The following is a 72,089-nucleotide window of genomic DNA, read 5'->3' on the forward strand; positions in this document are numbered from 1 at the left end:
AAAAGAATTCCAGTGCTTAGAAGCTAGAATGCAGAACTACTGACTCTCTGCTTTACATTTCTGGTCCCTTGGCCTAGAACAGAAATCTGGATTCAGAAGAGAAGGAGCATGGATGATATTTATTCCTGACACAAATAATATTCTGGGTTAGTGTTTATGAGCAAAACGGAACCCTCAATTTAGATAAACCCTGCTGGCGTACGTGCCCTCTGAGCAAACAAAGCTGCAGCTGTGTGGTAGCCAGGCCGAGCACGAGGCTTCACTTCAGAAGAGTGCAGGATCAATAAGGAAGGTCACAGGGCTGCAGCTGTGTGGTAGCCAGGCCGAGCACGAGGCTTCACTCCAGAAGAGTGCAGGATCAATAATGAAAGTCACAGAGCTGCAGCTGAGTGATAGCCAGGACAAGCACACTTCAGAAGAGTGCAGGATCAATGATGAAGGTCACAGAGCTGCAGCTGAGTGATAGCCAGGCCGAGTACTTCAGAAGAGTGCAGGATCAACACTGAAGGTCGCAGAGCTGCTGCTGTGTGACAGCCAGGTCGAGCACAGGGTTTCACTTCAGAAGAGAGCAGGATCAATAATGAAGGTCACAGAGCTGCAGCTGTGTGTTAACCCAGCCGAGCACACTTTAGAAGAGTGCAGGATCAATAATGAAGGTTGCGGAACTGGATCTGTGTGATAGCCAGGACAAGCACACTTCAGAAGAGTGCAGGATCAATGATGAAGGTCACAGAGCTGCAGCTGAGTGATAGCCAGGCCGAGTACTTCAGAAGAGTGCAGGATCAACACTGAAGGTCGCAGAGCTGCTGCTGTGTGACAGCCAGGTCGAGCACAGGGTTTCACTTCAGAAGAGAGCAGGATCAATAATGAAGGTCACAGAGCTGCAGCTGTGTGTTAACCCAGCCGAGCACACTTTAGAAGAGTGCAGGATCAATAATGAAGGTTGCGGAACTGGATCTGTGTGATAGCCAGGACAAGCACACTTCAGAAGAGTGCAGGATCAATGATGAAGGTCACAGAGCTGCAGCTGAGTGATAGCCAGGCCGAGTACTTCAGAAGAGTGCAGGATCAACACTGAAGGTCGCAGAGCTGCTGCTGTGTGACAGCCAGGTCGAGCACAGGGTTTCACTTCAGAAGAGAGCAGGATCAATAATGAAGGTCACAGAGCTGCAGCTGTGTGTTAACCCAGCCGAGCACACTTTAGAAGAGTGCAGGATCAATAATGAAGGTTGCGGAACTGGATCTGTGTGATAGCCAGGACAAGCACACTTCAGAAGAGTGCAGGATCAATAATGAAGGTCGCAGAGCTGCAGCTGTGTGATAGCCAGGCCGAGCACACTTCAGAAGAGTGCAGGATCAATAATGAAGGTCCCAGAGCTGCAGCTGTGTGATAGCCAGGCCGAGCACACTTCAGAAGAGTGCAGGAGCAATAATGAAGGTCACAGAGCTGCAGCTGAGTGATAGCCAGGCCGTGTACTTCACTTCAGAAGAGTGCAGGATCAATAATGAAGGTCCCAGAGCTGCAGCTGTGTGATAGCCAGGCCGAGCACACTTCAGAAGAGTGCAGGAGCAATAATGAAGGTCGCAGAGCTGCTGCTGTGTGATAGCCAGTCCGAGCACAAGGCTTCATTTCAGAAGAGTGCAGGATCAATAATGAAGGTCACAGAGCTGCAGCTGTATGATAGCCCGGCCCAGGCCGAGCACACTTCAGAAGAGTGTAGGATCAATAATGAAGGTCTCAGAGCTGCAGCTGTGTGATAGCCAGGCCGAGTACTTCACTTCAGAAGAGTGCAGGATCAATAATGAAGGTCACCGAGCTTCAGCTGTGTGATAGCCAGGCCGAGCACACTTCAGAAGGGTGCAGGATCAATAATGAAGGTCGCAGAGCTGCAGCTGTGTGACAGCCAGGCCGAGCACACTTCAGAAGAGTGCAGGATCAATAATGAAGGTCCCAGAGCTGCAGCTGTGTGATAGCCAGGCCGAGCACACTTCAGAAGAGTGCAGGAGCAATAATGAAGGTCACAGATCTGCAGCTGAGTGATAGCCAGGCCGTGTACTTCACTTCAGAAGAGTGCAGGATCAATAATGAAGGTCGCAGAGCTGCTGCTGTGTGATAGCTAGTCCGAGCACAAGGCTTCATTTCAGAAGAGTGCAGGATCAATAATGAAGGTTGCAGAGCTGCAGCTGTATGATAGCCCGGCCCAGGCCGAGCACACTTCAGAAGAGTGCAGGATCAATAATGAAGGTCGCAGAGCTGCAGCTTTGTGATAGCCAGGCCGAGCACACTTCAGAAGAGTGCAGGATCAATAATGAAGGTCGCAGAGCTGCAGCCGTGTGATAGCCAGGCCGAGCACACTTCAGAAGAGTGCAGGATCAATAATGAAGGTCACAGAGCTGCAGCTGAGCGATAGCCAGGCCGACCACAATGCATCTCTTTAAAAGAGTGAGGGATAATTAACAGAAGTCACAGAGCCTCACACCGTATGATAGCCAGGCCGAGCACAAAGTGAACAAAATCACCATATAACATTATTGGACAACAATTGGAGATGGCAGATGGAGCCGAACTATGAAATGATTGATCCACAAAAAGATTGAAAAAAAGAGATTGATTTCACCATGCTGTTATATTCCTAGAACCAAAATGCAAAACAACAGTTGATGGACAGAATGCAGAACAATGTCACACATTCACCCCAGTACAGAGATCTGGGCCTAAATCCATCGTTTTTTTGCACTCCACACCACCCCAGGTCAGACATGGCCATATGCAAATCAGCCTTGACCCTGTGCCTCATGGGAACAGTCCAGCCCCTGTACTGGGGTGAATGTAGAGAGAAGTGCTTCTTATAATACATAGATCTGGGCTTCACTCCTATTAATTCAGTCCTTTTTATCAAACCAATACCTCATTTATTTAGGAAAACTGAAAGTATTTGTGTCCTGGCACTCCCCTTGTTAATAAACCATATAAATGCCACAACATGTTCAGTCCTTGTGTGTATTCTGCTACAAGAGGGATTTAAATGTACATTTCATTGTCAAAAGCAATTTGTTTTTTTTAAGGTTCTTATTTAGTGCTAGTTCATCTACTGAGTGATGACTTGTGTTCCATCTAGAGCAACGGTGTCTGTGATGGACGTGGAATGAAGGCGCCGAGTACAAAGAGTTTCTATGAAAGCTATGAGCACCTTGGAAGGGTGAACAGTGATGAAGCGACGGTTATTTAAGGGTTTGCTTTTTGTTGAAATGTTCATGGAACGATCATATCCAGAATGTTGGTTTACCTATGTCCCTGACTAACTGAGAGTTTCAAGCTTTATTCATAGTATGGGAGGCTGTTCTTCAGAGCCCCTGGTAAGAACAGACAGTGCTAACATTCTAGCAAAGGCAATCAATGTAGCCACTCCACTGGCGCACTAAGTAGGACATGCTTGGGCTCTTGTCATATGTAAATTGTAAAAGAATTCTTTGAGTTCCTCTGGGGAATAATTCCATAGTCCTGCGAGAGCTTAACTCTCAATGTACAAGTGGCTATAATGAAACTGAAAGCCCTTGTGGACTGGGCCAAGATATGTGTAAGTAAGTAGTCTGTATTGGTGTTTGTCTTTGTTACTTGACACACTAGTGAAAAACTCTGCTGATACTCTGAGAAGTCAAGGCTGATTTGCATATGGCTGGGTCCAAACTGGAATGGCATGGTCAGCAATAACACTATGGATTTAGGCCCAGATCTCTGTACTGGGGTTAATGCTTGACATTGTTCTGCATTCTGTTCATCAATTGTTCTTTTCCCTTTTTGCAGCCTAGCACCAATGCAGTTGCATGCAGGATTTCTTTTGTGCAGGAAGGGGCACCTTCCTTCACAAAAACAATCCTGAGAGGCGCATTCCTCTTTTGATGTGCGCTGCATTCTGAAAGAGGAAGCAACGAGGAGAAATAAAGATATTTCTCCACATTACCCCTCTCCTAGGAAGGCGTATCTTTTGGCACTTTCCCAGTTTTACCAGTTCTTGTAAATCTGGGAATGCGTCAAAAACCATGAGAGGTTCATGGGAATTCCGACCCAGCGCCATGGAACGCCATCCCAGGCAGAGTTAGCAACGCAGCGATTTGTGTTGCTTGCCTTTCTCCAGATTTATGGAGCAACTCAGGGCCACGCAAAGTGACCTTGCATGGCTTCATGAATTGCATTTAAGATTTGTGTCGCTCTTGCACCACATTGCGGGGTGCAAGAGCGATGCACACTGGTTCATCAATATAGCCCATTATGTTTCGGAATATGTGGTTCGTACGGCCATCAGTGCATAACTAATTTGAAACCTGATACTTCAGAAATTTCTTCCAATGAAACGCATCCAATCACAGCCCATGGATAGACATCCAAGAGCCTTTAAAAAAAGAATGACATTAATAAGAGCGCATTTTGGTGCATTAGTAAAGCTAGAAAATGCTGTTAAGATAAAATATAGTACAAAGAGACAACAAGAATGCGAGCAATGTGCGTGGCTTCCATTACAATGACCAGACAGGAAGCTGATTCTGATCCTGGGGATCACGCACATGCACATTCTTTCCCGGGGTGTAGGGACCAGAAAAGCAAAGTCCTATTATCACTCTAGAAACCTTATGACAAACTTCAAGGTGACTGTCTAGATGACTCCCCACTTCACCCCACTTTAGTAGTGCTGATGGCACAGGTCTGTCCCCTTCAGCTCTCTGCCCTTTGATGAACTACCCAGCATCCCAGGGTGGAAACTCCATACACCTCCCCTCAGCATCGTTACATTTTGGTTGTGGTGAATCATGGCACCAGATGTAAAGAAGTGGTATCTTTGAAAAACACAATTGCATAGGTGGGGGTAAGGTCTCTCCTGGGCATCCTTTCTGGAATGTATTTACAAAGACTGTGATTTTCACCCAAGGAACCCATTCCAAATCCTTTCATATCTATAGGGATGTGATAGCAAGCTGGTGTGACATCCTTTCTCCACTATAAACCATCCAAAAACCAAGGGATTAGTGGAGAAGTTTAACAAAACCCTTAAAAGTATGAAGAGAGCTTTATCAGAAAACTTCAGGAGGAAGTGGGATCTTCTCCTGCCATGTTTCTTATTCACTAGCGAGGAGATTCCTGACAAGGGCATGGATTTCAGTCACATTGACTTCTGTGTGAGCACCCAGTCTGGGGCCCACTCAGGTTGAACAGCAAAGGGTGGAAGGAACTTCCAAGTTCACACAAAATGATGTGGTCGACACTGTGATTGGCCTCAAATGTTTTATGGGGCAATATATGGATCAGGCGATGAAAAACCTTCAGGCTAGTCAGGAGCTAATAAAAGGAGTGATATTTTAAGAAAGCAATGCTGATTGGGTATTAGAAGGGCCTGGGGGTGTTGGTGTGAAAGCTCATACCTCTGAAAGCTTTGGAGGATAAGTGGTGTGGACCACACAAGGGGAAGCGGAAAGTGTCTGATGTGAACTGTTTGCTGGACGCAGGTAAGACACTCTAACCTCAAAGGGTGTTCCATGTGAACCAACTGAAGACTTACTTCCGGAGAAATAGCGCGGTGAACATTATGCTGTGGCAGAGTAATATGAACTTCATGGCACTCTACACCACTCTACTCTTTCCCCATACACAGATTTGTCCAACTCTATACTCCACTCTATGAATGTATACTCCATTGTGCAACACTCTAATCCACTATACAAGCCTTTTCTATACTCTATGACACAGCCCTACACTTTACTGTGCAAGACCCCACTAAATGTATGACAGTTTACTACTTACGCTATGCCACCCCACTCCACACGACTCTGCTCTGTGACACACCAACACACACTATTCTACTTTACTCCACACTACGCTACCCCACTCAATCAATCAATCAGTGACACTTATTTAGCGCGCTACATACCCGTAGGGTCTCAAGGCGCTGGGGGGGGGGGGGGGCGCTACTGCTCGAACAGCCAGGTCTTCAGCTTCTTCCTGAAGGAGAGGTGGTCTTGGGTCAGGCGCAGGTCGGGAGGGAGGGAGTTCCAGGTCTTGGCGGCCAGGTAGGAGAAGGACCTTCCTCCTGTAGTCGTTCTTCGGATGCGGGGGACGGCGGCGAGGGCGTGGTTGGCTGATCGGAGGTGGCGTTTGGGAGCGTAGAAGTTGATCCGGCTGTTGAGGTAGCTCGGGCCTTGGTCGTGTAGGGCTTTGTGTGCGTGGGTGAGGAGGCGGAAGGTGATTCTTTTGTTGACGGGGAGCCAGTGAAGGTCTCTCAGATGTGCGGTGATGTGGCTGGTTCGTGAGATGTCGAGGATGAGTCTGGCTGAGGCGTTCTGGATCCGCTGGAGTCTCTTCTGGAGCTTGGCGGTGGTACCGGCGTAGAGGGCGTTGCCGTAGTCCAGTCGGCTGGTGACGAGGGCCTGGGTGACGGTCTTCCTGGTCTCGGTGGGGATCCACCGGAAGATCTTCCGTAGCATGCGTAGGATGTTGAAGCACGCCGAGGAGACGTTGTTGACTTGCCTGGTCATGGAGAGGGAGGAGTCCAGGATGAAGCCCAGGTTGCGTGCATGGTCTGTCGGTTTGGGTGCGTTGCCCAGGGCGGGAGGCCACCAGGAGTCGTCCCAGGCGGAGGGTGAAGAGCCCAGGATGAGGACCTCCGTCTTGTCAGAGTTCAGTTTCAGGCGGCTGGTCGTCATCCACTCGGCTACCTCTTTCATCCCTTCGTGCAGGTTGGCTCTGGCGGAGGTGGGGTCGTTGGTCAGGGAGAGGATCAGCTGGGTGTCGTCGGCGTAGGAGATTATGCTGAGGTTGTGTTTGCGTACGATGGCCGCGAGGGGGCTCATGTAGACGTTGAAGAGGGTGGGGCTCAGAGATGATCCTTGAGGGACGCCGCAGATGACTTCGGAGGCCTCTGACTTGTACGGTGGTAGGCGGACTCTCTGTGTTCTTCCGTCGAGGAAGGAGATGATCCATTCCAGCGCCTTGTCCCGGATTCCGATGTTGCTGAGGCGCTGTACTAGGGTGCGGTGGCAGACCGTGTCGAATGCCGCGGAGAGGTCTAGGAGGATGAGGGCCGCTGTTTCTCCATTGTCCATCAGGGCTCGGATGTCATCGGTGGCGGCGATGAGGGCGGTCTCGGTGCTGTGATTGGCTCGGAAGCCGGACTGTGAAGGGTCGAGGGATCCGTTCGTCTCGAGGAAGGCGGCCATCTGCTTGTTGACGGTCTTCTCGATGACTTTGGCTGGAAACGGGAGGAGCGAGATGGGGCGGTAGTTCTTGAGTTCGGTGGGGTCCGCTGTTGGTTTCTTGAGTAGAGCGCTGAGTTCGGCGTGTTTCCAGCTCTCAGGGAAGGTGGCGGTGTCGAAGGATGTGTTGATGATGTCTCGCAGGTGGGGTGCGATGACAGCGTCGGCCTTGTTGAAGACGTGGTGAGGGCAGGGGTCGGTCGGTGATCCGGAGTGGATGGAGTTCATCGTGCGGATGGTGTCTTCGGTGCTGATCGGGGTCCAGGCGTGGAGGGTGGTGGTGGGGGGTGGTTGTTCGGTCATGGTGTGCGTTGGTTGGTTGTTGAAGCTGTTGTGTATGTCCGCGATCTTGTTGTGGAAGTATGAAGCGAGGGAGTTGCAGAGGTCTTGCGATGGGGTGATGTCGTTGTTTCCTGCGCTGGGGTTGGAAAGCTCTTTCACGATGTTGAAGAGTTCCTTGCAGTTGTGTGCGTTGTTGTCCAACCGGTCCTTGAATGCTGTTTTCTTGGCGGCGCGGATCAGCTGGTGGTGCTTCCGGGTGGCAAGCTTGAAGGAGGTCCTGTTGTCCGGTGTAGGTTCCCTTCTCCAGACTTTCTCGAGGGCTCGGCAGTTCTTCTTGGAGCTCTTGAGTTCGTCGGTGAACCACAGGGCTTTCTTGCTGCCGGGTCTGCTGGGCGGGGTCCTCAGCGGGGCGAGCTCGTCCGCGCAGATGCTGATCCACTTCGTGAGGTTGTCGGCGGCCTGGCTGGGGTTCGCTGAGCTGGCAGGAGGGTGCTGGCTCAGGGAGGTGGCGAGCTGGTCTGCTGTGATCTTGTTCCAGCTTCTGCGGGCGGCCTGTTGCTGGTGGTGGTGGGTCGTCGTTCTCTTGAAGGTGAAGTGGACGCAGCTGTGGTCCGTCCATTGAAGCTCTGTGGCGTGGCTGAAGTCGATGTCTGTGCTGGAAGAGAAGACTGCGTCGAGTGTGTGTCCGGCGAGGTGGGTGGAGGTGGACACCAGTTTCTTGAGTCCCAGGTTGGCGAGGTTGTCCAGCAGGGTGGTGGTGTTGCGGTCGTTGTTGTTCTCCAGGTGGAAGTTGAGGTCCCCCAGGAGGATGTAGTCAGTGGAGGGGAGGGCAAGCGGGCTGACGAAGTCGGCGATGTCCTCGCTGAATTGTGTGCGTGGTCCAGGGGGTCGGTAGATCAGGGTGCCTCTGAGGGTGGTGTTCGGGTTGGTGTGGATCTGGAAATGCAGGTGTTCGGCGGTGGTCAGGGTGTTGTCGGTGCTGGTCGTGAGACGGATGGTGTTCCTGTGGATGATGGCGATGCCTCCTCCCATCTGGTTGGCGTTGCGGTCCCTCCGGACGATCTTGTAGCCCTCTGGGATAGCGATGGCGATATCGGGAGCTGAAGAGGAGTTCATCCAGGTCTCCGTGAGGAAGGCAACGTCAGGGGCTGTGGCGTCTAGAAGGTTCCAGAGTTCGATGGCGTGTCTGTGGACGGAGCGGGTGTTGAGCAGGATGCACTTGAGGTGGGTGCTGCTGGTGTTCGACTTGGCGGCTGCTGGTGCGAGGCAGGTCCGGATGCAGGTGAATTTGCAGGCGTGGCAGCTGAAAGGTCCGTGGGTACGTCGTGGAGTGGCTTGATGGCATTCTGGGAGTCGGCCGGTGTTGAGTGCGATGAGGGTGGCGGCGGAGTACGTCAGGCGGGTCGGTCGGGGTCTTCGGGGGCCAGGGGTCCTGGCGCTGGTCGCATTCCGGTCGCGGACGGGCGCAGACGGGCTTACTTTTGGCGCGCCTTCGGCGCACAATCGGCGCGCCCGCTGCGCGTGACCGCTGCGCGTTCGCACGGTCGCCATTTAAGGCCAAGTGCGCGGATGGGCGGAGCAGCTGGGAGGCGGGAGCGGGGAGGGAACAGAAGAGAAAGGGGCCGGGCAAATGGCGGTGGCGGGAAGCGGGAAGCGGGGAGGGAGAGCGGAGGGCGGCGAGGTAGGCGGGCAAACAGGAAGGAGACTGAAACACGGCACAGAGGTTACAATCAATTAAACAGGCACAAATGGAGGGCAAAATGAAAGGCAAAACGGGAAGGAAAACGATGTCACGGCACAAAAAATACAGGCACAAATGGCGGGCAAAACAATGGTAAAAACAGCTGAAGAAACGATCACACGGCACAAAAAGAAACAAGCACAAATTTAGGGCAAAACAACTGGCGAAAACCAAAGGGGAGCGACCAAGGCGGCAGCGAGGCCGGCGGTGAGGCAGAAGGCAGGCAATGGGGCACACGCAGCAGCTGGTGGCCGTGCGGCGCGGGGGTGTCCCACAAGCTCAAATCTACTCCTCTATACTAGACTTTACCTCACTTTACGCTGCTGTACAAAATCCACTGTTTTGCACACTACTGTACTCTATGCAACTCTACTCTACAACATTCAACTTCATCATATGCCACTCTCCGACACCTTACTCCAGTCTTTGCTCCTACACTCCACTGTACAACACTGTACTATACTGTAAGCTACTCAACTCCGCTTTATGCCACTCTATGATACTCTAGTCCACTATTTCATACTGTACGTAACTCTCTGGATGCCACTGTACACCAATTTACTCCACTCTACTCTATGACACAGTACTCCACTCCACTGTACGCCACTCTATGTCGTTGTACTCTATAGCACTGACAATCTACTCTACCACACTCTACAACACTGTACTTTACACCACTCCGCCCTACAAAGCTCTATTGGAATATATGCCACTCTACTCTACTGCTGCCTACCACACTTTCCAATACTGTCCAACACATCATCATACTCTACTGTTCAAAATGGTACTCCAGTTCATGACACTTTATGTCAAATGTCAAATGTCAAAGGTTCTTATAGAGCACACTTATCACCTCAAGGTCTCTAGGCGCTATGCAGCACGGGACAACAACCAGACTTCAAAGATAGCTAAAGATGTTTATTTAGGAAAAAGCCAAGTTTTAAAGTTTTTTTTTCGAAAAGACATATAATCAGTGATAAGCAATAAATGGGGCGGGAGTTTATTCCACCGATGTGGGCAAGATAAGAAAAAGCCTGTTCTCCATTGCGCGAAGTACGCACATGAGGTTGAATCAAGAGGGATTGAGAGGAGGATCTTAGTAATCTTTGAGGCCGATATCATGCCAATTTTTTTGCAAGGTAGATAGGGCCAGTGTAAAAAAAGTATTTTATGAGTCAGGCTCAATACTTTGAAGTGAATTCTTTGGCAGACAGGTAGCCAGTGCAGTTATTTTAGATTTGGAGCAGAGGCTGACTAACAGGGAGATCTAAGATCAGTCTGGCTGCCGTGTTCTGCAGCACCTGCAACTTAGACACAACATTCACATTCACTTTACTTTATTTATGCTAAGCCACTCCACTCCACTTCCCTGCACTCTACTTTACTCCACACCACTATAGTCTACATCCTGCCATGCCACTCCACTCTCCACTGTACTCAAATCCACTGTATGCCACTCCAGTGTGCGCTATCTTAAAGCTTCACCACTCCACACTAAGGCACTCCAGTGTGCGTTGCTCCTCTGTATGCCACTCCACTCTCCACTGTACTCAACTCCACTGTATGCCACTCCAGTGTGCGCTATCTTAAAGCTTCACCACTCCACACTAAGGCACTCCAGTGTGCGTTGCTCCTCTGTATGCCGCTCCACTCTCCACTGTACTCAACTCCACTGTATGCCACTCCAGTGTGCGCTATCTTAAAGCTTCACCACTCCACACTAAGGCACTCCAGTGTGCGTTGCTCCTCTGTATGCCGCTCCACTCTCCACTGTACTCAAATCCACTGTATGCCACTCCAGTGTGTGCTATCTTAAAGCTTCACCACTCCACACTAAGGCACTCCAGTGTGCGTTGCTCCTCTGTATGCCGCTCCACTCTCCACTGTACTCAAATCCACTGTATGCCACTCCAGTGTGCGCTATCTTAAAGCTTCACCACTCCACACTAAGGCACTCCAGTGTGCGTTGCTCCTCTGTATGCCGCTCCACTCTCCACTGTACTCAACTCCACTGTATGCCACTCCAGTGTGCGCTATCTTAAAGCTTCACCACTCCACACTAAGGCACTCCAGTGTGCGTTGCTCCTCTGTATGCCACTCCACTCTCCACTGTACTCAACTCCACTGTATGCCACTCCAGTGTGTGCTATCTTAAAGCTTCACCACTCCACACTAAGGCACTCCAGTGTGCGTTGCTCCTCTGTATGCCGCTCCACTCTCCACTGTACTCAACTCCACTGTATGCCACTCCAGTGTGTGCTATCTTAAAGCTTCACCACTCCACACTAAGGCACTCCAGTGTGCGTTGCTCCTCTGTATGCCGCTCCACTCTCCACTGTACTCAACTCCACTGTATGCCACTCCAGTGTGCGCTATCTTAAAGCTTCACCACTCCACACTAAGGCACTCCAGTGTGCGTTGCTCCTCTGTATGCCACTCCACTCTCCACTGTACTCAACTCCACTGTATGCCACTCCAGTGTGCGCTATCTTAAAGCTTCACCACTCCACACTAAGGCACTCCAGTGTGCGTTGCTCCTCTGTATGCCGCTCCACTCTCCACTGTACTCAACTCCACTGTATGCCACTCCAGTGTGTGCTATCTTAAAGCTTCACCACTCCACACTAAGGCACTCCAGTGTGCGTTGCTCCTCTGTATGCCGCTCCACTCTCCACTGTACTCAACTCCACTGTATGCCACTCCAGTGTGTGCTATCTTAAAGCTTCACCACTCCACACTAAGGCACTCCAGTGTGCGTTGCTCCTCTGTATGCCGCTCCACTCTCCACTGTACTCAACGCCACTGTATGCCACTCCAGTGTGTGCTATCTTAAAGCTTCACCACTCCACACTAAGGCACTCCAGTGTGCGTTGCTCCTCTGTATGCCACTCCACTCTTGGAGACTCCACTAATTGATATTTCAGTGTATGCCACTCCACTCTACATCATCCCCTCTACACCACTTCACTGTACGCTATTCCACTCTACCCGACTCCACTCTACCCCACTCTACTCTACACCACTCCTCTCCACAACTTTATTTATCGAGGTCCGGTCGATTTTGAAATTTCTCCACTGTACAATATTCTACTTTAGGCAACTCCACTCTATGACCCTAAACTCTACGCTTATCCACTCTGTGCCATTCTACGCCACTTCAATGCACAACGCTGGACAGGACTTTATTTCATGTGTGACACTCCACTCTATGCCACTTTCCTCTTGACCACTCCACTGTAGGCTATTCCACTGTATGCCACTCCACAGTACCCTATATTTCTGTATGGCACTACAATACACTGTGCACCACTCTATGCTATTCCACTCTACCCAACTCCCCTTTATTCCCCCCCCCGTGTACACTATTCCAGTGTGCGCCAATTCAGTGTGCGCCATTCCACACTATGCCGACTCGACTCTAAGCCACTTCAGGGTACGTCACTCCACACTACGCCAATCCACTCTCAGGCACTCCAGTGTATGCCACTCTACTCTAGGCCACATCTGTGTACGTCACTCCACACTATGCCAATCCACTCTCAGGCACTCCAGTGTATGCCACTCCACTCTACATTACTCCACTGTTCCCTATTTTATTGTATGATTCCATACTGTACGCTATTTCACTGGAGGCTACTCCCCTCCAAACCACTCTACTCAACACTATTCCAATGTACCTCATTCCCTTCTACCCCACTCTACTCTACACCTCTCCCCTGTACTCTACGCTATTCCACTGTAGGTAACTTCACTCTACCCCACTCCACTCTATGGTATTCCAGTGTATGCCACACCATTCTACGCCATTCCACTGTACGCAATTGCAGTGTGTACCACACTATACTACACTGTAAAGCCTCTCAATGCCGCTGTCCAGCACTCTATTTAATGCTATATCACTTTACGCCTCTATACTCCACTCTACAACTCTCTACACAACTCCCTCTATGCTGCTCCACCACAGTTAATATGAGACACTGCTGCATTGTACTTCACTCAACCCCACTACTGTACTCTATGCCACACCACTGTATGCTACTCTATGCCACTTAACTCTACCATACTGTACCGCACTCTACTCCACACCACTCCACTGTACAACACTTTAATCCACTCTGTGATACTCTACTCTACTCCAGTCTACAAGACTTTAAGATACTCTGCAACACACCAGTCCACTCCACTGTACCAAACACCACTCCTCTCTACAACACTTTGCTACACCCTAGACTACACCATTAACTGAGCACAACTCCATGTGACTGTGCTCTAGAACGCGCTATTCCACTCTATGCTACAGCACTCCACTGGACTCTATTACACTCTACTTCACTGTAGGGGACACTTTACCCCACTTTATGGCACTGAACAACCCTCTATTCCACTGTATGCTCTTACACCCCAGTGTGCAACACTCTATGACTTTCCAACACTCTAGAACACACCACCTCACTATACTGTAGAAAACACTGCTGCAAGTTATAACAATTCACTCCCCTCTATGCACCTAAACTACCGTGCACAACCTCTATTCCACTTTATGCCCTAAAACCCTAGTGTACAGCAATCTACTCCACTTTACAACACTTTCCAACACTCTAAGGCACCACTTCACTATACTGTAGACAATGCCTTCCCAATTTATAACAATTTACTCAACTTTATACAATGCCTGCTACTCTAGTGCACTGCACACCACGGTAATATATATCATGCAACCAGGCTATATAACAATTTACTTCACTGTACACTGTGCCAGTCTACTCCACTGTACACCACTCCACTCTACACTATTCCTCTGTAAGCCGCTCCAATGTGCCACATTCCATTCTATTCCACAACTACACAACACTATACTCTATTACAGTACTCTGTACAACACTCTCCTCCACTCTACTCTACTATACTTCATTTACTAACAGTCTACTTGACGACACTAAACTGTATGATTTGAAACATATTTTTTATTAAAAATAAATCACCATTGAAATTCATAGAAAAAGCAAAAGGGTAAACCATTTTTATAGTTAGGAAAATGTTATTTATTCTTTCTATACACACCAAAATGAAAATACACAAGCATTAGGAATTATTAAGTTGTAGGTGTGCCTTAAACTTATAATTTAGATACCACCTTTAATATAAATGTATTTATTCTTTATCTGAAAACCAAACTGAAACCACACAGAACCCAAATTTCTAAACGTATACCTTTAATTTATAATTCACAATACAGCGGTAAATTATTAAAACTCGCACACCACCATACACAGTGGGCCTTATTCACAAATGCAATCTGAGACAAAAACCTAACTTTACGACTGTTGGTATTCACAGAGGTAATTTACGATTCATATCTTTATGTCCGCAGTCGGGCCAGAATCTCCCCTTAGCGTTTACTGTAGTGCTGATACTCAGCCATCACTGAGGGAAGTGCAAACTGTGCATTGCATGTACCATGATGCAAATGAGCAAACTTTTCTGGGATATGATCTAGTATCCGGCCACACCCTTTTCCCTGCCCAAACTGAATTTCATGGCCTCCATTACCATTTACCACACGTTCCTAATGTTCCTTTTTGTAAAAATTGCATTCCAGCCCCCTGATTACACTTCATCCGGCCTGACCCAGAGTACGGCTTTAGCCAGAGAGTACAGCCTGGGTGCGGAGGGTATGGCCACAGCCGGAGATTCCTGCCCAACCGCAGACGAAAAGCTACGACTTGAAAATTACCAATGTGAATACCAAAAGTCGTAAAGTTCGACTTTTGTCTCAGATTACCTTTGTGAATAGGGCCCCAAAGTATTTGACTCGGTAGACACACTACAGTAACTATAACTCGTGCCTTCTCCATGAACTACTTCTACTGTTTTATAATATCTTGCTTATACTGTCTAAAATACCAGTATTTACAAGAACAGAAATGACATCGCAGATCAAATCTTTTGTGAGAACAGAGTGCATGGTAGAGTGGCAAGTTATAGTTAGAGTAGCTTGGCTACTGAATACACTCTGTGTGGAGGTGCATGAGTTATAATAATTTGTTGTTTTCTTTAAAATAAAGATCTTCAATTAGGGTTTGTTTTACCCAGACATACGTCTCCTGACCAACTAACCATGATGGTGTCTTATGCGTTTTAGGTCTAGCTTGATGGCGCTGGTTTGTGCACACGTGTCCAGCCGCGGGCCATGCAGGTAACAGCATTGGGGTGGTGAGGCCGGGTTGGGGGGGATTTTGAGGGACGTTGCTGAAGGAAAATTAGTTATTTATTTAATTTTCCCTCAGCATCATCCCTCGAAATCCCCCCCAACCTGATCTCACCGCCCACCGTTGTTACCTGCACGGTCCGCGTCTGCACCTGGTGTTATCAAGTTGTGCACTGAGTGAGCTTTGGATCCACCCAAAGGAGAATATCCTTCTCACCTCAAGCTATTGGCTCTTTAGTGTGATTATTCCTCCTCTTATGGAATATTTCCTTTGCAATGCTTGGAGGACTATTTCACCATCTGAAAAGTATATTTAATTATCAAATATTTTTTTTAAATCTCATAAATGCACTGTGTACTGAACGCAATCATTGTTATTTAGTTTTTTCAACTCCAGCAGGCTTTTCTTTAATTTGTGAGCCAGGACACACAATGCAAGCATGACCGGTCGGCTTTGAAAAAAGTTACCAACAGAATCTCCCAAAAGTACTATTAATAGAGTAACCACAACCAAAAACAGTCAATGGTACATTCATGCCAAAAGACCATCTACAAAAGTATTCATCAGTTCATGTTCGGTTATTTAATTCAAAAGCAGCTACAAGGTGGACCAATGTGTTCACCAGTCGGGTAACAGAAACATACGTAGGATAAAAAAAAGACCCAAAATGCGCCACGACAAACAGGTTCTTTCTCATCAAGAACTCTGTTGCATCAATTACAAACAAGCATTGGCATAGCCAACAGGTCTTGCCTTTGGGACCTTATAAGTGTTTAGCCATGCAACAGTTAATGTTGTTGCACCAAGGATATTCTGCTGCATAACTAAATATTTATTAGGTCCCAAAAGAGAGACCTATTGGCCATGCTAATCGCTTTACTACAATACCTAAGCAACTCAACGTGGATGAAAGGCAGAATGGGACATCATATGTCCCATTCCAACTGAAAACAAATAGACATTAAAACGTTACTAGAGAATTGGAATGAACCCAATGGTGAAATGATCCGTAGGTAGCTAAAACTCACCAGCTAAGCACACGGAGTCCCCAAATTCTTAAGCAAAAATCAGAAACTGGTAAGGGGACACAGGGATGCGCGGTAACCTGATCAAAAGACAGAAAACAATACAGTTGGAATATGCCACCCTGTAAAAATACAGTCCAGAGTAGTAAATACAAGAGTCTAGGAATAATTGTATAATTTAACAAAAAATGCGTGACCGCTACCCGTGAAAGCTATTATGATTAGAGATTGGCTTAACTGGAATCTAATCCCACATGGCAACAAATGTTTAAACGAGACCAAGTCACAGTAGTGAAAAAGTCCCAGAAAAAAGACATGTAAGCATTCTTTACCGGTGCATCTGTGACCGCCATCCATATATAACCCGAAACCAACAAAGTAGTCAATGCACGCAAGAAAACGTAGTATGTTTATGTAGAAACCGGACGTGAAAACGTGACGCGAACGTCATAACCCTGGTCGACCTCAAAGGTGCAGGGCTCATTTCTACCAGTGCGCTGGTTCAAAGCCTCAATAAAGTTGTATGAGCTTGTGAATGGTGAGTGAGTCTCAATCTGCAAACGTCAAAGAATAATTTAAACATGTAAAAAAATGAATCCGCAAATAATAAACCTTAAAGTGAAACAAAGGGAAAGTGAAGCAAGAAGCTTGAGCAAGATGGAGAGGCGGAGCGAGGTGCGCGCTTCGGAGAGTAGCCTGCTCTTTTTCGAAGGACACACTTGTGCTTGTGGCGTGCCCCTGCGCGCTCCTGCAAGGTGTATGCCGCCACAAGCATGAGTGCAGTGCTTAAAATAGAGCTAAACGACGGCTAAAGGTCTCCTATGCAACGCATGTGCGCTGCATAGGCGTGACCTAAAAAGACACCCCAAAAAGTGTACAACACCTGGAGCCCCTGGGCATTGAGAACACCACAAGCTGTCCGGTGTACCTGTGGAAAAGTCCCCACCTATGAAACATCCGAGTAGTTAAATCCTGGTCAGTTCCATCCAAAATCCATCCTCACAATCTGTATTTCATTCAGAAATGTTCAATCCTTTTGAAACAATTTTTTTACGCCATGAAATATACAATCACACTTAAAACTCCACTCCTGAATTAATGTAATCATTCTTATAATCACGCTGTACATACATAATACATAAATACCATCTGGGACACTCACTCTAAACAAATATTATGTAACTCTGTGTTTAAATATTAGCTTGTGCACAAGTCAGGCTCCCACTCAAACCTGCTTTAAAACAGACCAGCCAACGCAATTATAAAAATACATTAACACAACCGAGATTCCCTAAAATGAATAATTCCTGCAATTAAAACAAACTGCATATCCATCGCCCTGACAGCCTACTAATGCCACATCTGTGTGGCGCGCTGGATTGCAAATGCCGTATTTGTATTGTGTGTCTTAAGACCATCCATGTCTGTGACTAGTGTTGCCATCTCAGCTGCTTTTAGGTGTCAATCCTGTCTGTCGCATCTAGAAATCTAAAACACCCAGGTCTTTACAGGAATAAATGCTTGTTTGTGTGAAATGTATTCACTGCTGGAGCCTGGAGGCGGCAGCTCCGTTAGCGGCCACCAGAGGGCGCTCTTCTCCTGCTGATGAATCTACTGAACTGCACATTGCATGAAAGGGAGAAGGGTTTCCTCTTCCGGGTCAGCGGCGGCAGAGACAGCACAAGCAGCAGTGGTGACATCACTTCCCGCCTCTCACTGTGTGTGTAGCCTGCTGCAAGGAGGAAGGAGCCCTGTCTTGTGGGCAGATACCTTCATCTTCAGACCCTCACAGACCTCAGATCTGCCCCCCTCAGACCCCAGATCTGCCCCCCCCCCCCCCCCCCCCCCCAGGCCCAGGTGGAGGAGAGAGCCTGGACACGTCTGCACAGGTCTCTGCTCAGGTAGGAGATTGTCAGCACCTTCTGCTGTGTTTGTAGAAATAGACTGAACAATCCTGGAGGGAATCTCTGTAGGAGCCGGGCTGAGCTGGGCTCTTCTATACGGGGGCCCCTGGGGTGAGCTGGGCTCTTCTATCCTGGGGCCCCTGGGGCTGAGCGGGGCTCTTCTATCCGGGGGCCCCTGGGACTGTGCTGGGCTCTTCTATCCGGGACCCCTGGGGCTGAGCTCGGCTCTTCTATCCGGGGGCCTCTGGGACTGAGCTGGGCTCTTCTATCTGGGGGGCCCTGGGGCTGAGCTGGGCTCTTCTATCCGAGGACCCTGGGGGCTGAGCTGGGCTCTTCTATCCGGGGACCCTGGAGGGCTTTCCTTCCGGCATCGGGGTGTTTGTGGGCATCATTTGTGTTAAAGAGGAGATCCTTGCACTGTTGCACTGCATCTTCCTGCACTGTGAGAAATCAGTGCCTGCTGCACTGATCTGTACTGCACTATCCATGCATTCTACACCGCATCCTACTGCACTGGGAGACACCTGTGCTGGCTGCGCTGCTTTTTACTGCATTGAGAAATCTGTCCACCCTGCTTTTACTACACTTTACGAAATCTGTGCACGCTGCACTGCATCATACTGCAATATGAGGGATCTGTGCACACTGTTCTGCATCTTACTGCACTTTAAGAAATCTGTGCACGCTGTACTGCATCATACTACAATATGAGGGATCTGTGCACACTAATGCATTTACTACACTTTAAGAAATCTGTGCACGCTGCACTGCATCATTTTGCAATATGAGGGATCTGTGCACACTGTTCTGCATCTTACTACACTTTAAGAAATCTGTGCACGCTGCACTGCATGATAGTACAATATGAGGGATCTGTGCACACTGTTCTGTATCTTACTGCACTTTAAGAAATCTGTGCACGCTGCACTGCATCATACTACAATATGAGGGATCTGTGCACACTGTTCTGCATCTTACTGCACTTTAATAAATCTGTGCACGCTGCACTGCATCATACTACAATATGAGGGATCTGTGCACACTACTGCATTTACTACACTTTAAGAAATCTGTGCACGCTGCACTGCATCATACTGGGTATGCCCCTGTTACAACGCAATTTTTACTCCGCACTACCACTACAACGCAGGCATTACAACGCATTGCGCTGGGGGGTGCTCTAGGATAAGAGGTAAGTTTAATTTACTATCCAACACCTTCCCTAGGGTCCACGGGGACTGGAGTTAGAATAGTAAATTATACTTACCACTATCCAGCACCCCAAAGCGCTATGCGTTGTAACGGTATGCGTTGTAAATACCGCGTTGTAATGGTATGCGGAGTAAAAGTATGCGTTGTAACGTCATACATCCATCATACTGCAATATGAGGGTTCTGTGCACACTGTACTGCATTTACTACACTGAGTAATCTGTTCACACCACGCTGTTTTTTCTGTGTTACGGCAATATATGGGCTGCACTGCTTTTTGTTGCACTGACGAATCTGTACACACTGCACTGCTTTTTACTACGCTCTGTGTTACGCTTCATTACTTGTAATGGACTATGATAAAGCATTGCATGCAGTAGTTTACCAAACAATGAGATATATGGGCACACTGCACTACTGTTTGCTACACCTTGAGAAATAATGGGGCGCTGCAAAGCCTTTTACTACTCGAGGAGAAATCAGTGTACTCTTCAGTGATGTTTACTGTACTCTGGAATCTGTACACACAACGCTGCTGTATGAAAAATATGTGCACAATGGATTGTGCATTCTGAACTGCTGTTTAATACACTTTGAAACATCTTTTAACACCACTGAGATTTGTTCTGATCAATTAGTAATGTGTGCGTACCTCACTGCTTTTCTGCTACACGGTTAGAGCACTCCGGAAACTAGATTCGGAGGGGTCCAGACGGAGATTGAGAGGTAAAGCATTCCAGCTTTTTGCCGCCAGGTATCGGAAGGATCTTCCTCCCATACGGGCCTTTTTCACCCTAGGGACCTTAAGTAAGCCTCCTTGCGAGGAGCGCAGAGCACGAGCTGGTGCATACCTGGTGATAAGGTTCTGGAGTGGTGCTGGCGCCTTCTTAGCGAGGATACGGTGGCAGGTACAGAGGGACTTAAATTCAACTCTGCTCCTCACTGGCAGCCAGTGGAGTGACGGGAGGGCAGCCTTGGAGTTCGATCTTTTTGGGAGGTTTAAGATGAGGCGAGCTGCAGCGTTCTGTAGCACCTGAAGTCGATTTATCGCTTTACAGGTAGCTCCCATATAGAGTAGGTGGTATTGCTGTCTTTAGTTCCACCTGGCAGGATCACCTGATCCACCTTGGGATGGTTTTAAAAGCCCTGCAAACTGCAGGCCTAACCATAAAGTCATCCGAATGCCCGCTAGGGCAGGGCACTGTGGTGTAGTTGGGCCACCTTGTTGGTGGAGGCCAGGTACAACCCTTAAAGCCCAAGAGCCAGGTTATCCTGGACTGGGCATCTCCAACAACCCAGGCCCAAGTCAGGGCATTCCTAGGCTTGACTGGGTACTGCAGGAGGGTTGTGAAGGGATATCTGTCCATTGTGACTCCCCTCACAGAACTCACCTCCAAGTAAATTCCCATAAAGGTAAACTGGACAGTTAGTTGCCAAAAGGCTTTTGACTCCCTGAAAGAAGCAATGTGCTCAGCACCAATTCTGAAGGCTCCAGATCATGCCAAGCAGTTCATAGTGCAGACTGATGCCTCTGAGCTAGGGAAAGGAGCGGTCCTATCCCAGACCAATGATGAAGGCCAAGACCGACCTGTTGCTTTTATAAGTAGAAGGCGTCTCCCCACGGAGCAGCGTTGGAGTGCCATTGAGAGAAAGGCCTTTGCTGCGGTTTGGTCCCTGAAGAAGTTGAGACCATTCTTGTTTGGTACTCACTTCCTAGTTCAAACTGATCACAGACCTCTCAGATGGCTAATGCAAATGAAAAGAGAAAATCCTAAAATGTTGAGGTGGTCCATCTCCCTACAGGGAATGGACTTTGAAGTGGAACACAGACCTGGGACTGCCAATGCTAATGCAGATGGACTTTCCAGGTTCTTCCACTTACACAATGAAGGCTCTCTAGGGAAAAGTTAGTCTAATCTTCTTTCATTTGGGAGGGTTGTGTGAGAACGTGCCCTCTTTCTTGTATGGTATGCCCCCATTTTTTGATGAATTGCTAATGTTCTTTGACTGAGTGTGCCCTGGGCTCCTGCTAATCAGGTACACAGGGTCTATGTTTCTTCCCTAAAACTGTTTTGAAGCCTAACCCCAATTGGCATCTCTGGCCACATGTCAGCACCTAGTAAATGGTACCACAGATACCCAGGGCACTGTGACCAGAAAAGACCCCTAAGGGCTGCAGCACTTATTGTGCCACCCTTAGGGGCCCTGTACCTCGACACCCACACACTGCCTTTGCAGGCTGCGCGTTTTGGTGCAGAACAAAGTGAGGAGTCAACATAGCACACATCCCTTTATGACATGCCCACAAACCACTGCCCTGGCATACATCAGTCACCCCTCTAGCTGGCTGCCCTATGCCCGTGGTGAGGGTACAAGTGCATGAGCCTTGTGCCCCTACAATACCCAGGGCCATTCCTGGGCACCGTAAGTGCAGTGCTGCCATTAAGAGTATATGGTGCTGGGAGTTTGTCATCACAAAATCCGCAACACCATAATGGCTACACTAAAGACTGAGAGGTTTGTTACCAAACTTCTCAGCACATAAAACCCACACTGATGCCAGTGTGGGATTTAATGTAAAATGCACCACAGAGGGAATCCTAGAGATGCCCCCTGAAACTCGACAAACTCCTAGTGACCTGACTGAGTGGTTGCTTAGGCTGCCAACACCAGACATGTTTCTGGACCCCTGGGTCGAGAGTTTGCTGCTCTCGGGGCCTGAAACAATGCACATCCTGGGAAGAGGTGCCAAGCTTCCTCCTCCAGGATAGGCAGGGTTTACGAAGGGGAAGCTTCAAAGGCATGCCGCCTTTGTGAGCCTCTCCAGACAATTTGCTGCTTTCAGCAACTGGTCCCTAGTGGTTCTACCCCCCACTTTGGGTGGGAAAAACAAGTGAGGAAGAGGGGTGTGGCCAACTCCACCCCTCAGGTGGGGGAAGCGGGTTGAAGCACAGCCTTGAATCCCCGCCATCTTGAGGATGGGGAGACCCATCCAACAAGGGGCAGGCTCCAGCCGCCCTCCCACTGGAGAGTGGCAGAATAGGGGGTGTACCCACCCCAGGGAATGGACCCATTGGTCCATGCCCTTTACCTACCTGTAATATCCCTAAATCTAGTATTAAGGGGGCACCCTGAACCTCGCTTCCTCAGATCCTGAAATGACAAGAAAAGAAGATAAGAAGAAGGAACGAAGAGCCGTGCAGAGCTAACAAGAGGACGACGCCCACTGACTTGGCCCCAGTCCTACAGGCCTGTCTCCCCTCGAACCTGCTCATGCGAAATCCCGGTGTGTCAGCCAGCCAGCAACCTTGAAAACCCCGGAGGACCTGCCTGCCTTCACTTCCTTAAGACTGAATCTCCTGTGAATACATGACTTGTTCAAACAGCAACCCCTGGTAGCAGCCAGGGAGAGTTAATACAGCCCTCTCTGCACCCGCCGAACCCGGCCCGAACTTGAGTGGAAAAACACCACAAGGAGGTCACCCCAGCGATCCTGACCCAATATCCGGCGTTCCCTGACCTTGCTAAAGCCTCCAGGCGACGAATGCAGCCTAAATCCAGAAGGCCTCCCTAACCGTGACCAGGAGCTGGTAAGAAGATCCGATCCCAGAAGTCACCCCTGCACCCGACGCCCCGCGGCCTTGTATGCCCAAACTGACGGTGCCTAACCAAACCTTAACTTACCTCTCCCAGTGGTGGTCGCACCAAGTCCTTCGTCTCCCTGCCTGAGGTTCTCCATAGAAAACAACAGGGCGCACGACGTCGAAACAGCACTCTACACACGGCCTCCCCAGTGATGCTGAGGGTTCACCTTTTGTGCTACTTTGTTTCCCCATTTGCCCTGACCTTACACCTAGGAGCTTTGCTCTCACAACCCAGTGACCTGCTTGCCAGCAGCCACCAACCGGGGACCCCCTGTCCCCCTTTGGATAACAGTGAGCCTCAACACTCTGCACTCGGCCGCCCTAGTGCCAATGAGGGTGCAACAACAGTGTGTCACTGACCCTGGGGGACCCCTGAGTCTAACCCCAGAACCTTAACTCCCACAGTTGATTACTGAACTATGGACCGTTAACCTGTTTTCTCTCCATAGGATAACATTGACACTTTTTCTCCAAAAAGTGTGGAGTTTTGAAACCTAAAAATATTCTTTAAAAATCATGCGAATAACCAAAATGTATTTACGTACCTGTTTCCAGGAAATGTCCCAGTGCTGAATCTAGATATCTAGCACTGAGTAAGAAAAGTAACGTAGAAAGTAACTTACCTGTAATTTACTGAAAAAGCATATTTATTTCAATGTATTGTATTTGCTAACTGTTGCATCCTTCTGTATACCCTGCATACCCTGTAAATCAAACAAAGTACAATTTCTATTGTATTTTCAAACTGTTCTATATCGAGTAACTTATTACTGAAAAGTATTTAATGCATATCTGTGCCAGGCTTACTTGGCTCTAAAAATAAAACAACAGTAAATATTTTGATAGAAATACAATTGGCCTAGAGTTCAGTGAATTCATTTGCTGACTGAGTGTGTACATCAAATGCTTAACACTGTCCTCTGATACTGCCTTACTGCTCGACCAAGCTACCAATTTAGAGAGTAAGGTGCTATCTAACTTTAACCTCTTCCTACCTCAGGGTTCATTTGGTCTCTATACACACTATACCTCATTTTGGTGTAGTATATATAGAGCCAGTTTCCTACAATATGGAATTGAGCTTTTTTGCTACAAGTGATGGATGGGACGGAAGTCTCTGTAAGGTTTGCTCCCAGAAGCATGAAAGATTTGGAAACACAATATTCTGTAATAGAAAGTGAAATGTTGGAATGCGTTTGGAGTATCGGCAAGTGTAAGCCATATCTCTTGGGAAGAAAATTTAGCTTGAGGACCGATCACAGACCACGCCTTGCTATTTTGTCTAGAATCCAAATTAAGATCCTCAGCCAAATTATCTATCAAATTATTGGAGTTTTAGTGTGCTTCATATTGCAGGAAAAAGAACATTAGAATGGACTTTCTGTCTTGGTTACCATTAGAATTGTGTTAAGTGGATGTACAGGAAGACATTGATGCATGTATCATTACCTAATTTGAAGATTTGGCCATTTGTTCCAATTTAATGGAATTGTGTGATCGGTTCAGGGAGGATACTGTATTAACCAAGGTCATGAATTTTGGGACTTTAGGGGGGGACAAGGGAATACACTTTGGAGACTTCTTTGCAATCTTATTGCAAGGTGGCGGATGAGGTATCTTTGGGAGGAGGATTGTTGGTAAGAGGTGATAAGTTAATTCCACAAGGGTGTTTCCACCAAACGACAGCTCATGTAGGCCATCTGGGTATGAGTGCCACTAAGCGTAGGATAAGAAATGATTTCTGGTGCCCTGGAGTGGATGTGGAGGTATAAGGATTAGTGAGAAATTTTATACCATGCTGTTTGAGTGATAAACATTTGGTGACCTCTGTGTGCACTGCTGTGCCTATTTCAGGTCCTGGTAATGTGTGGCAGAGAGGTGTGGTTGATTTTTTTTTTCCCGACCCTTTTCATGTATTACCTTCCAATATGAGACACTTTATTGTCATGATGGATCATCTTTCCAGGCGGGTGGAAGTACGTGGTATAGCCAAACCCAACACGAACTCTGTGATTCCTTTTGTTTGTGAAGTGTTTGCTAGAGAAGGGACTCCCGAGTAGCTGCTCACTGACAATGGAGTTCAATTTACTTCTTCCACCATGACAGAGATTTTAGGCAAATGTGGAGTGAAACATTTATGCACGCCATTGTACCACCCTCAGGCCAACTAAAAGTGGAGATATTCAATAGGTTTCCAGTGGAGTGTATCCAGAGCGCGCTGACATCCAGAGTTGACTGTGAAGTAACTACCAGAGATTTAGTGTGGGTTTATAGATCTACACCTCATTCGATCACTGGTAAAGCACCTTTTAAACTCATGAGAGCCAGAAAAGAGGTGTCCTCATTGTGTCCCTCATTTGATCTCTGGTAAAGCACCTTTTAAACTCATGAGAGCCAGAAAAGAGGTGTCCTCGTTGTGTCCCTCATTCGATCTCTGGTAAAGCACTTTTTACACTCATGAGAGGGAGAAAAGAGGTGTCCTTGTTGTGTCCCTCAGTCGATCTCTGGTAAAGCACCTTTTAAACTCATGAGGGGGAGGAAAGAGATGTCACCTATGTTTCCCTCATTTGATCTCTGGTAAAGCAGCTTTTACACTCATGAGGGGGAGAAAAGAGGTGTCCTCGTTGTGCACCTCATTCTATTTCTTGTAAAGTACCTTTTACACTCATGAGGGGGAGGAAAGAGGTGTCCTCGTTGTGTCCTTTTTAGGTCTTGGCCTGCGTAGGCCGCGCTTGCGCAGTCTCGCTGGCAGATTTTATCTTTTAGAGTACTCTGCTTAAACCTGCCACTCTTCTCCATTGGCTGGCTTCCTAAACGGAGGCCAGCCATTGGAGAAGAGGGGCGTCTTTCCATTTAAGCCTTGTCTTTTTGGGATTGAGGAGTGTGTTTTATAGTTTCTTTCTCTCGTCTTCCCATTGGCTGGAATTTTACATTCCAGCCAATGGGAAGAGGAGAGAAAGAAAAACACGCCCCCAGTCCGAAAATGAGGGGGCGTTTCTTCGAGGCATTTCTGCTTGACCTCGGAGAAACATGGTGGTGTTCATGGCATGGTCCACAGCGGAAGTTTGGAAGTTCCACTGCTGCCCGCGACTACACTGGAGCACAACTTTCTGCTTTTGCTCCGGTGAGACGCCCCCTCATGCTGGTTGTGATCATTTTTAATTTCCTCTGTTCACTGCTTCTGATCGTTTTTTCTTGCCTCTATTCAGTTGTTGTGATTGGTTTTCGTGCCTCTGTTCTGTGGTTGTGCTCGCTTTTCTTGCCTCTGTCCCCTGCTTGTGATCATTTTTTCTTGCCTCTGTTCCGTGGTTGTGATTGTTTTTCTTGCCTCTTCCCCCTGGTTGTGCGTGGTCCATAGCGGAAGTTTGGAAGTTCTACTCCACCCAACCCTCATTCTCTCTGCTTTCTCGCTGTCCACCTCCCACTTCCCCTCACTCTATCTACTTCCCTCCCTCCCTCCCTTCGATCTCCCGCTCTCTTCACACTCTCATTGCTCTCTCCTACTTAGTTCTGCACTCCCCACCACAATCTTTCATTCATTTCTCAAACAGGGAGACCCAAAGTCCGCAACAAACTACAGCTTAATTATTCACCGCTGCTAAAAAAGGTTGAGTCCCTTTTAGAACGTTGGAATTTATTACACCTGTCTTTAATGGGCCGAGCAGCACTGATACGTATGTCGATCCTACCTCTTTTTAAGTTTTTTATTCAATGCACACCTTGTGTTATTCAGGTCTCTTTCTTTAAAAAAGTGGATTCCCTGATTTCCTCAGTTCTCTGGGCCAAACATCAGAGAATACTATTTGGCGTCCTTTGCTCACCACAGCTTTAGGTTTTTCTTTTTAGACACTAATGCTTCCAGAGGTAAAAATAAGTGATCCGATTAGAGTCACTAAAGATCCAAAGAAAATTCGCTACAAGTCCCTTCATTGGATTTTCTGACAGAAAATCCAGTTTTTGAAATTTTACTCTATTCCTAGAATAGGTAACACAACAGACTTGAATAACTTTAACCTTTAATGGATGTATGGACAATAAAATAATTAATCTCTGGAAAGACAATGGTTTTGAGAAAATTGAAGACTTCCTGGTCGGCAACAGGTGGAAGTCATGGGATCAAATAGCCAGACAGGTGCACCATTCTCATTCCATCCTGAATTGGTCTTTCCTTATGCTTAATCCAATACTCAGGGAGCTAGATATAGGAAATCTTTATTTTAAGGAAACCATCTCTACAGCGTTAAATAATAAAACTCAAAAGAAGATGAGCATTTGGATTAAAATACTAAAAGAGGACAAGGAGCAGGAATCTTCTAGTAAGATTATTGAGAGGTGGAAAAAGAGGGAGGATATTGAAATCAATCAACAAGTATGGGATAAAATAAATAAATTCAATAACACAATTTTCTGCGGCGCTAACTTTAAACGCATGCAATTTTATAATAAACGGCTGATTTACAGAACTCCCTTTTATCTCCATAATATCTTCCCCCTAGTTGCCGACAAGTGTTTCCGTTGTGAGGAAAAAGGGAATTGGAAACATATTGTTTGGGAATGTCCTAAAATTCAGCCACTCTGGAAGGAAATCAAAAAATACCTCTCCCTTGAGCTTAAAGCTTCTATAATATTCGATGATCTAGTCCCTGTTCTAGGCTGTTCAGCGACCAACACCCAATACGACGAATTCCTTTTTATAGCCTCACTAATAACTAAATCGATTGTTCTACAGTTCTGGAAAACCAACCAAGTACCGACCTTTCAGGCTTGGAAGGCTAAATTATTACGAATCTAGGGCAGGGAAAGAAAATACGCGCATAGATCAGGGGCGTTCAAGAAATATGAAAAGTTTTGGAGTGTGTTTGATTCGTAAAGTATATCTTCATACCCACCAGTCTGCTTCTATGCACTTTTAAGCATTCTGCACTTTATAATTCTATCTTGCACTTTATAACTATACTGTGGATATCTGAACGCCGATTACTTATTTATACTTACATGCCATGTACTGTGCTAAATCTTTTACAAATGTATTCTGTGATGTTGATTTTGTTTTTATGAACTCTCAATAAAAATATTTAAACAAAAAAACTACAGCTGCCCCACTCTCATCCGGACTCCACTGAATAGCCCGTCCCTGTTCACCTGGTTCCACTGTCCCGTGCTCCTGCCGAGAGGCAGAAGGGGTGGAGGAACACACGGAGAAGAGCACTCGGCCAGACGGCGCCGGGAGGCACTGATGTAATTGAGCCTGGGAGGGTTTCTCCTACTGTTGTCTCGGCTCTCTTTGACTCTGCTGCCACTCCAGAGTACCCCTCTCTATCCTCCATAACGCGGACAGCCCTCCCCGTGCACCCTTTTCAGGAGCAGGGAAATAAAAGCGCCCTGCTGCGGCTCACCACACTCATGATGCCCCGATGTCGAAGAAACGCAAAGCCCTGGATGGCGGGGGGCCTGGCAGCCTAGGGGCCGGTGGAGCCTCGGCGAGAAGCGAGGGCATCGAGGCAGGTAAGAGGAGAGCTAGAGGGTAGGGCACTGCTGGAGATCCCTTGGTGACAGGGGGGCACCCTCTGTGGTGCAGGAATGTACCATGCGCCCCAGCCTGATGCTCTGGGAATGCAATACCCACCTGTTGTGGTGCGGGCCCCTGAGGGGTCACCAAGGTGGTATGCTTCACATCTGGCATCCCCAGGAGCCGCTGTGACTAAGGGCCTGGCAGATGAATGCTAGGGAAGGGGCTGTGGCAAAAGACGATAGTGTTGGTGACACATTCACCCTTTTACTACCCCAACGCCAAATTCAGCTTTTTATGAAACGTTGGACAATGGACCGTCCTTTCCACTTTATGCAGGGTGCATGCTGGGTTAGAATGCATTTTGATCAGGGTGATGGCACCTACTTTAATACTACTACTACTACTACACTACTACTGCTGCTAATAATAATAATTATTATTATTATCGTTAGTAGTAGTAGTAGTATTGTTCCTGCTATTATTACTGTTATCACCACTGCTGGTGCTGATAGTTCGATCATTATTGATGTTGGTGTATCTGTCAATAACGTTTTTTTTTTATTTTGAATACCATTAGACTTATCTTTATTATTAATTGTTAATATTACAATGGGGAAGATTTTTTTATTGCTTTTTCATATATACATTTGACCATGTTAGTCGGTATTTTGGCTTAACTGTCTGTGTAATTTGTGAACACAAGCTGCATGTGTGTGTGTGTGGCGCTCTGTGTGTGTGGTGCTCTGTGTGTGTGGCGCGCTGTGTGTGTGTGGCACGCTGTGTGTGTGTGACACGCTACACGTGTGTGTGTGTGCCTCAGTCTGTGTGTGTGGCTCTGTGTGTGTGGCTCTGTCTGTGTGTGTGGCTCTGTGTGTGTGGCTCTGTGTGTGTGTGTGTGTGTGGCTCTGTGTGTGTGTGTGGCTCTGTGTGTGTGTGTGTGGCTCTGTGTGTGTGGCTGTGTGTGTGTGTGTGGCTGTGTGTGTGTGTGGCTCTGTGTGTGTGGCGGCTCTGTGTGTGTGTGTGGCTCTGTGTGTGGCTCTGTGTGTGTGTGTGGATATTCTTGTGGCTTCTGTGAGCCTGTTTGTGTGGCTGTATGTGTGTGGGTGCAAATGAAATTGGTCTCGCATTTGCGAGAGATTAAGCTATTACTCTCTACTGCTCTAATGCTTACCTGTTTCCATTGTAAATGACAATACCATATATTTGTGTGTGTGTGTGTATGTCTGTGGCTCTGTGTGTGTGTCGCTCTATGTGTGTGTAGGGCTATGTGTAGGGCTATGTGTGTGTGTGGCTCTGTGTGTGTGTGTGTGTGTGTGTGTGTGGCTCTGTGTGTGTATAGGGCTCTGTTTTTGTGTGTGGGGCTCTGTGTGGGTCTGTGTGTTTGTGTGTGGCATTTGCGAGAGATTAAGCTATTGGCATTGTAAATGACAATGCCATTTTTCAAGCCCAACACATAAATAAAAATGTTGTCATTAACAATGCCAATAGCTCTAACTTTTGCAAAGGCGAGGCTGTTGCATTGTAAATGCTTGTTGAAGATGGAGGTGATGGGTCAAGGCTGTGATGAATGTCGACAAGTGATGATGCCGGGAAATTGAGTGACAAACAGTGTTGCTCGGTGTCAGAGGTACGTGAGGTGTAAGGAAAAATATGTCCAGTAGGTCAAATTCGAAATGAGTGATTTGGCACATGTCAGGACAACACCATTTTGTTAAGAAAGGCATCTTCGAAATTTTGAGATCCTGTTGGAGTCATTGAGGTTAGAGGCAATGCTGTTTGTGTTTCGAATGGGCAATGGTGAAATATGGCAAGAGTTGCTAGAAATGGAAAATGTGATAATGAAAGTGAAAAAAATGGAAGTGACAAACAAGTGTCTGTTGCAGGGAATGGTGCAGAGTTCTTGGTTAAGAGGGAGTTCTTGTGGTATCAAAGTACCTAAAAGATACGCTCCTCTTACATGTTGGGTGGCATCTAGTTAGTTTTTCATATTTACTTTAGGTATAGCTTTTTTGTGGTTCTCTGGGCTGATTTCTTGTCCTGTTTTGTGTGTGATAGTGTCTCTATGGTTATGTATGTATATATGTATGTGAGAGTGTGTGTGTGTGTGTGTGTTTGTGGGGTTAAAAAAGGGAGAAGATTTGTATCATCTGCAGATAGGATACCTTTACCGTTTATTGTTATATGATGTAATACGGCAGTGTATAGAAATTGGTCATGTTGTGTTCTGTTATGGAATTTCTTATGTGATGGTTTGAATAGATGCAAGGATCCGCTGGGCCTTCTACATATCTGTAACTGGCTCTTCTGGAACTTCTCAGAACTCTAAAATAACAGTTGATGGACAGAATGCAGAACAATGTCATACATTCACCTCAGTACAGAGATCTGGGCCTAAATCCATCGTTTTTTTGCACTTCACACCACCCCAGTTCAGACATGGCCATATGCAAATCAGCCTTGACCCTGTGCCTCATGGGAACAGTCCAGCCCGAACTGCCAAGCCAGGTCTTTCCTGAACCGGAATCAAGCATTCTAGGACCGGTTTCTGGCTATCAGCCGTCTTCAGCCAGGATAGCTTGACTCCAGTGGTGTGGAGAGCATGGGACTCACTTCTGAGCATACCCATCCCACTCGGGTGACAAATGCAAAAATACCATGTACTGGGGTGTATGACATTGTCCTGCATTCTGTCCATCAACTGTTGCTTTGCACTTCTCAGAACTCTACCCCCACCCCGCCCCCCCCATCTTGGAGATTGGCATTACTTCCACATTGTTTCTACGCCTCTATGTTCCGGGGTTCTTGCCTGTCCTCCCCAATGCCCTCCACATGTTTGCCGCTATTGTCCCATACAGTAAATAGTGGTGGGAGGGTAGAGTATATTTGTTTACGAGTTCCACACAGTTCCTTAGTTATCCACCGGTTACCAGCTCCATAGCACTCCCATACCCTTTCTCTCCCTGAACCCAGCCCAATATCCCCCATGCGAGAGTTATAGTAATGTCGACAGTGTGTGGTACTTTGCATACGGAACCCTCATTTGTGTTCGCTGCAAGACCCAGGACCATTGAAATTGCAGGATATCCAGCAAGAGACCAGAATATTTAACTCCTGTTTGAGAGTTAGGGCTAATCAATCTGGCCTATGGCATGGTACTGGTGGAGAGAAAGTGAACGCCAGTCTCTATTACGCCCCCTCCCCCATCGACAATGTCTTCAGTAAGCTGCCCATTTCAGGTGCACCACAAGGCAATAAAGCTCCAAGTCAGGGACCGCTAACCCACCTCCATCAGTGGGGAGCCGTAGTTTGGTTAATGCCAGTCTACGACACCCTGTGCCTTATATGAGGTATATCAATAGGCTGTTAATCTCCCAAAAAATGGATTTTGTGAGCCAATTTGAGCGAGCTGCAAAGTAATGAAAGAGACTGGAAAGGAAAACCATCTTTGCAGTATCACCCTGCCTGCGACTAATAGAGGAAGTGTTAGCCAGAAATGTATGGATGTCTGCAAAAATCAGTGCCAGTTGAAGATTGCTCAAGATCGGCCAAGTTGTAGTAAATATGAATGCCCAGAAAGCATAATGTGACAGGTTCCGAGCAGAGATCCTGCGCCATTTCTGGCAGAATAGTGGCTGGTGTCAGAGCATTTATCGGGAATTTGACTTATTCCAATTTATCTGGACTCCTGACATCTGGCCAAAATCATCCAAAGCGCTAAATGCGTGATCCACATTTGCGTGTTCCTCAAGCTGGTACACTTATGATCATTACCGTATAGGGATATATAGATGGGGTGGTCGTCAATCACTATTCCTCGATAATGATGGATGGTGCAGAGTGTCAGGGCCAGAGGTTCAACAGTCACGGCAAATGGCACTGGCGACAGCGGGCAACCCTGTGTGGCATCGCTCTCTATCCTACAGGGTGCTGATATCACACCCCATTTCGGACCGGAGACATCAGGGGCAAATATAGCAGACGTGTCCAGGTGAGGAAGCCATTCCCCAGTCCCATGCTGGTCAGTGTAGCATCAAGAAAGTCTCAGTGCAGCTAGTCACATGCTGTCTCTGTGTCAGTGCCGATCACTAGTGCTTAAGGATAGTCCACTAATGAGGTATGGAGCATTTGGCGAATGTTAGGGATCAAACTGCGTTTAGGTATAAAACCCATTTGATCCATGTGAATAAGATCACCTGTATGGTTGCCCAGTCACCAACAATTTACTAAGTAGTTTATAATCTACATTTAATATGGAGAGCAGTCTTAGGATGTTGTCTTATCACTCTACCACTCTCCCTTCATTGGTGGGAGTTCCCCCGCTGCTCTTGCTGCATTATACAGTGTAGCCAAGACTGGGGCAAGCAAGTCTGCACAAGATGCATAAAATTCCAGGGTCAAGCCATCTGAGCCTGGTACCTTGCCCAGGGCTTTACTCACCCCATATATTCCTGGATTGTGATATCGCCTCCAGGGATGCAGCCGCTACCTGTGTCATTTGCTTCGTACTTGCCGATAGAACATAATCCTGCACTGACTGGGTTGGGTCCACATCAGAGCACCCATAGATGTCAGAATAATAGACAGCAAAGGCCGTATTAATCTTGGCTTACCTGTAACGCTGGTCACCCTCCCCTTGTTGTGTTTCTGCAGTATTTGGGGACCCTGTCTATCAGGTTTGAGCGGCCACACTAGTAATCTGCCACTTCTATAAAATTCTATGTGTGCCCTAGTTTTATATATGTTCGATAATCGTATGCCGGGAGTAGCTGCACTAGTTTGAGGAGTTTTTCGCTTTCTGCTCTCAGTCTGTCATGCAGCACCTGTGCTCCCTCTGACGGTAGATCCGGTTTTATTAAAAGGTGCTCCAAGTGATTGATCTCAGTATGAAGCTGGGACCGAGTTCCTACTACTGCTGAAATGCTGTGACCACGTACCGCTAGTTTGAATTACTCCCACTCCGTGAGTGGGGATGAAGTTGTACCCGTATTTTCCATAAAGTAATTACTGATCACATTCCCTAGGGTAGCTCTGAAGACTGGGTCATCAGCTTTGCAGTATTGAGCTTCCATGTCGCAGTGTGGGGTCTGGACAACACCCAGGCCAGAATCAGTAATAACGGGTGGTGGTCGCAGTATTTTTCACCAGATATTCAACCCTTCTAGCTCTTGCATGTACACAACCGAGCATAAGAAAGCATTTAAGTGTACTGATAGCTTGTGTGTACCCAAGTAATAAGAATCGAAGCCGCACTCCGGAGGTGAGGTTCTCCAGGTATCAATAAATCTGCAATTGTTAATCCAACATCGAAATGCGTGGGCAGTTTTATGTAGTGGGGATGTGGGCAGTGGGGGTGTGATCTATCTAAGGTTACATCAGCCATGCAGTTAAAATCTCTTCCAAGTAACATAGGGTAATGATGTATTCGGGTGACGAGAAAATTAGGGAGAATAGGAATGATAGTTTGGCCCACATTGGGGGCATACATATTCACACAGGCTATGCCTTTGCCATCCAGTTTACCTGCTAATAATATCTAGTGACCTTCTGGGTCTATGATCTCAATCTGTGAGAGAAACAGGGAAGGAAGGATACAAACCAGCACCCCCTAGCAAAGGCAGGGTACATGGTGGCAAAGATTTAACCCCCTTCATCGCTTCTGCAGCTCTCGGCCCGCAAAGCAGTTCTGTTTGAGGTGTCTGTGAGGGATGATGCAGATATATCGCCTGTGGTTCCCATGCCCACCCACAGTTGTTGTTTCAGTCGTACCCAATTGGTGCGTTTCAGATCTGTGGCAGAATGATATGCTTGATGTGAGAGCTGATGCGCCATATGATATATTTCCATCTTTGGGAGTCACAGTCCGCCTGAAGTAGCGGCTTGGAGTTTCGGCATGGCCAGTCCGCGTATCTCACCTTGCCAGAAGTATGTTTTAAGGGCTGCGTCTATTAGGCATAGTTCTGTTGCTGGGACCAGTTTAGTCAGCATGCTGCAAATGTAGTTAAACCTTGGACTATTTATTTATATTTATTTATTTATATCATTTATAAAGCGCGCAATTACCAACCGGTATCCTGGCGCTGTAATGATAACTCCCTTAGGATTCAAGCCTCCTGCCTAGTGATTAAAGAGCCAAGTTTAAAGACTTTTCCGAAAAGCCATCAGGTCCATGCTTTGTCTTAGTGCCAACGGTAAAGCATTCCAGGCGTTGGCAGCCCCTCTGGCAAAGCTTCTGCCCCCCCAGCGTGCTTTCCTGATACGAGATGTCCTAATCAGCCCCATGCTAGCCGACCTAAGCTGTCTGCCCGGCTTGTACCGTTGGAAATGCTGCTGAAGAAACAATGGACCAAATCCATGTACCGCCTTGTAGACTATGCACATTGATTTAAACATAATCCGTTTGCATACTGGGAGCCAATGCAGTTTCCCCAGCTCCCGGGAAACGGATGCAAACTTATGCAAGCACGCAATAAGGCGGGCTGCAGAATTTTGCAGGACCTGCAGTTAGTTGAGCAGCCCCTGTTGGGTCTCGAGGAGTAAGCTGTTGCAATAGTTCAAGGCGGGAGAGCACTAGTGCTGTCACCAGGGTCTTCTTGCACCCAACAACTCCGCTACGGTCACACCACAGATTCCCGACCCCAACCACCTACAATGCATCTTGCTCAACACCCGATCGGTCCACAGGCACGCCATTGACCTATGGAATCTACTAGACACCATCTCTCCGGACGTCGCCTTCCTAACAGAAACATGGATGAAACCCTCCTCCGCCCCAGACATCACCATTGCCATCCCAGAAGATTATAAGATCATACGCAAGGACCGTACCGGCCACACAGGAGGAGGAATCGCTATCGTCCATGAGAAATCCATCCACATCTCAACCAGCTCGGACGTCAATCTCGCCAACTCTGAACACCTTCACTTCCAGATCCACATCGACCCCAAGACCACACTCAGAGGCACCCTCCTTTACAGGCCACCAGGACCCCGCGCACAATTTAGTGAGGACATCACGGACTTCATCACTCCACACGCGCTCCCCTCCAAAGATTACATCCTTCTGGGAGACCTCAATTTTCACCATGAAAAGAACAACGACCGCAACTCCACCACCCTTTTGGACAACCTCGCCAACCTCGGACTTAAACAACTGGTCACTTCCCCCACCCACATCGCAGGTCACACTCTCGACCCTATCTTCACCTCCAGCAATCATGTCTCCTTCAGCCACACCACGGCTCTCCTCTGGACTGACCACAGCTGCGTTCACTTTACCTACAGCAAGCCCAAACCCAACAACCACCCCCAACCAACTCTGCAAAGAAACTGGAACAAAATCACCATCGACCAGATCTCCTCATCGCTTCTTCAAAACCCCCCAGCCCACTCCTCAAACCCCGACCAAGCCGCCACCAACCTCACCCTATGGTTATCCAACAGCGCCGACATCCTAGCACCACTGAAAAAACGACAAAGCAAACTTGGCAGCAAGAAGGCCTCATGGTTCAACGATGATCTTAAGAAATCCAAGAAACTCTGCCGCTCCCTTGAGAAGACCTGGAAAAAAGACCCAACCACCAGCACCAAGGACGCCTTCAAAAACGCCACCCGCACACACCACCAACTGATCCGAAAGGCCAAGAAAACCGCCTTCAAGGACCGACTAGATAACAACGCCCACAACAGCAAGGAACTTTTCAACATCGTCAAGGAATTTACCAATCCCTCGGCCAACTCCAACAACATCACCCCCTCTCAAGCCCTCTGCGACTCCCTAGCTTCATTCTTCCACAACAAAATTGCAGACATCCACAACAGCTTCGACAACCAACCCGTAGACCAACCCACCCAACCATCTGCTGGACCTTCACCCCCCTCGAACATCCTTAATGACTGGAACCCAATCTCCACTGAGGACACCATCCGCCTGATGAACTCCATCCACTCAGGATCCCCCACAGACCCATGCCCTCACCACATCTTCAACAAAGCAGACTCCATCATAGCACCACACCTCCGAGACGTCATCAACTGCTCCTTCAACTCCGCCACCTTCCCGGAAAGCTGGAAACACGCTGAACTCAGCGCCCTTCTGAAAAAACCCACAGCGGACCCCACCGAACTCAAAAATTACCGCCCCATCTCGCTCCTTCCATTCCCGGCCAAAGTCATCGAGAAAGCTGTCAACAACCACCTCGCCGCCTTCCTCGAAGCCAACAAATCCCTCGACTCCTCACAGTCCGGCTTCCGAGCAAAACACAGCACTGAGACAGCCCTCATCGCAGCAACAGACGACATTCGAACTCTACTGGACAATGGAGACACAGTCGCCCTCATCCTCCTCGACCTCTCCGCAGCCTTCGACACAGTCTGGCCTAGCACCCTTCTACAGCGCCTCAAAAACATCGGAATCCAAGGTAAAGCACTAGAATGGATCACCTCGTTTCTCACCGGAAGAACCCAGAGAGTCCGCCTTCCGCCATTCAAGTCAGAGGCCACTGAAGTCATCTGCGGCGTACCACAAGGATCTTCACTCAGCCCCACCCTTTTCAACGTATACATGAGCCCCCTCGCGGCCATCGCCCGCCAACACAACCTCAACATCATCTCCTACGCGGATGACACTCAACTGATCCTATCACTCACCAATGACCCTAGCACCGCCAAAACTAACCTACACGAAGGAATGAAAGAAGTAGCCGAATGGATGAAACACAGCCATCTGAAACTGAACTCAGATAAAACAGAAGTCCTCATCTTAGGTACCTCCCCCTCCGCATGGGACGACTCTTGGTGGCCAGAAGCCCTTGGAAAAGCACCCATCCCGACAGACCACGCACGGAACCTGGGCGTCATCCTGGATTCCTCACTTTCAATGAACAGACAAGTCAACGCCGTCTCCTCATCCTGCTTCAACATTCTTCGCATGCTCAAAAAAACATTTCGTTGGATCCCCACCGAAACTAGGAAAACGGTCACCCATGCTCTGGTCACGAGCCGACTGGACTATGGAAACACCCTCTACGCCGGTACTACCACTAAACTCCAGAAAAAACTCCAACGAATCCAAAACGCCTCAGCCAGGCTCATATTAGACATCCCGCGTAAAGAACATATCTCTGGTCACCTGAAAAACTTCCACTGGCTTCCCGTCAATAAGAGGATCACTTTCCGGCTCCTAACCCACGCACACAAAGCACTCTACGAAATCGGACCAGAATGCCTCAACACACGACTATCCTTCTACACCCCCTCCCGCCAGCTTCGATCTTCCAACCAAGCCCTTGCCACTGTACCTCGCATCAACAAAACCACCATGGGAGGTAGATCCTTCTCCTACCTGGCAGCTAAAACCTGGAACTCACTTCCCACTTACCTTCGCCTTACCCAGAACCACCTAGCATTCAGAAAGCAACTTAAAACGTGGATATTTGGCAAGTAATTCCCCACCCCTCCTCAAGCGCCTTGAGACCCTCTGGGTATGTAGTGCGCTATATAAATTCTCTGACTTGACTTGACTAACCGGTAGGAAGGGGAAAATCTTCCTGATGATTTTCAGAATCCAATGGATGGAGGAAGTCAGCGCATTTACTTGTGGTTTAAAGGAAAGTTGGTTGTCTATCAGAACTCCCAGGTTCTTAACCTTCGTTACAGGAGTGGGGGGGTTCCCATTTCTTCTGGCCATCACTTAGGACTCCAGAAGTTGACATTGGAGCCGAAGAGTAAGACCTCTGTTTTGGAGGAGTTCAATTTTAGGCAGTTTCTAGCCATCCAAGTGCTGACTGCAGTCATGCATTCCTGAAACTTGGCGGCTACGCCTTCTTCTCTCCCCGGGAGCAGTGATACGACGATCTGAGTATCATCTGCGAAAGATGTTAATTCAAACCCGTATGACCGGATAACCGGGGCAAGAGAGGATACATATATATTGAAAAGGGTGGGGCTTAAAGAGGATCCCTGGGGGACCCCCCACAGAGTTCGAAAGGTCTTGACTGGAATTCTCCCAAGGCCACTACCTGGACCCTGTTCACAAGGAAGGCATTCAGGATGTTCAGGGCCCTCCCCTGAATCCCGCAGTCCTCTAAACGGTCCACCAAAATACTGTGGTGGACCGTATCAAAGGCCGCGGACAGGTCAAGGAGGACCAGAGCCGCTTGCCCCCCGCATCCATCGCCTTCCTGATCTCCTCGGTTGATTTGATCAGGGCAGTCTCGGTGCTATGACCTTCCCTGAACCCATGTTGAGCTTTATCCAAGCCCTGAGTGGATCCCAAAAAAGTGCAGAGCTGAGAGTTCATGACCTTCTCTATAAGTTTGGCTGGCAGCGGCAGTCTGGCAATAGGCCGATAACTATTAGGATCGGCGATATCCAGCGAGGGTTTCTTTAGCAACGGTGCAATAGATGCCCGTTTCCAGCATGTAGGGAAATCCCCAGTTTCAAACATCTAATTAAAAAGATTGGCAAAGGTGCCAGCTATTGGAGCTGCTGCCAGCTTCGCCACTGACGCCGGGCAGGGATCATGGGGAGAGCCCGATTTCGTGGCTTACAGCAGTTATTTAGTTTCTTCGGGGCTCACTGGACCAAACACTGAAAGTTTTGCCTCCTGTGCGTTATCGGCAAGGTTCCTGTGACTACCATCTAGTAGACTCTGCCCAACCTGAGGCTCAAGTGTGGTGAAAATAAGTTCCACCTTACTTGAGAAGAACTTAGCTAGGTCTTCGCAGAGTTCCATACTTGGTGGGATAATCACTGGCTTGGGAATGGCCAAGCTAGATACCGTGTTAAAAAGTTCCCTAGGTGAATTCCTGGCCCCCTTGATACGGTCGGTAAAGTATGTACCTTTGGCCTTCCTTATCATGTCTTTGTATACCCTCTGACTGGATTTAAGTTTTTGTTTATCCATCTCATGGTAATTTTTGCGCCAGTTCCGCTCAAGTTTCTTACAAACCAGCTTGAAATCCCTGAGCTCTTCAGTGAACCATGGCGCTGATGGAACAGTGAGAGTGGGGCGGCAGTTTTTTGGCGGGGCTAGTGTGCTATATGCCCGATCAATCCAGTCAGTGTACATGGCCGTGGCTTTATTCACATCTGCTGGCAGAGTGATCATAGAGGATATCAACAAATCCTCCAACGCACTACCCTCAACCTTACCCCAGGTTCTGCACGTCCTGGTTGTTTTACTATCCTGCCTAGCCTTGTGCGGCAAAGAACTAGAAATATTAAACAGCACCGCAGCATGGTCCGACCAGGCAGCCGGATCCGTCTTAACAAACTTCAGGTCAGGATTATTTGTAAAGATGCCATCCAATGTATGTCCTGTCAGAAGCGTTGCCCCCTTAACCACCTGAGTAAGTCCCACCCCGTGCATCACCTCCGATAATGCAACTGTATCCGGGTCTAAACTACTCTCTAGGTGGAAATTAAAATCTCTCAGTACTGTAAAAGATTTAGTGCATAAGGCTTCTTCCAAAATACTGCCCGCTGTTTCTAGAAACTGGGTCTTTGTCCCAGGTGGTCTGTATAGGAGGCAGCCCTTAAAGGATTGGTGACTGGACAGCGTAAGCTTAAACACCAAAGCTTCGCACATCTCGGAAGCAACCAGCTGGAAAGACCCTATGAGGGAGGCATGGTAAATAATTGCCAGACCCCCTCCCCTTTTGCGAGGTCTGTCCAGTACGAAGCTAAGATAGCCTGGTGGAATAGCTTTCTCTAAATCTGGCCCGGAAGCTGCATCAGTCCAGGTCGCAGTGATAAAGGCAATTTTTATCTCATTATCCTGGATCATCTCAGCACACTCCAGACTGTGCTTTACCAGAGATCTGGCATTAATCAAGAGGCAATTTGTATTACTCGTAGCCTCCTCCACTTTTAGATTATGGATATTGGTAGCAGCCCGGACTGGTCTACAAAGGATTGCTGGAAGACCAGATTGACACGCTGGGCAGCCTTGAATGCCTACCTGCATGTCCTTATTTGGGATCAGACTAATGCAGCTCTCTTTCCTACCTCCAGCATTCAGGTTTAACAGAGCGTTCCGACTGTAGCCTCGATATGGCTTGGAAACTGTTGGTTGTCGACCAGGGATTGTGGCACTGGGCGCAGGACCGGCTCGGGACGGGCGCGGACGGGCGTGCCCGCTGCACAGACAGAACCCCGTGGTCATTTTATGGGGCAGGAGGAGGAGGTTGGGAGGCTGCCGACAACTAGCCCGAAACCCTGACAGTCTCGCCAATATGGCGGCTCCCCCTCTCAACTTCCGCGTCAGCACCTAGTCGTCTGCGCGGTGAACAGGGGTCAGGAGGCGGTGAAAATCAGGTATGATAGCACCTAAAGCGTGGTGCAAGTTAGAGTGCAATTCTCCAGCCCGCAGTTAAAAGAACACAAATAACACAGTTTTAAAAGTGGGTCTATCTCTAAGCCAAATCCCCCGGCTTTCCACTTCAGGGGAGTATCAAACACCTGGTTCACAGTTCACACCACCAGGTTCACAGTTTAGACTCGTCCCCACAGCGACAATTGCCATTTGATCCATTTAGTGAACTCCATGTGCATTTGATCAGTCAGTGGAGTCATATTGTCTTTGATCATCATTTGAAAAGTGGTAGTAATCAATACTTATAATATTTCATCCTTGTGTTGATTTACCGAAATGGATGTGCACGGAGGGCTTCCCTTGTGGTATAGAACATCATTCACTTTTGGTTTAGTTCATTTTGTACCTGGAAAATGCTGTAAAGTCTGATATGGTGAACGTCGGTGCTGACAGCGAACGTTTTGGAGAGGGTAAAGTGAGGAGTATGTTGTCCGCATACGGCTTAATTTTCAAGTGGCCGGCTATGATTTCAGTTTCCCAAATGTCTTCTGTGCAGCATATAGTGAATGTGAGGGGCTCTAAAGCTATGAGGAAGAGTGCCACAACCAATGTGCTTCTTTCTCTCCCTTTCCCTTTTGCCCTTCTCCACTTCTTTTCTTGCCTGCCATCTGTTTGTTTTAATCCAAGTGCACACTTCTCATTATGTGTTGTGTGCATGCTCAGAATTGAGATTTTCCTAAGTGTGAAGATTCAGACAGTCTCAAGTATTATGCATTTCATCCCTTGCTTTATCAGCATCCACGTTAAACACAGTTATAAAAAGACTACACTTCCCTGAGACCATTGGAATTCATGACTACAGAAAACTGCACCTGGTGCACCGTCATGGCACACTAGATCTCTTAGTTAATCCTCCCGTGCATGCAGCAAGTCCTCTTCTCTGATCATAGGGATTTTCAGTTTCTATAGGTTCTAAATTGTGTTTTTTTCAGTACTTTGCTAACTTTAACTTTGTTTTGCTCTATAAAAAATCACAGGGCAAGTGAGTTTATTTCCTTCTCTTGCTTGTCCCTATTGTAATTTCTAATATCCATCTATCCACTCCTCACAATTATTTTTTAATTTGTTCTTTCAGGTAATGTTTCAGTGTTTTGCTCACCTCCAAACCTTTCTCATTTCCCATCGATCCTTTCCAGCAGTCTTGTCCCAGGATGTGCAGGATGGAGGTATGTTTGCATCTCATTATCTCATAAATATTTGATTGCATGTTTTATTCTTGTCAAACATCAACAACAGAAAACTCTTTGAGCAATATTGGTTGCAGGGAGCATCAATTACATAATATATGTGGCATATGTAAAGCACATCATGGTTGGGAAGCATTTCCAGTTACATCAGTGTCAGAGCTAGATCTACTAACCCCTTCCAAGCCTTGGACATAACGGTTACGTCCAAGGTTGTGGTGCTCCTGTGCCAAGGATTGAACCATTACGTCCAAGGCCAACTATTTTAAAATCTAGCTGCCCAATGCACTTTTTTCCAGTATACTGAGAATTGGCGTGCATGGCGTGCTGACTTCCTTATAGTGAAAGTGAAATTAGCTGATCCTTTCATTTAATTTTCACTGCCTATATGCTCTTGGCACCGCAAGAGGGCGATCCCCTAGCAGGGATCCACCACTAGACACCAGAGAGGGGGGATTGGCCCCTTCGGCAAGAGCCTTTGCTCCCCCATAATAATTTGGCCATAGTCAGTCTTTCTACCCCCCTCCCCCCTGGGAGGTGGGGCAGAAGGCACACTATACACCAAGGATTCTTTTATTTTTTACTTAGGGGTGCGGGCTGCCCAAAATGGGCATTATAATGCCCCCAACTGTCACAGAAAGCCAACTAGGCACCAGGGATTATTGTCTTTTTTTAATAATAGAGAGGTGGAGGCTGCCCACAATGGGCATGTCTATGCCCATTCCCCAAACACAACAGCGACAGTCTGCTTGCCCCTCTGGGAGGTAGATGGGGATTGTTAGACCTGGCCTCCTTGGCGTGGGTCTCCCTTTCCATTTTCATTATGCCTCCTACGTGTATGACCTATTTTTGTGCTGAACAAGATGCTCTGAGCACTGTGCCACTGCTGATCAGTGCCACAGTGCAAGTGCTCCTTCTAATAAATATGACATCTGATATTCGTATCTGACCCAGTGAAAATGGTAGAGATCCCAGACGAGTGTCCATGAACTCAGGAGTTCGTAATGCATTCTTTTAGGGGAATGATTTTTAGACTCGGAGCTTGGCAATAGCACTTTTAGAAAGTGACTATTTTCTTACCCAAACCTTGCTGTGTGCTGCCGAAGATGTGTAGTCAGATGTCTGGGAAAAGTGACAGGGTCTGGGCCATCTCCAGAGCCTGGTGTGAGCTGGCTGCATTTATATGCGAGGGGTGGCGTAGTTTCTGTTGAGCATCCTGCCTTCCACAGTGCCGGCCCCACTTCCCGCTGAGCGTCTGGCTACCCTGCCTCCCTCCCTCCTTCAAAGGAAAGAGGTGTCATCTGGCAGGAAACACCCACAACAAGGATCTGGGTACCGGGGAACCCCCTGCCGTATCAAACAACTTCAAAAGACCCCTTTTGCCCTACATCTAGGGGCCTTTTTGGCTGTAGTTTAGATTGCTTTGGACTAAGAAGAGCCCTGCTGAATTTGCCGCGGCTCACACCCTACGAACCGTACATCTGTACGCATCGCATCTCATCTGTTGAGCCCTGCTGACATTGTCGGGGCTCACACCCTACGAACCGTACCTCCTGTACGCATTGCATCGCATCTGACAAGCCCTGCTGACTTCATCGCAGCTCACACCCTACGAACTGTACTTCCTGCACGCATTGTAACGCATCTGACGAGCCCTGCTGACTTCGTCACGGCTCACACCCTACGAACTGTACCCCCTGTACGCATTGCATTGCATCTGATGAGCCCTGCTGACTTCTTCGTGGCTCACACCCACCAAACCGTACCTCCTGTACGCATTGCAACGCATCTGCGAGCTCTGCTGACTTCGTCGCGGCTCACACCCTACGAACCGTAACTCCTGTACGCATTGTATCGCACCTGACGAGCCCTGCTGACTTTGTCAGGGCTCACACCCTACGAACCGTACCTCCTGTACGCATCGCATTGCACATCTACAGCCCAGCAGTATTTCAGCGTGGCTCATACGCCTTGTACCGACATCTACGGCCCAGCAGTATTTCAGTGCGGCTCGTACGGTTCCATCCGAACATCAAGTACGCCTCGTACCAACGTCTACAGTCCAGCAGCTTCTCATCGCGGTTCCCCAGAACCGATTCGTACTATCGAACACATTGTACCAGATGATTCCACATCACACCCCTGTCGACTGTGAGTATCCGAGTCACCCCAGCCACTCGAAACCGAACTGAACTGAGTTTTGTTGCAACACACTTACAATCACCTTTTTCTTCTAACATATTGTGGATTTTTTTTTTTACCGTTATTGGCCTGATGATAAAGATTATATAAAGAACGCTATATTTTCATATACAACTGGTGTGGTGTGTCTATTTGTAGAGTGTCAAGATATTACTGTACATGGTCATAAATGCGTCATGCCGTTCCTCGAAGATAAGTCTAACCGCTCGATAACACTACTAAGGGAGTAACCTTCTACCCTAACCAGAGGAGGTGGGTCCCTGCTTGGTCAGAAGTAACTACCTCTGCCAACCAGAGACAACCAAATCTAACAGGGATTATTACCCCCGATCAGCCCCCCCAGGGGGGCAGAAAGCCCACTAGACGCCAAGGTTTTTTTCCCTCTCTGAAAGAGGAGTGGGGGCTTCCCAGAATGGGCATGCTAATGTCTCTACACCCCAAAACTAAAGGGACAGTCTTTCTGTGCCTCCCTGGGGCAGATGGGAGGTATTACCCCTGATCTGCTCCCCGGGGGGGAGCCCACTAGACACCAGGGATTTCATTTTGATTAGAAAAGAGGGATAGGGGGCTACCCGCAATGGGCAAAGCCATGCCCCATTCACATTTATAAAAATAGAAGTCTTTCTGCCCCTCCTCAGGTTTAATTGAGGGTACTAGCCCCCGCTATGCCCCCATGGGGCAGAAAGCCCACTAGGCCCCAGGGATTTCTTGTTTTTAATATGCATGCCAATGCCCCACCTCCAAACAAAAAATTGGATAGTCTTTCTGCCCGCCTGCAGGGGACAGATGGGGGTAATTGCCCTTGATTTGCCCCCGGGGCAGAAAGCCTATTAGACACCAGGATTTGTTTTAATAAAAGATGGGTGCAATGCTAATGCACCCTCCCCCAAAGGGGCAATAGCCCCTGATCTGCTCCCTGGGGTGCAGAGAGCCCACCAGGAACCAGAGAAATGTTTATAGGCTTAGGCTGGGCCGGTCCCCTTTTTTTGTGAACAAATCTTTGCTGCTTCTGTCCCCCTCCACACTATTGGGGGCAGATCAGCAATATTTTTAGGCTAATCTGCTGAAAACCTCTAGACACTAGCTTCTGTGTGTGAACTGGAGTGCGGCTGATGGTCGGTGTTTACTGGCGTTTGGCTGACTGTGTGCGAACCTGCATTTTGCTGGTGGTGTATGTGGGCTTGCGCTTAGCTGGCAGTGTGTGTGGACTAGTGCTTGGCTGGCAGTGTGCGTGGATTGTTGCTTGGCTATCGGTCTGCATGGATGGACCATGTCTTGAGGTGTGTGTGTGGACTTCAGCTCTGCTTGTGGTATGTGTGGGCTGTCGCTTGGCTGGCGATGTGCGTGGATGTTGTGTTGCTGGCGGTGTACATGGATGGTGCTTGGCTGCTGGTGTGCATGGATGGCGCATGGTTGATGGTGTGCATGGATGGTCCTTGGCTGGTGGTGTGCATGGATGGTGCTTGGCTGGTTGTGTGCATGGATGGCACTTGGTTAGTGGTGTGCATGGATGGTCCTTGGCTGGTGGTGTGCATGGATGATGCTTGGCTGGTGGTGTGCATGGATGGCACTTGGTTGGTGGTGTGTATGGATGGTGCTTGGCTGGTGGTGTACATGGATGGCGCTTGGCTGGTGGTGTGCATGGATGGTCCTTGGCTGGTGGTAAGCATGGATGGTGCTTGGCTGGTGGTGTGCATGGATGGTGTTTGGCTGGTGGTGTGGGTTGCGTGAAACCTCCAGCGTTTTGCTACCCAGAAGCTCCGGCAAAATGTCAATTTAGATAAAAAGTCACACTTTCCTCACATTTCTGTGTGGAAAAGTTGTGGGATCACCATGCCGGCACAAATTTCCCACCACCCAGCGTACTCATCAGTTTCCTGATAAAAATGATACCTCAATTGTGTGGCTGCCCAAAACAGAGAACCTAAAAACTTATAAAATGAAACACTGAGGGGGACCAAAGAGGGTCCAAAAGGGCAGTTTTTTTATATAAGTTATTAGGCTGACTCTGCTTTTGGCACCCAAACAAGTGAGGCATCATTTTTATCAGGAGACTGAGGAGAACGCTGGGTGGTGGGAAATATGTGCCGGGCAGTGATCTCACAAACTTGGCACAGAGAAATGGGAGGAAAATGTGACCTTTTAGCTAAATTTGAGCTTTGCAGGGGATTCTGGATAAGAAAACTTTGGGAGATCCATGCAAGCCACACATCCCTGGACTCCTCCTGGTGTCTAGTTTTCAGAAATGTCTATGGTTAGTAGGTTTCCATTGATGGCATGCAAGCCAGGGCCAAAAACGCAGGTGCTCCCAATCTATCACAAAACAACCTATTTTTGCGAAGGGAGTTTTTTACCAAGCCCTCACACATTTCCTACCACCCTAAGTTCTCCCAGCTCTCCTGATAAAAATGCTACCTCACTTGTATGGGAAGGCTAAGGGCCTGCGACAGGGAGGGTCCCAAAAAACATTGTGAAGACATCAAAATTATTTATCACAAAATGACCTTGTTTTGCAATGTGGGCACCTGCATTTTTGGTCCCTGGCTCTGTGGCTATCTAGGGAAACCTTCCAAACTCAGACATTTCTGATAACTAGACACCCGGGGAGTCCAAGGATGTGTGGTTTGCATGGGTTCCCCAAGGTTGTCTTACCCAGAATTCCCTGCAAATCTCAAATGTAGCTAAACAATTACATTTTTCTCACAGTTCTGTGTGGGTACACCATGCTGGCACAAATTTCCTACCACCCGGCATTCCTCTCGGTCTCCCAATAAAAATGATGCTTCACTTGTTTGGGTGCCCAAGGGTCTGCGACTGGGAAAGGCCAAAAACGTAGAGACTGAGGAAATAGCACAGCAAGCTCTAAGCACCCTATTTTTTTTTTACATTTTTTTAGGCGATTCTGCATTGGACACCCAAACAAGTGAGGTATAATTTTTATTTTTTAAGGGGCACTCGGGGTGGTAGGAAATTTGTGCCGGCATGGTGATCTCATGACAGAAATGTGAAGATAATAGAATTTTGATTAGCAAAATTTGAGGTTTGTAGGGGATTCTTGGTAAGAAAACATTGGGAAATCCACGCAAGCCACACCTCCCTGGACTCTCCCAGGTGTCTATTTTTTAGAAATATCTGGGTTTGGTAGGTTTCCCTAGATGGCTGCCAAGCCTGTGACCAAAAGCACAGGTGACTCCCTTGCAAAACCATGTCTTTTTGTGATCAATAATATTGAAGTGTCCACAGTACGTTCTGGGCAATTTCCTGTTGCCATGTTTCCCTACGTGCCGGCTGAACTAAGGTCCAAAATCCACAGGTAGGCACGTTGCAAAAGAAGGGTCCATTTTCTTTGCAAAAAATTATGTGACCACATTTCTTTTATTTGGGACCGATTGCTGTTGCGGGCACTAAACCTACCTACAGAAGTGGGTACCAATTTTATCGAGAGACTTGGCGGAATGCTGGGTGGTTGGAATGTTGTGACTCCCTACAGATTCCAGAACTTTCCATCGCAGAAATGTGAGGAAAATGTTTTTTGTTTTACAAAGTTTGAGGTTTGCAAGGGTTTCTGGGTAACAGAACCTGGTGAGAGCCACACAAGTGCCCCCATCCTGTATTCCCCTGGGTGTCTAGTTTTCAAAAAATGCCGATGTTGCATTTTAACCCATTACCTGTCATGGGCACTAAACCTACCCACACAAGCGAGGTACTGTTTTTATCAGTAGACTTAGGGGAACCAAGAATAGTAGAACAAGTATTATTACCAGTTGTTTTTCTAAGCATTTCTGTCTTCCAAATGTAAGACAGTGTGTAAAAAAGAAGACATTTTGAAAACACATTCTGGTATGGCTATCCACAAATTCCGAGATGTGCAAATAACCACTTCTTCAAAACTCCTTATCTTGTTCCCAATATGAGAAATACGTAGGTTTCCTTGATACCTATTACTCACTCTTTATATTTTACTAAATGAATTGCTGTCTCCCCTGTACACAATGAATAACCATTGCAAGGTGCAGCTCAGTCATTGGCACTGGGTAACTCGGGTTCTTGGTGGACCTACAAGCCCGATATATCCCCGCAACCAGAAGGGTCCTGAAAATATAATGGTATACTGCTTTAAAAAATCTAGCATCGTTTGAAGAAGTTACAGGTGAAAATGTAGGCACAAATGGCTGTTGTTTTGAACTCAAATTGAATATTTTGTTTATTTGAACTGTTACTTTCTATAGGAAAACCTTGAAGGATCTACACAATTGACCTCTTGCTAAATTCAGAATTATGTATTTTTTTCATAAATCTATAGCTTTCCGGAATCCATTATTGGTTTTACACCCATTTCTACCACTAACTTGAAGGAGGTTGAAAGCACAAAAAATATGAAAATAGGCTATTTCCTAGTAAAATGCCAAAACTGTGTAGAAAGTTTTGGTTTTCTGACAAATGTCTGCCTGTTCCTGAAAGCTGGGAAGATGGTGATTTTAACACCACAGACCCTTTGTTGATACCATTTGCAGGGAAAAAATGACGCTGTCTTCTGCAGCACTATTTTCCCATTAAAGTTTTTTTTGCGGTATTTTGCCTAATTTCTCTCTCCCCTCCAGGAGAATCCACAAACTCTGGGGGCCTTTAGAATACTCAGGATGTGGGAAGAAAAGGACGCTAATTTAAGTGGACAAAAAGGTACGGGTGCCTAAGCGCAGACCCCCCCAAATACCCAAAAAAGGGAGTGGCACAGGGGGACAAAAGGCCTGGCAGCAAGGGGGCTAAGGCAATGGGTGATCACAGGGCAAGGAGGATGGTGCGTCAATAAAACATGCCAATCCTAAATAGCAGACAGTGCGTCAATAAAGCAATACATTATAAGGAAGAAGGATGTAAGGAGGAGGCAGCCGGGAACACTTAAGTGTAGATCAACATAATGTCTAATCCAGGCAATCTGCCAGCGCGGCTCCTGGTCCCACCATCGACAGGGAAATAGAGATCACATGAACAGGAGGATATACATCATACTTGGGTACAATTGTACATGCACCAACTCACACAGGCTGCAATGGCATGCATGTGGTCAGAGTTTGGAGGGTCTCCTATGGGTGGCATAACACATGGTGCAGCCCATGGGGGTCCCCTAGAGTTCTTTGACCCTAGGTACCTAGTACCATATACTAGGGACGTGCAAGGGTACACCAGCAGCCAATTAGGAATGTACCAAGTACTCACCATAGCCAATATAGGGAGGAAGCACAGTGACTGGGGCCCTGATTAGCAGGATCTCAGTCAGACTAGTCAGAAAACACTGTATGACACCAGCAAAAAGTGGGGGTAACCATGAAAACAGATCCTACTTTCCCACCCCCACCCCTTCTCCCCACTCCTCTGGAGAGTAGCATGTGTAGTGTGTTGTCCTCTTCTCCTGCAGAGTGCAAGGGAGTATGCAGCCACCTCTTAGTGTCCGGCACAGAGGCCGCTTTCCAAGACATTGCTATTCGTCACTTGAAAAGTATGTATGCAAGGTCTCTGAACCTGTGTAAGTGTTTGCCCCCCTTTGCTTTAATGTGAAGGCCTAGCAGGCAGGATTCAGGGGTAGTTGACAGTGTATGGTCTGTGAGTTCCGCTATGGTGGCTGTAACCTTGAGCCATGACACCTGTAGTGGTGGGCACTCCCACACCATATGTTAGAAGCCGGCGTCACCCAGTTTACAGCACGGACACTCTGGTTTCGAATCAGGAAACACGCTCTTGATACGGTGGGGGGAGAGTTAACTGTAATGTGTGTAGTTAAATTGAGTGAATTGGAATTGGGGGTTCCAGGACACTTGGCTAACATGTTGTAGCGCCTGTATGCATGACTTGAGCGGTTGCGGGAGGATAGCGTTCATCTAGCCAATGCAGTCCTCCGTGTGCAGCTGGTGAAAGGTTGATGGTCGGCATTTAAAACACCTTCCTGTTGCTCTGTTCTTCAAACAATCGTTAAAGATTGGCTGAGGTGGAGTGCTCAGCGCTGTGTTATTGGAAGCCAGCATCCTACTTTCCGCTTCTATATCTCAGAATATTACTGAGCTATAAATGTTTTATTTCTGTCTGATCTTTGCCTGCACCCGCTCTACATGTCATGGAGGGAAAGCTGCTGAGGAATTATCACACATGCTGCTAGTTTCAGGCTCTTCGATCAAAATGCAGTAACAATCTACTATCCAGCTACCTCACCTATCACTCGTTGACTCTAAGCCTGCCTTGGACCGATAGGGAGCTCAGCTGCTTTTTGGTGAGGTTTGTGCTGTACAAATACCACATGCATAGCACCTTTTTCAAAGGAAGAACACTTTGGTGACAGCAAACTTTGCTCCTGTATGAAGCAGCTGAGATAGTAAAGACCCTTGTGGCATGCAGCAAGCTTTGGATCATTTGGCGGTGCATTTCACACTGTGAAATACTTTTATTTTACATTGTTGAGCTGTGCCTATGGCATTTTGTGTGTATTTGAAAAGCAGTGCTAAGCTTGTGGCCCTTTGTGAAAGCTGTGTAGGGACTGTGTCATTGCCGGGCATGTGCAAGAGTCGCAGAAGGCACTTTATCTTTGTTTTCTGTGCAGCGTGCCCTGTTCTGGTGCGTTCTTCATCTTGTGGAAAGACTGAGCGCACCTCAGGATTGTTCCATTAAAAGTGGCCACGGTGGTTTGTACAGGTAATGATGAAAAGCATGAGTAGGAGGAGAGACCCATGAAAAGTCATGGGAATTACGTAGTTGGAAAATGTTGTTCGCAGGTTTTGTGCTGGAAATGGAATGTTGAAAGCAGGTCTATGCATGAGAGGTGCAGGTGAATACATTTGAGAACAGGCCCTACCTTGTATGGAGGGCAGCAGAGGTGTAGGCTATATGGACAGAGCAGTTTGACTTAAGAGATGTTTTTAAGAGAGTGCTTAGGGTGCTTGGCATGGTCCAGGGGTGAAAGGGTGCTAACAGGCTTGGCTGTGGCACACCATTTGTGCTCTTGCTACGCTGACGCACCAGTTTTCAACTAGTGTGCCGCCAGGCTAGCGTGCTATCTCAAGCTCTATAGTTAGAGGTGGGACAACTAAACAACAGACCAGCCCAGCTCAACCTCCTTGTCCAGCTGGGAAACTCCCACCCCGGTGGATAATACTGACAAACTATTTGAGAGAAGTAAAACCACGAAGAAAATACAATCATTAAACTGCTGCTCTACTGCATATTGTGGGTGTAGTGGATGAAGCCAGGCACCTCTGCGAGCAGCAATATTTGATTTATGGCGCAACATCCTGATGTCCACCCTTCTGTCTTGAGTCTTCCTGATCCATCTCTTACTCAAAGAGCTGTTCTTGTTTTACAAAACCTAGACCATATGCCACTACCTAAAGCTGTAACTAGTGTATGAGTGCTATGCGAGCACCCTTTTTTTTACTAACTTACACATGAACACCTTTGCTGAAATTAGTAAGATGTGACATATTCAAAGCAACTTCGATGTACATTTCTGTGTATGGTTAAATATGCATTCATGAGTTTCAAAAATGGTAATCAAGAGATATTTATACAATCAATGAAAAATTGTGTATGCACATTCCGTTATGTTTCCCTTTAAATAATTTTAAATCTTTTTACATCCGACAGAAAACAATCTTTGGTGTACGAAATGTTTCAAAATAAGGAAGATAACACTGTAAATCTGCAAAGACGAAGTCCGAAATATTGAGTTCCAGTATTCAGGAAAACATAAGTGCCGTCAGAGCCAGCCGAACCTGAACATAAACTGAGAGATCCTGAAAGAAGGGACAAGGGACAACAGAAATTCAGTGATTCCACGAGTCTCAGCTGTGCACCTCCATGCCTCAAAGCGAAGAAATAACCTCCAGAAAATGAAGACAACACTGATAAACCTCCTCTTGTGTAAACATGTCCAATAACAGCTTTGATCATGAGGTTGGTATGTGTTGGTTACAGCAGTGCTCTGCTTCCTAAAATAATACCAAGCCACCATTCTGTGCTAAAGGTGCATTGCAAACTGTTTCAGACCATTTACAGCAACCATTGAAAAGCGCAACGGAGTGGAGTCAGACAAGTGAAGGTTAAAAGAAATAGGGGTTCTGCTGTCTAAAATACAGAGCACTGTTCCAGTGTGCCCCGACCAGAAGGACAATGAATCTTTACCCGCAAGGATGCAGAACCATTATCCAGTCTAAAGACACAATCGCCCACGAAGAAGCCTTACACACGTTATGAGATTGGAAAGTAGTTGGTGACCATTGCACTTTATTCTTTAATCGGAAAACAAACGTGCAAAATACGACTCATACAGGGAATGCAAGAATAACACAAGTGCTTTATCAGTCATGTTGGCTCTTCAGGAAGTACAGTAAATGGATGTAAACAAGTATATACCAGAGCCAGAGACGCTAACCAAGAGAGAAGTCTCAGACACATGCAATGAGAGCTTTAGGTTGTCATCAATATTAAAATCCCATCAGCAAGCACACACAGGGAAAAAACTATTCAAATGCACTGAATGTGTAAAGAGCTTTATTCAGTTATCAGGCCTACAAAGACATCAACAAACACACACAGGGGAAAAACCATATACTTGCACTGAATGTGTGAAGAGGTTTAATCAATTATCACACCTGCAGCGAATACACACTGGGGAAAAACCATTCCAGTGCAGTGAATGTGGAAGATGTTTTAGTGATTCATCAGCATTAAGGAAACATCTGCGAACACACACAGGGGGAAAACCATTCCAGTGCAGTGAATGTTTGAAGAGCTTTAGTCGATTATCAGACCTAAAATACCATCTGAGAACACACACAGGAGAAAAACCATATAATTGCACTGAATGTGTGAAGAGGTTTAATCAATTATCACACCTAAAACAGCATCAGCGAACACACACTGGGGAAAAACCATTCCAATGCAGTGAATGTGGAAGAAGTTTTAGTCAATCTTCAACATTAAGGATTCATCAGCGAACACACACAGGGGAAAAACCATTCAAGTGCAGTGAATGTGGAAGAAGTTTTAGTAATTCATCAACATTAAGGAATCATCAGCGAACACACACAGGGGAAAAACCATTCAAGTGCAGTGAATGTGAAAGTAGTTTTAGTGATTTGTCAACATTAAGGAATCATCAGCGAACACACACAGGGGAAAAACCATTTACGTGCAGTGAATGTGTGAAGAGCTTTTATCAATCATCACACCTAAAACAGCATCAGAAAACACACACCGGGGAAAAACCATACCAGTGCAGTGAATGTGAGAAGAGGTTTATTCAATTATCAGACCTAAAACAGCATCAGAGAACACACACTGGGGAAAACCTGTTCAAGTGCAATGGATGTGGGAAGAGCTTTATATATTTATCAGGACTAAAACGGCATCAGAGAACACACACCGGGGAAAAACCATACCAGTGCAGTGAATGTGAGAAGAGGTTTATTCGATTGTCAGACCTAAAACAGCATCAGAGAACACACACTGGGGAAAACCCATTCAAGTGCAATGGATGTAGGAAGAGCTTTATATATTTATCAAGCCTAAAACGGCACCAGAGAACTCACACTGGAGAAAAACCATTCCAGTGCAGTGAATCTGAAAGTAGTTTTAGTGAATCTTCAACATTAAGGATTCATTAGCGAACACACACAGGAAAAAACATTCAAGTGCAGTGAATGTATGAAGAGCTTTAGTCGATTATCAGACCGAAATCACCATCAAAGAACACACACAGGAGAAAAACCATATAATTGCAGAGAATGTTTGAAGAGGTTTAGTCGATTATCACAACTAAAACAGCATCAGAGAACACACACTAGGGAAAAACCATATCATTGCCATGAATGTAAAAGTCGTTTTACTGAATCATTAATTAACATTAAGAAAATATCCGAATACACACTGGAAAACCATTCAAGTGCAAGGAATGTGAAAATGGATATATATACATATATATATATATATCAGGTCTAAAACGGCATCAGAAAACACGCACAGGAATCCTTCAACTGCAATGAATGAATATTTTATGAATATTCAATATTAAGTACTGATCAGCGAACACACACGGGAAAAGCCATGTCATTGCAGTAAATGTGTGAAGATCTTTTGTCAACTTTCAAAGCTATAAAGACGTCAGTCTCTCTTCAGAAGAGTGCAGGATCAATAATGATGGTTGCAGAGCTAAAGCTGTGTGATAGCCAGGCAGAGCACACTTCAGAAGAGTGCAGGCTCAATAATGAAGGTCACAGAGCTGCAGATGTGTGATAGCCAGGCCGAGCACACTTCAGAAGAGTGCAGGATCAATAATGAAGGTCACAGATCTGCCGCTGTTTGATAGGCAGGCCTATTACTTTACCCCAGAAGAGTGCAGGATCATTAATAACGGTGACAGAGCTACAGCTGTGTGGTAGCCAGGCTTAGTACTTCACTCCAGAAGAGTGCAGGACCAATAATGAAGGTCTCAGAGCTGGCGCTGTGAGATAGCCAGGCCGAGCACACAGTGTCTGTTCACCAGATACAGATTATTAATGAAAGTCTCCAACCTGCATGCTGTGTGATAGACAGGGTGAGCACGCAGCTTCTCTTCAGGAGAGTGAGGAATCATTTATAAAAGTCACTGATAGTTGACACTGACTGTGTGATATTTAAGCACAATCACCATTTTACATTATTGGACGACGATTTTTTGATGGCTAATGGAACCGAATTTTGACATGATTGTTCCACAAATGAAATGAAAAAAAAGCTTGATTGTATAAAAATAATATAAAGGTAGAACCAATCAATGATGCTATAAAATGTACACAATAATGACTAAGTTTTACATATTAAAAAGAAAGGCATGTTTTTAAGATATGTAATAGAATAAAAAAATGATTTGGATTTTGGATTTTTACTGCTGATTGTAAAGAATGTATTTGCGCCCCTAAACTCAAGATAATTTGTGCTGTCAGCATGGAGTCTGGCACAGGTGGCATTAGAAGGGGGTCCTCGCTCGACAGTGTGACTGCTGTCAGCATGGAGTCTGGCACAGGTGGCATTAGAAGGGGGTCCTGTCTCGACAGTGTGACTGCTGTCAGCATGGAGTCTGGCACAGGTGGCATTAGAAGGGGGTCGAGTCTCGACAGTGTGACTGCTGTCAGCAGAGAGTCTGGCAGAGGTGGCATTAGAGGGGGGTCCTGTCTCGACAGTGTGACTGTTGTCAGCAGGGAGTCTGGCAGAGGTGGCATTAGAGGGGGGTCCTGTCTCGACAGTGTGACTGTTGTCAGCAGGTAGTCTGGCAGAGGTGGCATTAGAAGGGGTTCACGTCTCGACAGTGTGACTGCTGTCAGCAGGGATTCTGGCACAGGTAGCATTAGAAGGGCGTCCTGTCTCGAAGGTGTGACTGCTGTCAGCAGGGAGTCTGGCAGAGGTGGCATTAGTGGGGCGTCTTTTCTCGACAGTGTGACTGCTGTCACCAGGGAGTCTGGCAGAGGTGGCATTAGAAGGGGTTCACGTCTCGACAGTGTGACTGCTGTCAGCAGGGATTCTGGCACCGGTAGCATTAGAAGGGCGTCCTGTCTCGAAGGTGTGACTGCTGTCAGCAGGGAGTCTGGCAGAGGTGGCATTAGTGGGGCGTCTTTTCTCGACAGTGTGACTGCTGTCACCAGGGAGTCTGGCAGAGGTGGCGTTAGAAGGGGGTCCTGTCTTGTCAGTGTGACTGCTGTCAGCAGGTAGTCTGGCAGAGGTGGGTCCTGTCTCGACAGTGTGACTGCTGTCAGCAGGGAGTCTGCCAGAGGTGGCATTAGAAGGGGGTCCTGTCTCAACGGTGTGACTGCTGTCAGCAGGGAGTCTGTTAGAGGTGGCATTAGAAGGGGGTCCTGTCTCGACAGTGTGACTGTTCTCAGAATGGCTCTGCTTCCGGCGTTCACATGACTGACAAGGTTTCTTTGAGATGGGACTAGCTCTCCTGTGTTGATGGAGAGGGAAGTGCTACTTGTGATATGAAGACCTGGGATGCACTTCTTTTAATTCAGTCATTTTTGCCCAACAAATGTATCATTTCTATGGAAAGCTAAAAATGTGTTGGTGGCTTGGCACTCCCCTTGTTAATAATCCATATAAATGCCATAACATTTTCAGTACTTGTATGTATTCTGCAACAAGAGGGATGTAGACATAGATTTTTCATATTCCAAAGAGACTTTTTTTAAGGTTCTTATTTAGTGCAACTTTATATACTGGGTGTTATATTGTGTTATATCTAGAACAACGGTGTCTGTGATGGACGTGGAATAAGGGAGCCAAAGTACAAAGAGCTGTGAGCACCTTCGAAGGGTGAACAGTTATAAAGCTAAGCTTATTTAAGGGTTGGCTTTTTGTTGAAATCTTTATGCCACAATCATATCCAGAATGTCGGTCTACCTGTGTCCAGGACTAACCAAGTGTTTTAAGCTTTTTCTTAGTATGGAAGGAAGGCTGTTCCTTAAAGCCCCTGTAAGAACATACAGTGCTAAAGTTCGAGCAAAAGCAATCTATGGAGCCCTCCACTCGTGTTACTGAGCAGCACCTGCTTGAGCTGTTGTCGTATGTAACTTGTAAAAGAGAATTCTGTGGGTTCCTCTGGGGAATAATAATTCCATAGTCCTACGGAAGCTTAACTTTAAATGTATAATTGACTACAATGGAACTGAAAGCCCTCTTGGACTGAGCCAAGATAGGGATAAGTAAGTAGTCTGTACTGATGGTTGTCTTTTTTACCTAATGAGCTCGAGTGTGGATGATTGGCACAAGGATCGCTGTCATCACACAGTTTATCCAGCTCAAATCAGTGTATGGAATTGTGTTAAAATGTCCTTATTTTGTGCACATATTCATTCCAGTACTTCTAAAGCCAGGACACCATATCTAAATATTCATACAATTGAATATAAATACTAGTGAGTCATTTGGAAATTTAAGAGAACCAAAATAATTTTTTTTTTTTAAACTTTATTTTTGGCGGCGAAGCAAATAAAGAGGCACAAATTATACAAGTGAAAAAGCAGTTAACACTTTCGGACCAATAAGGTCAGATCCAAACAGGAGGAACACAGCCAGGTGCGGCCCACATCCCGGGGGCAGGGCGGCACCTCGTTAAACCTGCAAAACAATGAAGGGAATTGCTCTTGTGCTCCCAGAATCCCCTGGTCAATATCAATACCTTCGCCAATTTTCTTACATGGTGCTATACCAATCCAAACAAAAACATAACCGAAACAAGAACCCCATGAATGGCATTTGTGGCATTGATGCAATCACATAAGGAGAGGTAGGCGAGGGCCTACTACAGAGCGGTCCTCATAGTAGAACGTGGTCAATGGTAATCCCAATGATCAACAAGCGTACGCAACAAGGAACATCGGCATGGCCCAGGGGACTGCTACACCACCTCAGGACACTGCACCCCGGATCCCTCCCCACCATCATCAGACTCCGAGGAAGCGGAGGAAAACAGCTCCGCGCTAGTAGCGTCTGAGTCATCCTCCTCCATCCCCTCGATACACATGGCCCTCCAAGCGAGTAAGTCCTCCTGGAGTTTCCCATCCCTGCGTGTGCTCAGCATATGTGTCTCCTCCGCTAGGGCCCATTCCCTAGCGTCCCGCAACCAACTAGAGATTTCAGGCGCCCTCTGTCCCATCCAAGTAATGGCCACCCGCCTGCGCGCCAGAACCAACAGGAGTTGCAGTAATTTGTAGGACAGACCCTTCTTCCTGGGTTTGGGCACCAGCGCTAGCAGACAGTGAAGCGGTTCCAGTCGGATCGCAAGGTGTGTAATCCGGGTAATATGTGCCACCACCTCCACCCAAAAGTCATGTACTAGGGGGCATTCCCAGGCCAGGTGAAGGAATCCCGCCCGTTCAGCCCTACACCTCGGGCAATTATGGCTCCTGTCTGAGGAGATACGGTGGAGGGAGGCAGGTGTCACATATGTGCGATGGAGGAAATTAAAATGTATCAATTTGAAACGCGCATTACAGGAGACTTTTCGAGTTAACATTCCTAATCGCTTCCTCTGAGCTGGATCCAGTTCAGTCCCCAGGTCCGCCTCCCAAGCCCTCCAAGCCGGCATCAATGGGGGAGTCGAGTCCCTGCGCATTGCCGAGTAGAGAAGGGAAATCAGTCTCCTACCTCTGCCACAGGATAAGATGATGTCCAGAGTATTAGTGAGCTCGGGCGCCTCTGGGAATTGGGGCCATGTCGTCCTGGCTACATCCCGGAGACATCCATAATGCAGGTACTGGCCCTCACGCAGTCCAAACGAGTCCGCTGCTCTCTCAAATGACACAAACGAGTCATCCGGATAGAGATCCGCAAGTGTCTCGCAACCGCCCATGCGCCACTCTCGGAAGGACATATTCGCCTCCATCTTGAGAATTGGGGCCAGGATCCAAGGGGAGAGCTCCCTATGGAATGGCGCACGTCGCAAAACTCGTTCAAAGAATTGCTGCCAAATGCGGGCCGTATGCCTGACGACATAGGGCAGAGCGTCGTCGGCGCCCCTACCCTGCATTAGTGCTTCCTGTAGCACCCTGTCCGAAGCCACTCCCGCCAACATTGCCAACTCCCAGTTCTCAGTGTCAGCAAACCATCTGGCCGCCGGGAGAAGTTGTGCAGCATAGTAATATAAATCAAATCTAGGGGCCTCAAGGCCTCCCGCATCCCAACATTGCGTCACCGTACGCAACGCAACTCTGCTGCGACCACCCGCCCAGAGGAGAGATGTAAGGAGCGAATTCAGTGTGCGGAACACCCGGGGGGGCAACGGGCATAGGGTATTCTGCAGCACATATAGAACTCTAGGGAGCATCACCATTTTGGCAACTGCTAGACGGCCCATAAGGGAGAGAGGGAGCGTATTCCAGAATACAACGGACTTGCGGAGTGCCACAAGGATCCTGTCCATGTTATGGGTTAAAAGATCCTCATCCGAGGCGGCCACCTGAATACCCAGGTACCGGAACGCCAGACGTTCACATCGGAGGCCCGCACAGTGAGAATCCGGCGGCGGGACAAGATCATCAGGCGTCAGCGGGAACACCAGGGACTTGTTAACATTTATGCGCAGTCCCGAGGCCGCACCAAAGCGGTCCAAGAGGTGCAACAGAGCGGGGAGGGCCTCCAGCGGAGAGGTCAGGTAGAAAAGCGCATCATCGGCGTAAAGGGAGATGATATTTGTAGTGTCCCCCACCACGATACCCCATTCCTGCAACTCCTTACGGGCCGATATGGCCAGGGGCTCAATTGCGAGGGCAAATAAGAGGGGGGACAATGGGCAGCCCTGTCTGGTGCCCCTCCCCAGCGTCCACTCATCAGAGCGGGCCGAACCCAGACGCACCCTGGCCCGGGGCGTCCTATATAATATCCGTATCCACTCTCGAAAGCCAGGACCAAATCCCATCTTAAGAAGTACATGCATCAGGTATCCCCAATGCACTGTATCAAAGGCTTTGGCCAGGTCAACGGAGACCAGCACATGGGGAGTGTCTCGCCCCCGGACCTCGTGCAATACGTGGTTCAGGCGGCGTAGGTTCATCGCCGTATTGCGACCAGGAACAAAGCCACATTGGTCCGGATGGACGAGCTGAGCGACGTGCGGGGCAAGGCGATTGGCCAACAGTTTGGTCAGGATTTTCGCGTCTGAATTAATCAAGGTGATAGGACGACACGAGGCGGGGTCTGTACTGTCACCGCCCGGTTTCAGGATCATACAAACCTCACCCTGATTCAAGGTGGGTGGGAGGTCACCTGTGCGTAAGGCTTCATGGTAAACCTGCAAAAGGAGGGGGGCCAGGGTGTGCCCGAACGTATGATAAAACTCTGCAGGGAATCCATCCCCGCCAGGGGTTTTGGCTCGTGGGAGGGCGGCAATCGCCGCGGAGATTTCACCGAGCGTCAGTTTGAGATCAAGGTCTTTTGCCGCTGCCTCTGGGAGGGTCGGCAAGCCAATGTTTTCGAGGTATGGGTGGTAGACCTCCTCAGAGATAGACTGGTCAGACTCATACACAGCCCGCAGGTGGTCCCGCAGAACCGTGAGTACAGCAGCTTCCGAGTGGACCATATCGCCATTGGGCGCCCGCAGGGCTACTATACGCTCAGCCGTGAACTCCCGACGAAGTATCCAGGCCAACAAGCGGCCAGATTTATCCCCCTCTCGATGCAGCCTCTGTCTATATTGCCCCAGCGTAAAGCGATCAAGCCTCGTGAGAATATCATGGATCGATCCAAGGGCCAGGCCCTCCGCGCGCTGATCCGAGATGTCCGGGTCAGGGCGGGCCTGGACACGCAAGAGCTCCGCCTCCGCAGTCTGTAAGTCTGATAGTAGTTGTTTCCTGACTCCGTACGTCAGGCCCATACATGCGCCGCGGACGACCGCCTTTAGTGCCTCCCACTTAGTGGAATAGGACAAGTCACTCCCCGCCCAGTTGAGTTCCAGATAATCGGAGAGGGACGTCGCCACATGGTCCCGGGCCACCTGATCCTGAAGCAGATCAGTCGGCAGTCTCCACGAGCGGGGACGTTCCGTCCGGTCAGGCCATTGCGCCAGGCACGTGACCGGAGCATGATCCGACAGGTATCGAGCCTGGTGCGTGACCGTCAACGTGAGAGAGGAGGGGAGATTGGCCGCCAATACTCTATCTAGTCTGCTGTGAGTGCCATGGGTCGGGGAGTAACAAGTGTAAAGCTTCTGTGTGGGGTGACACGCGCGCCAGACATCGATCGCCCCTATATTATGCATCACATCCCGCAAACACGCCGTCATACGGGGCTTAGTACCCGCCCGGGGTGGATTACGGTCCAGTTCATGATGTAGGACACAGTTAAAGTCCCCGCACCAAAGGAGGGGCGCGTCCAGGCTAGGAGCCACCAGGTCCTGCATGCGGGAGAAAAAAGCTGGATCATCAATGTTCGGCGCGTACGTGTTAAAGACCAGAAGGACCTTATCGTCCAATCTGAGTTTCGCCAATATGTACCTGCCTTCCACATCCGCATCAACATATTGGACAGCGCATGGAACCCCAGGGGCCACCCAGATTAGGACCCCCCTAGCGTATGTAGAGTATGAGGAGTGAAATAGCTGGCCTCTCCATTTCTTGGCTAGGCGCTGCGCACCATCATCATCCAGGTGGGTCTCCTGTAAACAAGCAACTGAAATCCCATGGCGTTTTAGGAAGGTGAGGACCCTGTGTCTCTTAGTGCACGTACCCAGGCCACGCACATTCCACGTCAAGAATTTAAACCCCATGACCACGATACATGCCCAGCCGGGCAACAGTTTACACACAGCCTAGGCTGTCGCCAGTAGGCCCTCGCCACAAAGAAGTTCAAGAATGCATCGCGCTAAGCAAGCGTCCCGCTAAGCAGAAGCAACATGCGCCAAATGCCAGTGTCATCAGTGTCACACCCCAAATCCCGCCCCCCAACAACCCCAACATACGAAATATTAACTGGAACCCCAGAAACCCCACCACCCACGAGCAATAGGATAGCAACAACGAGAAACGCCACCCCGCCCTTCCCCCGCCCGTGCCAGGACGTGCACAGCCACCCCATTCAACACTCTCCACTCGCACACACACACAACAAAACAACCCAACCCACCCCCCCTCCCAGCTCCCCGAAAGACCCAAAGAATCCGGTATACGACCCCGGACACCTCTCCCCCCCTAAGTCAGCAGCGCGGGAGGAGCAGCTCACATTCACAACCCCCCCACTCGGTGCACATGCAACCCAGTCGTCAAATGCAGGCATCGATCAGTGGACAATCACCCACTACATCCACTTTGAACGAGCAGAGATTTTAAAACCACTACTGGGCAATAAGGAACCTCATAACAACAGCAATCGCACAGCAGAGTCAGTGCAGGCAGGGCCAGGATCATTCCAAGTCTAGAGTCTGTAAGGCAGTTTCCGGGACCACTAGGCCCGCAGACTCCGCGTTCACCGGCGTCACCAGCAGGGTATCCGGGACCAAAATGTCATCAGGTGCAGCCGCACCATGCAACCGTGACTCAGTCTTGTCAGGCGAGGCTTCCATCAATATGGCTCCGTCCGGACCCACCGTGGGCCGAGTCTCAGGAGGATCACGAGATCCAGAACGGCGATTCCTCCTGCCACGTCGTCGTTTCTGCGGCCTGGTCCCCCACACTTCACGCGATCCTCCTCTCTCACCCGGGGGTAGATCATCCCCTCTGATCTCGAGCCACTCCCATACCTCTGCCGGCGTCTCAAAGAAGTGTGCCCGGCCCTGGGAGAGCACCTTGAGCTTAGCAGGGTATAAGAGCATATACTGCAGCTGCATGGCGCGTAGCTTCTGCTTGACCCCCAAGTAAGATTTTCTTTGCTCCTGCACCTGCTGGGTATAGTCGGGGTAAATGGAGATGCGACTGTTCTCGATCGTGTGGGGCCCCGACTCCCTCGCCGCCTTGAGGATGCAGTCCCGGTCTTTATAGTTTAGGATTTTTGCAATGAGGGCTCTAGGGGCCTCGCCAGGACGCGGAGGGGGCACCAGGGCTCTGTGGGCCCGCTCCACAATAAAGACACTGGACAAACCGTCCGGACAGAGATGCTCACGGATCCAGGTCTCCAGGAATCGTTCAGGGTTCCCTGCCTCCAGCCGCTCCGGGACCCCCAGGACCCGTATGTTACTCCGGCGCGCCCTACCTTCTGCATCCTCGGCGCGTCTCTCCAAAGCTCGGGTAGTAGAGGCAAGCTGAGAGAGTGACTTCTGTAGGGACGCTACCTCCCCCTGCAGCTGAGTAATGTTGCCCTCTGCGTCCGAGACTTTATCCGCCACCTTGCGAAGGTCAGTCCTCAAAAGGTTCACGTCCACGGACACTGTCTCAATCTGGCGCTCTAGGGCAGTGTGCGAACCCTGTATAGCCTTAAGAAGTTCCGCCCTGGACGGCTCCGGTGACTCCCCATCCCCATCTCCAACGCCCGTTTGGCGCGTGATCCTCTGCGGTGGCAGGCGAGGGGTAGTATACTGTGTGATCGTGTTGGGTTGGGTAGCCTTAGGGCCACGGCCAGTCCGGCCTGTCATATCTGCAGCCCCAGGGATCAATGTTCTCAGCGGGGCCCTCCGGGAAGGCACCCAAGCAGGGCAGAGTGCGCACCACCACAGCGCCGGAAAGAAAATGGGCAAGTGGTGCCCGGGTCCACAAGACCAAGATCGCAGTAGGCAGCGCAGGTCACAGTTCAGATGCCACCAGAGCGCAGTATCACGGGTTCACCTCCACCAGCTTGCAGGGCAGAGCGGGGCACAGACAGACTCTTCTACCGGTCGCCACCGATCCCAAGGAGGCCGCCCAAAACCAAGTCCAAATGGCAGACAGCCGGGGGAGGGGCGCCGTACGTCCACGGGTCCAACAGCCTCCCCGTGAGCCCCCCCGGCGTCCCACGAGTGTCAGGGATCCCGATCTGCCCCAGGGCACAGGATACTAGGCAGCGGGAGGGGACACAGGAGTGGCAGATCCAGAGTGGTCGGGCGCTGAGAGGATCACAGCAGAACAAGGCCCCCACACGCACCTCCGCGCCACAGGGGGGGCCAGGGCAGATTGGTTCCACAGCCCCCGCTCCCAGATGAAGGCGCCCCGTCCTCCGGTCGTGCAGCTCCAGCAATCAGGGAGGGGCGGGCCCTCCGCACTTCAGCCCGGCAGGGCCTCGTAAGATGGCCGGCACCTCCGTCCCTCTCCCCTCCTTACCGCAACACAGTAGGGCCGCAGTTCTCCGGCACCGCCGTCGCCCGGTCCGGGCCAGGATCTCACAGCGGGCAGCCGGCGGGCATCAATGTACGGACCCAAGCTGCTCACATCACCCGCTGTCCGGCCCAGCAAGTAGGCCAAAGCCTCGGAGTCGCGTGAAGGAGCACGCCGGCGCCACCCTCCGGATCAGCCAGGCTGCAGATCGCGGCGGATTGTCGACCACGGGTCCGGTCCCTCAGGCACAGGAGTTCGGCGGGACTTCCACTGCCTCTCCGACGTGCATTCCCGGAGACGAGAGGGTCCGGGCAGGAGAAATAGCAGGATTTAGACGGTCTTCGGGACGGAGCTGGTGGAGCTCACGTCCTGTCGGCCATGCTGCTTGGCCACGCCCCCCGAGAACCAAAATAATTGACACAAAAAATGGTGATATGAAATTGAATGTACTTTGTTCTTTTTATTGCATAAACCTTTTTCTGCCCCTGGTTCTCTCTAAAACAGGTGCTAGCTGATAAGCCTATAAAGCTGGCACACAAGGTTAATGTCCGGTAGACTAGGACGAGGTCACTTTCAGAACTTGGAAATGAAACCTTTAGTTACCGTAAAATGACAGAAAGAGAATAGCACATCCACAGAGCCAGAGTTCCGTCCACCTTGGCACTTTTGGTATGGAAGGCTTTGTGAACCAATGATATTCAAGTAAAGAAAGATGACTCCCTATCGACTTGGCTACCTGTCCTGTATGACATGGTGGGTGTTCACCGAGAACTGATTTCTCAAGCTAGGCGGAGGGCACTGGGGATGCTCAAACTAATTTAAAAGGTAGTTTGGTTGTTGAACAAGACAGCTGTCCCTAGCTTTTACTGCAGTGTACAGAATAAAAAGGTCATACATTTCTGAATCACTTTGTTGCTGACTCCGGAGGGGAGGATAAAATGATAACAAAGCGGCAATTTACCAACAGTTATGTATTGAGATACATTTTCACTGTATTAAAGCCCTTAAATGGCTTATAATTGCTGGTATAAGTCCGGAGCTCCAACATTCCAATGTTTGTCTTCATGTTTTTTCTCTTTTTAATTTAGAACAATCTACCCTTAGTGGGTGGAATGTTCTAATAGCCTTATAGCCCTTCTGCCTCTGGATATACAGGTCGTTAAAGGCCCTGAACCCGTTACAGGCCCGAGACGCATGCCCTCGTCAGCGGGCCATAAGGCTATATTAAAGCCTGCCTGACCAGAATAGTCTGTTTGCCAATCATGTATTTGATTGCATTCTGAAAACAGTACTTAACTGCAATGTTTAAATGAATCTAGACATATTTAAACATTGTCAATTGGATAGAATAATTGTGAAACATTCTGAGGGGCGCCCGGCGATCGCTGTGGGGTTGGGGACGTGGCATTAAAAGGTTTTAAGACCACTGGTCTAGGGTGTTCCTCATCGGAGAGGTGTGAGGGGCCTGATGTAACACTGTTGGTTAGTCAAATCTTAAAGGAGAGGGCACAGAGACTAAACGCCGATGGATTTCAATGTCGGACCTGTTTATCACCACTTAATCATCCTCACAATTGCAATAAGTGACTGGATCAGGCCCCCTCCTCCCATGTCCAGATGGGCTGCTGGCTGAGTATATTCAACACAGGTTTGGAAATCAAGGTTTGAGAAGTAAAACATGAAAGTAATAGAAACATGTACACTTTACAAAGGAACGATGGTGGTGATGCCAAGCCCTATGTGCCACTGTTAGTACTGCTCGCAAGAGTGTCTACATTTATCTGCTAACAGCGCCGCTCCATGGTAAAGGTCAGCCGTCCCTCATCATAACTGCAAACCCAACCTATTCTAGACCCTCTCCAGCAGCAACTGCAGGTGGCTGGAGAGAGAACACTAAACTCTCTCTCATAAACCCACCTTTAGCAGACATGGGGGTGAGCACTACAGGCAAAAACAACAAAACTAGGGCTGCTGATCGACCCCGATCACAGGACCAGAGTGTTTGGTCCTAGAGATCCACGAGGACTAGTTTTGGCTATTCTGGCCTGGTCAGGTCTAACCAGGACCATCATTAAGTATTCTTAGTCCTCAATGCTTACACCTTAAACCCCAAGCATATAAACCTTAAATACATATAAATTGAGTAACAGAAAGTGCCGTAGCACTTCTTACGAACATTGAACGTTGGGAATTGGAATTCCAGTGATAAGTGACAATGATAACAGCGTGTTGGCACCGCTAATTCAGGAGCAAAAACTAAACTCTAGATGCAAGAGTCGTGGTTTAACATGGGGTTTGAAAATAACAGGACTTACCACCCTTACACCTCTGAATATGTCTAACTGTATAGAAGTGCATCATGCAGGGCTTCTTTGGATGACATTTGTGCAAGAGCAAAGTAATGGTGTAAGTGTTCTGTGACAAAGAATACAAAGTAAAGGATGTCAGGTTTTTCGCTTGTTTGAGGAGCCGCCAGAAAGGTCCATCTCCTGGGCAGGGTTGATGTGTGAGGTCTTAGGGGTTTGTAAAAATGCTTGGTTTTCCATTCTCTACTATTCTGAATTTCAAGGGTCCTGCAAAAAAGAATTGAATGTTCTACTTCCTCAGAATGTCCCGAAGTTGTAGGAATCCTTTCCTTGTGTCAACTGTGTCTTTGGCGTAATCCTGTGTAAAGGTAATCCATCGGCCTTCCCAGGTGACGTGATGATTTTTCCTAGCGTAGTTTAAGATGCCTTTTGTGTGTTGGTAGCAGAGCGGTTTGCAGATCATGGGGCGAGAGCCTTTTCTATTTAGAGGGTTGAATGAAGGGATTCTATGGGCTCTGTCCAGTTCCAGGCCCTGTTGGAAGTTTATCCCCATTATCATTGGTATCCAAGCTTCGAGGAAGGCTACGCATGATCCTGCATCAGACTCTGATCCTTCCAGAATACCGAAAATACGTATGTTCCCTCTCCTATTTCGGTCTTCCAATTCCGCGTTCTGTTTCTTAAGCTCACTGGTGATGTTGAGGAGGTGTTTGATCTCTTTGGTGGCCTGGGAGGTCATGTCTTCAACATCGCTTATTCGTTGTTCCGCTTCATCAATTTTCGTGTTCATAGTGTTCATATCGGCACGGATTGCGGTTAGTTATAGTTGCATTGCATCAGTGTTTTGTTTCGTTGATTTTGCCAGGTCATGGACTTCTGCAAATTTTTTTAATAACATATCCATTGTGCTATTTAGGTCTGGTGTGCCTTTTATCGGTGATTCTGAGATGGCTGGTTCTGGTTTCACTTTCTTGTAGGAGGATCTGCTCTCTTTGTCCGCCATTTCTAGTCAAGAGGTGATTGAGATGGCTAGGTGACGCGGTGATTAAGGGCAGGCTTACTCTCAATGAGCTATATCTCTTAGGCTGCAAGGTCAATAAGGATCCCAGGGACTGCGCTTGTCAATATTAGCACCTAGATACAGTTAAAGCCCAGGTAGGAGCACAGATAGGATGATGAGTGTGCCTATGCTATCAGCAGTAGGAACAATTGGGACAAGTAGTCAGCGCAGACACAGTAATGCAGATAATGTTAATGTCCAATTGGCAAAGTTAACATCCAAGCCAATGGGCAGAGGAAGCTGCAACCTTGATTCTGGCCGTATACCACCTGTGAAGGCTTTATAAAATGTTGTCTTTCCTGAATGATAGGTATTGTAAGGCAGACAGACTTAGCTGGCAATGGAGTTGGGTCACCACCAGGAGAGGTTTGCCCCTATACTTGCGCCCAGTAACTAGCGACAGCAAACACCTACATGTCACAGAATAGAGCCGTAGCAGAGAACCTTAATATTGTATCTCTGAACGTTAAAGGCCTCAACCATCCAGCGAAGCGCAGGAAATACCGAGCGAAACCCAAAGGGGACATCATCCTCCTACAAGAAACCAAACTCTCAGAAGAAGACTTGGGCTTCATAAAACATAACTGGATCCCTCATGTCTTATGCTCTCCAGCAGACCATAAGGAACAAGCATTGGAATAGCTAATAGGTCTCGCCTTTGCAACCTTATAAGTGTTTGGTTATCCAGCACAATATCCTTGGTGCAACAACATCAATTGTTGCATGGCTAAACACTTATAAGGTCCCAAATGCGAGACCTATTGGCTATTCCAATGCTTGTTGGTGATGGGAGGAACTCCGGTGTTGAACAGGAACAATGGTGAAAAGGCTGGCACCACTGGGAAGGTGAGAGTTTGAAAGAATGCAATTAGCTTGGTGATTTGGGGTCCAGGAGGAAGCTTTTTGCAGGAGGAACGTGTGCATTACCGATGCCAGGTCCTACCCAGGCAGGTCATAAGGTAACAAAGTAAGTGTGCAATTTCACAAGGCTAGGTGACTGCCTAACATGTATGTTATAAGATGGTGCAGGAGTGGGGTTAGTGCTTTCTCATTTTCTGGTTCCTACCAAAAGACAACTTACACTAACAATGCTTTCAGCAAATTGAGGCAGGAAGGCAGGTCACCTGTCTGGGGCTGGTGCATGATATACTGGACTATTGTTGATTCACATATTGATCAATAATGCAGGCAAGACATACTCAGGCTTTATCAGTCATGAGAGGTATGGCACACATGCTGTCCTGTTAACAAGAAGGAGAACCCTCTCTGAACAGAAATTTGGAGCTTTAACTTTTGTTAAAGCTAAAGTTACCTGCAATTATTATATTCAAGCTCATTAGCCACTCATGAGCAGGAACAGCCCATATTTAAATATTGCACTGCAGAAAGGGCTTCAAATCTTTGGCCAAGTGTATTATGTATTATTCAATGGGCAGAATAATCTCAACCAGTTACTCATTACATGGTACTGAGGGAAGGCAAATCCAGAGAGAGAAAAGTAACTCCTTTTAACCAGATTTTCAGAGGTGAAACTGTGCGTATAGTAAAAAGATTGATGCGGTAGGGGTCCGATTCAATCATTGCCCAACAGAGCAATCACCATTGGCCTAATAAAGGACTTTACTTCAGGCAAGACAAGACTACTTTACCCGCTAAATTTATAAATATCACCCAGCAGGCAGTTCTTTTCACTGAATTCTACTGTTTGTTTCGATGGAGCCCTGTAACAAATAGTTATAATTTTGTTTTCAAAAAGAAAATCCCAAAATTAGATTTTATTTATGTAAAGAAAAAAATGTAATGCTCCCCTAGCTATGGGAGGCTTCTCCCATGGCGGGGGAGTCTAAAAAATATTTTTGCAGCAATGCATGTACGTTTTTGGCAGCCAAACTGAATCGATGGCTAAAGGTCTTTTCCCAATGTAGCGCTTGCGTGCTGCGTATGCGAGACCTAAAAAGGACATTTAGTGGGGCTCACACAATTTCCCATCGCCAGCTTTTTACTGGTAGTTTCTCCCTTAACTTTCATCAGCCTCTGACAAACCAATAAAAAGTTACCCAGGAAACTTGGTATATCCACCAAAATAACCACCTTGAAGGGTCTGATTGGGTAGTCAGCCAATCAACGGAGGCCGAGGCCCAAGGCCTGCCAACCATTGGCTTTTTCACCCCGCTTTGTGTGTGTGGGACAACTATCACAGCTTCCACCCAGTCCAACAGCCTGCCGCCACCCTGAACATGCACACACTCTGGCTGGCTCAGTGTCATACTGAGAAGTATGATGGGCTGACCTGGGATGGCAGAACATAAAGTGTGGCTTGTGTCTGCTCTCTTGCAGCACGGCTCTGAGCAGAGACACTTCCACAGAAGAGTATAAGTTAGAGCGTGTGGTTAAGGAGGTTAATTTGCCCTAGCACAGAACCTTTCCTGTGTTTCTTGAGGTATGTTACGCTGCTAATGCTTGTCAACACATGAGGAGTGATAGGTGCAGCTAAAACTACATTTAGGTAAAGTTTTGTCAGCAGGCTCATTTGTTTTTAAAAAGTGTTAACGTTTGTCCATTAGCTTTGGGATGGGATTCGCCTTTGCAGGGTCATCTCTGCCCTTCCCCTACCGCCCTGATGAAGGATTCTGAAAAGAAGAGCAATCCAAGTTGAGAATGCAGTCCGAGCAGAGATGTAAGCCATATTAGAGCAAAGGATCCTGCTGAAAACTGCAAATGTGGAGATGATCAGTAGAGGGTTATTATCATGAACAAAGTGTCACTTTTCAAACCACATATTAATACAAAACCTAAATAAAAAGTATGACTGGGTGGAGGAAAAATAGAAAATCAAAATAGCATTTTAGCTTGCTTTTTAAACTACTGGGAAGTGGCTCCATGTCATGTAAAATCATCAATCTGTCTTGGCTTTTGAAACATGGATTCAAATTCCCTCACATACAAAGTGATGTTGGCTAAAACAACAGGAAAGACTGAAGATGTCACACATGAAATGGAGTCACTCATTTTACAAAGCAGTCCAGTCAATTTCTAAAACAGTTTCATATGCAAAATCAAAGTAAACTCTGTTGACCTATTGTGTCAAAGTTCATTCTTTGGCATCATGCATTGATTATTGGCAATCCCACTCATTTTGGCGTTTGTGGAACGAAAATATATATTTCAGCCTTCACCAATAGTGTAATTAGCTTCCCCACCACAAAGAATAGTTAGAAGTCAGGTAGCAACAAGAAGGGAGTGACAGGGCAGGAAGGGGATAGAGAAAAGGAAAGGAGAACAGACAACGTGGGAGGAAAGACACACAAGCTGAATGGAGAATACTGGTGGGGTGAGAAGATGCAGAAAGAGGGATGAATAGCTAGAAGTGCAGGACAGAAGGTAGAAGAATGAGAGTTGTAAGAGGGTGGGTGAAGAACTGAGTTGCATGAGGGTAGGTGAAGAAATTAGTAGGGCCGAGCAGAGCTAAGGGAAGAACGCTTGTCATTTATCAAATATTTTGCCCCAAATTAGCCCTCAGCTCTAATAAAGCCACAGTTCGCGAACAATTGCGATCTACAAATGTGGGACACTTTTTTGGTGTGTCCGGGCCTACTTCTGGTCTCAGTTTATCCCTGGTTCCTTGCTACAGTAACACTTTAAACATACACAGATGCCTTCAGTGAATTCATGTGATATTGTACACCCCTTCAGCGATTATTTGTCAAAAAGCAACTGATCATCCACCAGGAAACAAGGAAGATAATTACTGCCTGGGTTAAACGCAACAACCTGAAAGCTAGTGCTTAATTTGTAAAAGAAAGTATGCTGGTGCCCGAAGCTCAGCGGCCAGTTTAATAAAACGTGGACGTGCCAAGTGCCAGGCTGGTAGCCTTAAATACCCTACCAGACACCCTAACCCGTTCCCTCCCCCTTGGCCCTTTCTCTAACTCTAGAAGGTTCCTGCTTTCTCCCTCTGTTATGGTTCTTTCGTCTTTCTGATGTGTGTGTTTTCCTCTCTTCAGCTTGGTAAAAATCAGATGCGTTATAAATAGGTACAGGTGGCCGCCACCGGAAATGACTGGCTCAACTTAAGCCCTGTGAAAGCTTGTTTCATGTACTCTTATGCTAACATGACCTTCATGGCCTTGCAACTTTCCTTCTCTGACCTTGCTTAATCAAAAATATGTAAGAAAGTGAATAGTACCCTCCTTGTCAAGCAACAAATGTGTGAACAATTTACTGCAACTTGGGAAGAAAACAAAAGAAGCATGTAATCAAACCCAGTGAAATAAAATTAAATAGTTCACATTCTACAAATTGTGAGTAAAACGATTTACAATAAAGCACAAATACATTATTCTCCATTTTCCCAGTGTCCCATTAGCTACAGGGAAGGATTTACTCAGTCTGGGGCCTCTTAGTTTGATCTAGAGTCCGGGGGGTAAAGCTTTTTTTCTAAATATTAGAATGACACAAGCCTG

The 72,089-nt window shown here is 47.7% G+C and overlaps 1 protein-coding gene across 1 annotated transcript; it reads left to right on the plus strand.

Annotated features, from left to right (window-relative positions):
* Nucleotides 1-18,327: 18,327 nt before the first annotated feature.
* On the plus strand, nucleotides 18,328-55,351 carry LOC147662626 (uncharacterized). The gene is given in 4 exon segments (XM_086951039.1): nucleotides 18,328-18,400; nucleotides 42,220-42,310; nucleotides 52,160-54,194; nucleotides 54,196-55,351. Coding segments are annotated over 2 exon segments (1,608 nt in total). The 5' UTR covers nucleotides 18,328-18,400; nucleotides 42,220-42,310; nucleotides 52,160-52,905; the 3' UTR covers nucleotides 54,515-55,351.
* Nucleotides 55,352-72,089: the final 16,738 nt, after the last annotated feature.

This window comes from Lissotriton vulgaris, unplaced genomic scaffold, assembly GCF_964263255.1.
Source record: "Lissotriton vulgaris unplaced genomic scaffold, aLisVul1.2 SCAFFOLD_3859, whole genome shotgun sequence".
Classification (NCBI taxonomy): Eukaryota; Metazoa; Chordata; class Amphibia; order Caudata; family Salamandridae; genus Lissotriton; species Lissotriton vulgaris.